Below are 72,089 nucleotides of genomic sequence, written 5' to 3'. Positions count from 1 at the left end.
CGCATTCCATAAAACTACATAAATTAACACATTTTACTGACCAAGATATGAGTAGTTCAAACATTCGTGTCAGTCGATCGACCCGAGTGTAACAATTTAGCCTACTTATAAGAGTAACAAAAGAAAAAGAGCCGAAAGAAAATCGTGACCGTGTGATGATGGTACATGAACTATTATGATCGTTTTTATCTCAACGAGAACATCGTTTTTGGGAAAACTCGTCACTACACGTGTTTAAATATATATATGTACGGAAGCCGCCATAAAGATATAATATTAATTTGGAATAAAAACATTGTTCTAGAGTAAAGCAATAGTTGACAATACATTATAAAACACACATAATGATACCGAATAGGTATTATGATAACGATAACGGGGGTGGACAACATGAAATGACGTTAACCACAGTATAAAATAAATCCAATTAGTAACCACATACCGAATACGTACCTTAAAATCAAAAGAATCAATGAACATTATACGACATTAGTGATTTATTATTTGCATAAAACTATAAAAATTTGTAAGTAAAATAAATACAGAAAACGAATTTTAAAAAACTGCCAATGAAATATGTACATGGATACGTAAACGTGTCGACTGGAGCACAAAATTCATATGACGTTTGGACGGGCAGTAGCATGAGGTTTTTAAGTGTAATACCAATATAATACAAGTGACTAACATAACGTCCTGGTGTCGGGTGAATCATTTGAAAACATGTTGTGACTTGTATGAGTAAATAAGTGTAATGATATTACATCCGGCTGAACGTATATAAAAAAATCATATGGATAATGCATACACTATTGCTATTTCATTACCATGGTAATCTTTAGGTATATAGTAAACTACGCCGGTCATGGCTACCACCACAGTCTTGGTGCACTAAATTAAAAACGTCTATTAATGAAATAAACAAGAGTTATGAATATTTAATGATACAAAAATACTTTAATGACATTAAAAAAAATGTATAGCAAAAATATAAAAAGGATACTATTATTATTGTTTTGCTAGACTACGTTTAATGTAATTACATTTGTATTTTTATGTTCAACCTGTAAAAATGTACCCCGTGGCAGGTCGTTTTAAGTCGATAAAACTGGTCTATTACAAAACTGTATTTTAACGGATAGTGATCGATAAAAAGAAGATGGTCTAAGGAGGAAATCATCACTGATGTGTTTTTGTTCTGAGAATAGACCGAAGAAGAGAGGAGACGATCGTTATTATTATTATTATTATTTTGTTTCCTCCTTCACTGCAGAAACGTGCGATTATTCCAAAGACGAATGAGTAGAAGTTTATTACCATTTGTCGATTTTTCATCAAACAACTGACCACAACTGGCCTCGTTGTCTACCTTAAGTATAGTTATATTGCCATGGGTTACACGGTTTAACGTTTCACAATTAAACTAAAATACACACAGCTATACAAAAACCATTAATCTATTTGTATAAGACGGAAATGAGATTTAGGTAAAAAAACATTGCAAAACACACCCTTAAATTGGTAGTCTACGGCGCCTTTACGGTATTTTGCGGAATGTCGGCGTCTTCTTCGACGAGAAAAGTAACAGTGACATCGATTATATTACATGACAGTTTATCAATTTTTTAATAGAATTATAAGACCATTGTTGATCAAATGGACCCTTTCAAAGTATGTCCAAAAATTAATTTCACCAACAAAAATTTATAATTATGAAAGGTTTAAGATACAAGCGGTTGGGTATTGAGCGAAATTCCCGAAAATTCCTTTTATGATTACTATAAAACAAAAAATAGATATCATGTCAATATGGTAGCTGTTTAGCTGCAAGTCGTTCCTGCGAAGAACGTATATAGACGATTTATATGCGGTTACCTAATAAAAATACTACAGAACTCTTTTTTGTCGTAACGCATATAATATTATAAGATAATAAAAAATCCGTCTACGAGTACGTTTCGAGAGTTTTCCTCCCCACCCTCGGGGACACACAGAGAATCGCTGACCTCGCGTATATTCGTGTGTTTGTAATGCTTACGGTATAAAAAAATATACAAAATAAGACGTAGTAATCACATAAATTACCACGTGGAAACCTGTTGGTCCCTTAAAATCGGGGGATGTTTAATGATTAAAATACGGTGTATCTTTTGGAGTGTACAACAACAAACAGGTGCTATCCTCCGGTAGGTACGCTCTACAGTGTGTTCATTCGAGGCGTTACAATAGGCATTGGGCGGATTTCCAAACAAATTCTCATCCAGACTGACTTACACTTGCCTCGAGCACCCGAATACTATGCATTATTATCATATTACTTGTGCGTGAAACCATACGCATACTTACGATTATATGATAATACCATAGAGTGTGTATTGTTAGTCCTTATAACAATTTAACCGGCCGAATATATCCGACAGACCGAAAAATCATCAGTAGTACATAAATGTGTAATAAAATCACCACATCAATACTGTATTACTCAACAACCGCACAATAACAAATTGTTCGTCGACAGTCAAAGCACGTTCAAGAATTCAAACACCCAATCGTTAAGCGTACATCTTAATTACTAATATATTAATTTACCGATGTATATAACTGACAAACTATTGTAAAAACAATTAAGGATTACTGGAATCCATCAACGATTCATAATTGGCCTACGCTTGTGCATACATAACAGTTATATTAGTCACGACAAAAATCTAATAGGTAGCTAGGGACTTGATCACACCTAAGGGAGTGGATATTTTTCAAACGAATGGATAATGTTGACAACTATACCAAATATAAAAGACAAATATTTGCAACACGATAAACTGTCAATTCAATATTCGATTTTGACACAAACTCAAAATAGAGAATGTTTGTACGAACATGTACAGAAAACCAGTGCAGGTATTGGACAATTTGAATTTATGACAAAATTCAATTGACCCGAACCTTTTTTCTATTAAATTTCAACACTAATATTCGGCACGTACGTTTTGGACGCGAAGACACGAAGGTCTAGTAAAGTTACAATAATTTTATTATTATTATGCTAAACAACTACACCCACTCATTCTCTACTGATAACATTGAATAATAATAATATACGGTTATATACATAAAAAATAATTACATAATACGAGAAAAAAAAAACTTCTTCCAATTAAAACATCCCTAGTTGCATGTCGCACAAGAATAACGTTTTTTCTTATAATTAATGAGCTTGTCAATAAAGCCCATTCAATTCAAATCTCAATACAATTAATTGCTATTGTAATAATTATAATCCATTTAAAATAATACATGTGAAACTATTGAAATAATATGTTTTTATATGAATATATTTGTTATATGAACATTATCGAGTTAAGTTGTACCTAAAGTAAATTTCAATAATTTGTTTTGCTTTTGAAAAATGTTTTTCTTTATTTTAAAAATGAAAATCTTGTGGATTTAACCCGAGACAGATAAATTTCAATGTTCAAGAAACGCAATTTCCGTTAAAAAAATAAACCGGTATTAGTTACTGCAAAAAACAACTTCTGCACGTGGAACGCAGCCAAAACGAATGAAAGGAGGGACGGGCAACGTATTCAACAAAATTCCTGGAGAAGTATAAAAAAACAAATACACAGAAAATCAACTACGCCAAGATACTTGCGTAATAAACTTGTCATGCATTACTATAATCACACGTATACTTTCCGACGTATGATCAGAAATAATCAGTCGTTTCTAGGGAGGTGAAGATATTTCCATTTCACTACATCATAGGGAAAAAGTACCTGTTCGGTGTGAGGAGAAGACGTTGTATTCGGTGGGGGCGATGTCGCAGGCAGGGGAGACACGCGTTCTCCCCCGTAATCCCTGTGGTCCATGTCGACGCCACTACAAGACGTCTCGGACCCGTTATAGCATCCTCGGGGGTCGAGGAACACGCTAGACACGCACAAACGCTCAATTTTGATTAGCTATGAAACGGCACTTGTGATCAAGAGGGCACTACACCAAACACGTCACGCGATTATCCACGAACTCGCCACAATCGACGTGAGCAGAGCTTCACAACGCACTACGAATTCTATACACATTCATTAACACACTACTAGATAATATTGTACGTTGCGCAGCAGTATAAGACAAACGTATTTACGCGTGTATTCATATAAATACACCAGTGTATTGGCGTAACACGACGACGGCGGTTATTGAAATGATGTTACGTCCGACCGGGCGGTTGTTTGTTTACGGAATGCAGCAACAGGTACAAGCAGTGGGTCCACTACGGCGGCGGCCGCCGACTGCTGCGACCACGGTGGCGGTTCAGAAAACCGGTGACTGCGTTGCCGCGAGAAGACAATCGGCTGTTGCCTATATCACGCAAGCCATGGAAACCAAGAGAATGTATTACATAAATAACATTATATTTTTATGTTCATTTACGTTTACTGTTGAGTACTTTAAAGCACTCGGACACAACAGTAACACAATAATTGTTATGCTCATTACTATCAGAAGATTATTTTGAATATTTCGCCCAATGCAAAATACTAAACTATCAACTAATACCAAACCATATTTGTATCGTTTACCTAAGCAGTCGAGTGCGACATACAGATTAGAATTCTTGTCTGAGACAACATCGTTCTAATTTAATTGACACGATGGTCAATTAAATTATAACGATGTTGTTTTAACATGACTATAAAAATAAAAAACATTGAAGAGTAAGCATCCAGTCTAATACGTATAATAATAAAAGCATATATAGATATTCTCCAACGATTTCCGAAGTATCGACAGAGGGAAAAGTGGTTCATGCGCGTCAGGCTTCCGACCGACCAGACGAAATCGACCGGCGGATCAGGAAAAGGAGGAGGAGTGGCCGGTATAGTGTTAAATGTGGTAGTGGTGGTGGTGATGACGACGAAGTGAGCGGTGTCGTAGAGTCAGTGACTGTAGTCAGAAGATTCCCCCACCACAAACGACGGCGTGCGTACCACACCGCCACAGGGTCCGGTTAGTGGCCTAAAGGTTGTCTGAAAGAACGTTCAAGGTCTCCGCAGCGTTGTCGTCGAATGGACCTAGAGGAATGCAGCAACCTTCGGTGTTGGCTGCGCTTCTCGGGCTTACGCGACGCGGCTTCAGCGTGTATCCTAACTATGTCGGCATAAGATATTACGGTCGGAGAGACATTAATGACTACGGAATAATAATAATAATCCGTTGTCCGACCAGCCGGTACTACTCTTTCGGGGCATTGTCATACTGTGACGTTCTACCACAACTCTCGTCGACGAGCATAATTACCACCGATACGATACTTCTCTTGTCCACCTCATTATTAGATTCGTCTTGCCGTGATTTTCGTTTATACACCACGTAAAAGTGAAGTATTATAGGCCGTTATGATTTTCAATGCTTACCATTTGCTGCGTGGGACGAATCTGGCAAAATCGCCGGCGGAAAAGCAGCAGCTGCAGTTCCGTCCTGTCCCATTTAAAATACCATTGAGGCCGCGTGTTTATGTACGTAATAAATGAAGTAATCGACGCGTCCGACAATTACCATAAATTTAAACGAGAACGATACACACTCGAAGAGATAAGAGTATTCTTGAAAACGTCTTGTCGTCTAAGAGATTAGGCCCGTGCGAGAAGTATAACCGGACGCCGTTCGCGTCGTATAATAGCTGTGGTTTGTTGTGTCCATTAACCGGTGCTGGACAATATAATAGCCCAGTATATTGTTCTTGTACTGTTAAGCCTCGAGGTCCTCGCCGTAGCACACGCGGTAGCTCCAAGAACTTTCCTGACACAATTGCTTTTCAAGTATTCGGTTCTTTTGTTTTCCATACCAGTTTGTTGTTGTTATTTACAAAGAGGTAGCGACTAACGAGGTGACTTATATCAGTTTAACATTAACCCGAAAATGCAGTTTAAAAAACCGACCGATCATATTAATACATGCAGCCATTTTTATGGCTGTTTTGTATTTTGTGGCGTTTTTGTTCGAAATAGAATATTAAGGATCTTTGCCGTCGCACAATATTTTTAAGAGTATCCTCAGATTTCTCAACAACATAGCTGTCTATTCTTAAAAAATCATTTTTTTTGTTTACAAATCATTCGTTTCGTTTAAATTTTATTAATAATTCGTTTTAATTCGAATTAAATAAAAAAAGACTCTGTAGATATTTAAGATAAAAATGAATTGGTTATAAAATATGTATGTTTATAAAATATGTCGTGCATAAGTTAACTCCAAACAATTTGATGATATTATTTTTTACATGAAATAAAAGTAACGGTATTAGTCTCAGCATAAATGTAAATAAAATTTACTCGAACCGCTTTGTATTTAAAAGTTAAAAAAGAATCACAAATTAGAACAATAGAAATATTGACTACATAGTTGGGATACAGATAAATTTATAAACCACTTTTATGACCACGTACATATCAAACCGGTTACACGCCACTTTTTTGTGTATACGATAAAAAAATAATAATTTAATCGTTAAATATTTATTTATTATATTTTGCCCCGAGGTCGAATTTATATGAAAAATTATTTATAAAAAATGATTTGCAATAAAACATAGAAATCACGATGAATAGAAAACATGAAAAATATATGGTTAGTAAAAATTAACCAAGAAAATTTTCTTGAAGTTTAAAATATTCTTTCAAGTATTCTTAATGCAATAAATGTTTTTTTGAATTTACACTACGGACGCTTGATGTGTTGGGAACTATTTTAACAAATAACAAGAACTTTTCTAAATATATTTTCTCTTTTTAGTAATTTTAAAGACTTGAATTGTTTTCCCATTCAAATAAAAGCTATACCAATAAAACTAAAATACAGAGTTTTTATTTAGTTTTGACTGCAATGGAAAAATGTATTTAACCAAAAATCAAATTTTTAATAAAATATCATATAAAAATAAATAACTCTTATGGCTGTTTCCACAAAACATATAATGCTCTTTTTATTACTTTAAAATTAGTAAAGAAGCCTGCAAGTGTCGAAAACATTTAAATTTTATCACGAAAAAAAGATAATAAATAATTTACATTCTTCGCAAGCGTTGGGTGCCTTTTGCCACGTCATTAAATCCTCATTAAATTTTTTCAGAATTGTTTGAATACTAATAATGTTTATGAAAACAATTTAAAATCGTGTAAAAATTGCAACTCATTTCAATATTCTATAAGTTATTTTATTTTTAATCTTAAGTCTTTAGGAATAAAATTGGCTTTAAACTAATTTTCATTTTACTATTAATGTAATACAATGTTTTACATTTATATTCCTTTAGGTATATATTTCATTCAATATAAAGGCAGTATCAAAATTTAATAGCATAAATTATACATTTCATTTATGCGAGCTACTAAACAATGTATACGTAATGGTAATCTGTTTAAAATTTCATACTTGTATGAGGTTTTACTTTTTAATAAAATTCTTGTTCGTGGATAACGTAACGCCGTTAAAATGTTTATATACACCAATACTTATGCAGAGTATTGTTGAGTATCATTAAACCAAATCAGGCGTTGATTTCAGGAAAGAATAAAGAAAATGTAATAATATTGATAAACATTTACTATTAATTCTCTGGGAAACTTTAAATATAATTCTTTTAGATAATTGCACAATTACATCAATTATTCTGATAGATTTAAATATGAATCGCGTAGTAACTGAAATTTGCACAGTGATACGTATTGGTAGGTCGTGAGTCTATTGTCTCTAACAATTAAATTACATGAAAAAATTACACATTAGAATACACCGAAAATTTTGTGAACGTTTCGATGGAAGTTGAAGAAGTGTGAAAATGCATTAGACTCGTGGCAACGAGTACAAGTGTTATCGAACCGTGTAAAAATCGCGTTAGTTCTTCTAAGGAACAATACAGCCAAAAAATACTTGTTTAGAGCAGCATGAAAACTATAAATATGTCTATGAAAACGATACAGCTATGCCGGCATTATTATGCACAACCTTAATGATCGACTAACCTTTTTACGCCTATATCTCCTGCTGGAATTCGAATCCGTGTCCCTTCTATTCCTTTTCCGTCCGGACGAACTCACAGACGAATACCGGATGTACTCGTCCACACGTTGTTTTTTCGATTTATTAAACAAACCCATTATACAATAAATACAAATGTTGTCGTTTAGCTAAAATGTATCAACACCGACAGGTATTTATTTTTCCTGAAAGTGCCGAAAAGCGGCTCAACGCATACACGGACCTACACTACAGAGAAGCCCCAAACGAAACAATATCGATATGATTCGTAAATGCACAACATACAACAGCTAAATATGTTCTGGTTCCCTTGAGTGCAACGGTGACATAACAGAGAGGCGTATTCGCTATACGGCAGATAGCCCTTCAATCCGATTAGGTTAATGTTACCAATGCGTGTGCATGCAAAATGTCAAAGTGACACCCCGCGCACAATAGACTCGTCTTCCCTTAAAATGTATACACCATTACGGTGACATTATTTTAGGGAGAGGGGTATTAGAGTGTCTGACCCTGGCTAGGTGTTTAAAATTTACAGATCTGGTAGTTTTTTATTTGTAGAGTAGGGAAGAGAAAATTTCTCAATGAAATACAAATCCAATGACAAAATCCAAATCACCGCTACGCTACATAAATACCCTGGTGAAGTAACTCACCATTTCCTCCACAGGTTCTTCAAACATTTCCGAGCCTTCCTCGTGTTGAGGTGGCTCTAAATTGCCACTCATTCTTTGTTGACATTCTGCAAACGAAGGCGGAGGAGTGGTTGACCGGCTTGAACTTTTACTCCTACTAAAAAAACAACAAATTTATTATTACTAAAACAAGTACAATTATCCGACACGGTAATATAAACTGGTCATTTTTTTTTATGACTAAGTAACTAGGTCACTGTGTTCAAATATGGCGTTTTAATAAAAATGTTGATGAACATCAAGGATGAAGGTAAATTATTAACGTTCAATATCACATTATTATAGAAAAAAGTAAACAAATCTTTAACAAACCCTTTAATGTTCTATAGTGTATAAAGTAAGGAAACGGATTTCTTTTGTTCTCATTGTTTGTAATAATTCACCCGTTTCCTTACTTTTTGAATACCTTGTATATGATGGGTTTAAGGAAAAGGAAAGTTTTTTAGATTGCAGAAACTATTTTTTTTTTTTTTGGTCATTTTAAACAGTTTTCATTTTTTTTTTTCGAGAAACATATCTAGGACGAGAAAGAGCATTTAAATTTTTTATTTGTGCTCCCAAAAATATGCATTTGTTTATTTTTAAGGTATACCAAATACCGTTGTTTTATTTGTTTATAAGATAGTCGAGAAAAAATGAGTATTGAATATTGTAAGTTTATACTACTTTGTTGGTATAATACTCAAATATAATATCATCATTTTAAAACTCGCATAGAAATTTTATATGAATTATTTATCAATGAATAAGAAAAATCTAGTGTATTTTAAGTATTAATTGAGTGTATACCTCAAGCATATCTTTAACTTAACAAATAATGATAATACATGATATTTAATTAAACGTATTTTTTACGTTTAAAAACGTAAAAATTAGGTATAATTTTGTCGTACTATTTATTTTAAAATATATATTTAAATTTATAATTAAAGATAATTTTGATAAAAATATCGTAATAATATTAGGATGTTGAGCTTTTTATATTTTTGTTACAATTAACAGCAATTATTTCAATATCTAGTTGTGCTAAATCATAAATGTTACATTTAAAAGCCTTACAAAAATTTTCATCAAATACAACTGTATAATTATAATTATAATAATAGGTCTATTTAAAAAAAAGTTAAAAAGTAGGGAAAAGCTTTTGCTTTTTGTAAAATGACCGTCAAAATCAACTTTTAAGGCCATTTGTAGTCACTCGAACTTGTGATATAGATCTCAACATTTGTAGCTACTTTTTAAATATAACCCATTAAATTTTTAAATGGGTTTTTTGAAAAAAAATTTTTTTAATGAGCAATTAATATTTCAATTTTTGTTTTGTTAAGTTTTACAACTTATTTAAAAAATATTTATACATTTCATGTCTCATAACTTGGTCAATACTCAACTAATTCTTAACGAAACAATTCTTCAATTTAAAGTTTGAAAGCTAGGGAAATTTTTTTTGTATCAATATTCTATGGCTTTTATCACTAGAAGCTTTAAGGTAAAGCTTCTATTATAATTATCACAGTCAACTTAGCTCTTAGTTCATATACAAATTGTTCTATTTTATAACAGACTATATATTATTAAAGTAAGAAAGAAAAAAATTGTGTTTTTACACTTATAGAAAGGTACTATAACAATACGACTAAATAAGAACAATATCTTAACGTGTATCTTCAATGGTTAAATTAAATAAATCTGCTCTACAATGATTATTTTTGTGAAAATATGAGTTGCAATATTTTCAAACAAAACATTTACAATAATAATAACGGTATGTCTTTCGTTCTACAGGAACGCGTTGAACGCAATTTCATTAACATTATTTTAACAATTCGTATGGAATGCGATTAATGATGCGCTGGCCATAAGCATCTGGCGCTTTACCAGTAGCAGTTATTTATTGTTTTGTACACATTTAAATACGTTCTACGGGTCCAATGATACAAGTGTCATCTCGATTTTGTTACTGTTTTATTCAACACATTTCGCTTTGCTCTAAGAGCCCGTCCGTAAGCGAACAGACAATTAATTTATGTGGGAATACGTCGCATAATTTGTCTTAATTAAAAAACCTATTGTCGCTTGAAACGTTACACAAATTAAGTACACAGATAATGTCCATATTTGGTTAAGTCGTTCATGTAAACCATGGCAAATACATTTTCAAAACATTTCAATTTTCTGAGACAAATATGGTGGACATTTTTGGTTTAACCACTTACTTAAATGCAATTTGTATGATACGGAAATAAAAAATACTACATACACTTGATACAAAAACGTGTTTAATAATATGTCACAAATTAGCCAAACAATTAACTACTAATAATGTATCATTGTGTTAAGTGTACCGAATTTGTACAGAACAATAGTCGCACATAACTAGCAATGATTGAAGTACATAAGATAATAAAAAAGACGTATAGAAATATATAGGAAAACGGTGAACGGCTTCAAGGCTACCAACGAGGAATTTTATAGTTTTTTTTTAACAGGTGAGAAACCAAATGTGTTTTATTTTATGCAAAGAAAATATTTTTTTTAACGAGAATATTGTATGGCAATACACTTGTCTAGTGTATAATCAAATTATGAAAAAATGTAAATTCAAAAATTATTTACTCATACTAATAGTTACGCCAGAATTAAACAGTGAGCAGTTAAAACAGAATAAGTTATTGCTTTGAAAACAAGAAAATTTGTTCGACAAAAAATCACCTTATACGAAATAAATAGACAGTGATAATAAATAAAATGTTCATTATTATACACTATCGTGCATGTGCTACACGGATAAAACTAACCATTAAACTTATAAAACTAGCAACTGAAGTAAATTCGAAACGGGTTAGATATAAAATTACAAATGTTTTTAGCGGATTTTTTATTTGACTGATACAGTTTGACATGTGACATGGTGTACAGGGTGCGACCAAAAAATAATTGTATTATTTCTTACTCGGTAATGGTGGCGGTGGTCGAAGAAAAACGTCGCTCGTCGGGTAACAAACGGCAACCGCATAGTTTGGGATAAATCACAAGGGTAGCAGGTGCGTCAGGCGAAAACATCATCGGCTGCGGTGGCGTCTTTGCTTCCCGACGTATACGACCGTAAATCCTATCGGTGATCATCGTGTCGGCTACGGCTCCGGAAAACCGTTTGTGATCCCTTCGTCTAGGCGTCGTCCAAGTATTGTAATCGCCAACATAGCGCCATGAAAAAGAAGGCGAAACGGACCTTCGGCGGTCGTACGGCATCGAACAAATTCCGGCCATTGATTTTGGATATCGAATAGATTAATTAGCAATCATGCAAATACATTACGAATTCACTGAGGTTGTGAACGCGAACAGAGACCGACTGCCGTCACAGCCGGTGACATGGTAAAAGTACTCGACGATTGTTGTCAGCGCGTGTAAATATTGACAGACCAGAGTGCAGTAATTCCACTGTAATGTTATTGTGAGTACATCTTCACATCGGATAATCAAACACAGATATAAATTAAAAACAATAATTCGGTTGACAATGGCGCCTGTGATAAAAAATACTATATTTTGTTATTAATTAGGTATTAAAATTCAAAAATTCTGAATCTCGCGCACGTGTTTCGAAACGACGACAACGATGCCGTACGGCGGCCAACCAACGACAAGTAACGAACACAGTCAAATGAAGTGTATTAATAGAGCGTTGATCGGTAGCAAAAGTAATAGAACGGCCTCGACCGTGTCGTTCCAGTAGCTTCTGTTGATGTATGGCACTTTTTTCCGGGACTCTCCAAGTTGGCTGGGCTGCCAATAAAAATGGACAATTGGACGACCGGAAAAGGTACGGACGGGATAAAACCAACGTAAATAAATATACAAACGTCTATAGCAGTACGGTTATTAAATGTGTGTGTTCACTGGTAATGATCGTTTGACTTAGACCTTTGACCAGAATGTCAAAATGTAAATTTTAAATCACATTCGACGCAAGCGATGGGACCTGAACTAAATGCAAACGCTATTGCAATCAATATTTATTTTCTTCACCTTTAGCTGTTTAGTTAAACGTTAGATTAGTTAGTGTCGCAGGCACACTTTAAACAATTGCCGTTGGGTGTTCATTAAATACAAATTAATAGCATTTTAACCTCGGTGCTCAATCTCATTATAGTTTACACATTCTAAAACTGGCGAATGCGTTAAAACACTGTCACAAATATAATGCGCTCGATCGACAGGTAAAAAGTATGTCCCATCGATATAACTATCAATTCCAAAATTATCAATACATGGGCGTTGATAAATTGCCTACTTTCAAATACAGTTATTGAACTCCTGTAAAATAATACAAGCGCGATTCCCACGTTTAAACTGGAATTAGATAATTTTGCAAAGAATTCGAGAATAAATTAAATTTGCAAAACATATGGACACCTGACAGTTGCTATAAATATGAATGGATGCTATAAAAAAAAAAAAAAAAAAAAAAAAAAAATTTAAAAATCTTCAAAAAAGTTTATAAATACCTAAAAGTTATTAATGTTAATGGTTATTTTGATAATATTAAATTATCTTGTATGAATTATTTGTATAAAGAAAATAAGGAGAACTTCATTAATCATTCGAATTTCAAAAAGCAATTTACAGTTTTTTTTAATTACCTTTATACATTCTTTGAGAATATTTAACTTAACACAGCAAACATATCACCGTTACAAATTTACCTTTAAGCAATCTAATATTTTAAATATACACATAGCCAAACCGAGTTAGAGAGTGAGAAAGTGGTTTTTTATTAAGAGACTTGGATATTTTGTTTTTTGTTGAGTTAAATAATGTTTCATAAATTAGTAAAAAATGACGATTGTAATATAATACAACAGATATAACAAAAATATATAGATTTATAATAATAATTACAATGACTTAGCATATCAGTTTTAAAATAAAAATTAATTTGTGATAATCAAAAAAAATATTAACCAAGAAAAAATTATCTTCTTCTTTTTACTCTCCTTAATCGCAAGTACTTGGGGCCAACCAAAATAAAAAAAACCCAGCACAGTGGGGACGTGGCATAGTTAAGTCAAGTATAATGATATCTGACAGTGAATAAAATCACTATTATTAAAAACGCATCGATGCAAATCTGTAGTTAGTGTTTAATTTTAAAAAATTGGTGGATTATTCCAAAAGCTACATGATCTGCTATTTCCTTATTTATATCCTGATTAAGATAAAGTATGTCGAATGAAAAAGGGATTATTAAAAAATATTATTTCTCATAAAAAAATTGTGTTGATCCATACACTTTTCAATAAGTTATAACATTATAAAGTTAAAAATGTAAAAAATAAAATTGAGAATTTTCACACAAAAATAGTATTTGATAGCCATTTTCACTGTGAAGACAAAATAAAGTCCGAAATTTTTTTTTCCATAATAAAATACATTACATTAGTTTTACTTTAAGATATATATAAAAATGTCAGAATTTTTTGTGAAAAAGTTGTCATTTTGAATCCCCTCCTGTAGGCANCTTTCCGGAACACTTTTAAAAGTTAAGCTGAAAATGTAAATTTTTTGTGAAAAAGTTGTCATTTTGAATCCCCTCCTGTAGGCAGGTAAACGGTCAGATTTATAAAAAAAATATACCAAATTATAGGTAAAAACATCATGCATCTATAATAAATAAATTATATCATTTTGGTCAATTTTGAAAAAGTTGTGGCAGTTTTAAGTTAAAAAAATTTCTAAAATTATCGATTTTTAAATTTGTACATTTTTTGGAGATTTGCCCCAATTACAGGGAACGAGGGTAATTTTTTTAATTTTTAGGATAATGTCTACGATTAGATATGATTTTTGATCTTTTGACTTATCATTAAAAGAAATCGGTTCAGCCAGAGCTGAGAAAAAGTGGTAACAGACATAAATAAATAAAAAAAACATCATAGTAAATTTAACACCTTCTGAGCTTCGTAGCAAAGCTAAAATAAATATATTATACGAGTATGCAATGATAATTTCAGTAATTGATTAACTTTGTCCTTGAAATCATTTATTTAAAAGTGATTATTGAACATAATTTCATTTACCTATTTCAGGTAAACTAATTGATTCAAATATCAACTTTTATAATACAATAAGAAACTGTGACATCTGTCTATACTTCCTGAAAGTTTGATTTATTCCATACAACAAACGTTATTGATATTATAAATAAAGTATTATACTATAAAGTAAAACCAAATATATATGAACGTTTGAATAGTTTTAAATTAAAATAATAGTTTTTGAATTAAACTTGAGTCATTAATAAGATCTAAAAATAATAATATCTTTTAAATTTAAATTACAATTCCATTATTTTAATATAGAAACTTTATAGTATTATTTATTGCACTTAGATTTAGCTTTTAAAAATATTACAAATGAACTTCAAATTAAAAAAATTATTATTTTATCTTCAATCAATCAGAAAAAATGAAATATTTATTGACAACACTAAATTTGAAAGAATGGTAGATATACTAAGAGCAACAGCCAATTATAATTCATGTCATATTTACAATACACTTCTATTATAAATAATTAAAAGACTATAATTTACTAAAAACTTGTTAATAATACATTGTATTATCTAATAAGTAATCTAATAATTATTTACCAACAAATCTTTAAATAACTAAGATAATTTATAAAAATGTTAATTTAAAAACTTTATAGATTTAACTATTAAATTATTATTTTTTTGTGTTTAAAAATGAAATATTAAAAACAGTTTAGGATGTATATCATAACATATAACATGTACGCAATATTGGCTAAAATAAATAATTAATAATGTATATAAATTTTAAAAAGTTACTTATTCATAATTATATACTGCCGGCCAAAATTATTAGATCACACAATAACTTTAAGATTTTTTTCAAATAAGATTTGATATCTTGTTGGTTTATTAAATATTATTATAATAGTAACAAACATGATTGCTGTAGATTCAAAGAAAAAATAATTCACCTGCAAAAAATTATCGACAGAAATTTTAATTCGAATTTCTTTGGTGATCTAATAATTTTGGCCGCCAGTATATTTAATTTATATTTATTCACTATTATGTTTTATAAATAGAACAAATTTTTAACAAAAAAATGCTGAATGTTTGGTATTTGAAATCTTGAAACTTTACTCATAGAATTTATATCACTTATAAATACAATAAATTTAAGTAATAGATATTTTAAAATGTTTATAAAACAAATTTATTTACTATTATGAAACTAACCTGTTACTCATTCTTTGTCCTCCAACACTTTCTTGGTCATCCGAATCCATATAACGCATTTCTTCATCTTTAACCATTTTAATTTAATCTAAAATTACGATCATAAATGTATCATAATTAAATATATAAAAGGTATAACTTTCCAATTAAATGATTATGTATCAATAAATATATATATTATATATACATTTTTTTAATAAATTGATTTTAAAAGAACTTCCATTTCATTGCCAACTTACCTAAATATAAAGTAAATTTTAATTACATTTATAAAAAAAATACAGAAAATTTATCAGTGTAAAAATAAATACTATTTAACATTAAAAAAATTAATTTTAAAGTAATTACAATAGTATAAATATTATAAGGCTCCTTAAATGTAAACAAAGCATGCTATCATGTTATCAATTGCAACACATTTCAAGGAGATTGTACTGTTGCTTAGGTCACGTGATCTTTTCTTAACGTGGTATTAAGGAATTTGCTAATCGTGACGTGAATAAATAATTGTCTAATTTTTCTTTTACTATTTGTTTCCAAAGAAGTCTTTTCCATAAGTTTGAATCTTAGAAGTTTTTTCAACGATTTATACATTCAGTAGGTATTCAGTAGTAGTGAGTCTTTTAGAGCATGTGCTTTTTTTTTTTTATAATTTTAATTCTAACATTGCTAAATATTTTTTTCCTTATATTTAAGAATATTGTTTAACCTTTCACTCTATAAATATCTTCATCATTTAATCATTAACATTTCGAAAAGGATCTTGAAGTAATTTTTTCCATTAATAGCCAACTTTCTTAATAACGTTACTAATTTTCTACCACTAGTAATGAAAAAACTCAGAAATAAAAAAAAATTCAATTTTAATAAATCTCTTTTTAAATTTGCTAAATTTGTATTTGATTACCGTCTTTTAGTTTCTTTGATTATTTAGGTACTTATTAAATTTAATACAAACTTTTAATAGGATAATAAATTTAGTTATCAACGTAGAATTATAAAATATCAATGTAGTAATAAAACTTAGACAACCTGTAATCAAATTAAGTGGTACAGAATAAATATAAAGTTTTGTCATTTTGGAGGTAGTTTTCATTAAAAACTAATTTAAATTAATTAAATGCTTTAAGAAGTCAGTTACTTTAAAAAAATACATTTAAGAAATTATTATCAAGTATTACTAATTAAAGTTTATTACAGTAGCATTATGAGCATAATCAATATAAAATTATAAAATAATGTATCTTATTAGTTATACAATGAACTTAACTCGTGAAGAGTACAATAATCATTAGGTAATTTAATACGCGTAAATGTTTTTCAATAACAAATAGTTTTTTTAAATAAAATATAATCGAAACCTTTGACCTGTAAGATAAATTAAAAAATAAGATAATACAGTAGAACTCCAATTATCCGAATTAATGGGGACCGGGACCCATTCACTGACTAATCAAAATAAACAATGACAGGTGACTACAATGCGCCGGAACTGGAGTGGGAACTCTTACCACTCGTTGTGCCTACACTGACGCCGCGGACTTTGGACAAATTTTTTTCTGATTTTTTCTGAAAGTGATTCGGATAATCGGCGATTCGGATGATCGGAGTTCGGATAATTGGAGTTCTACTGTAAATATACAGAGTGATTGACTAACTATGTCTCACGTAATATCTTAAAAAATACAAGTGTTATAAACAATTTTTTTTCTTTATCATTATGGATCTTTGTTGAGATGTTTCACAAGAAAATGTAAATTTTTACCACCATCCCTTATGCTTAAAACTTGTATCAATTTCATATTTTCAAAAGACAACCCAATTTTTTTTTACACTATTAGATTTAGTTTAACAAAAAAAATATTTTGTAAAAAAAATATTTTATTTTATATTAAGTGCTCCATGGCTTTCTAAAGTTTATGGTTTATTAAGAAAAAATTATAACAAACTTGCACGTTATAGGTAGTAAATCGATAAGGCCTATTCTAACTACATGCGTTGACACAGTGAACCGGTAGCCTTATCGCTACACAAAATAATAATGTGACCGTGTTGGAAAAACAACTAAATTTTATATCAAATATCGTAAATTATAAAGTAGCGTATCTTATTCAAAATTTATGTTTTATTTTTTTTTTGCTAAATATATTTTTTTTTATGACGAAAAAAAATATATAAAAATAATATGGGGTTGCCATTTGAAAATCTGAATTTGATACAAGTTCTAAGTATAAGAAATGATGATAGAAATTTAATTTTTCTTGTGAAACAGCTTATCAAATTCATAATGTTTAAAAAAAATTGTTTATAACACTTGTATTTTTAAAAGATATTACGTGAGACATAGTTAGTAAATTACTCTGTATAATGGACATTGAATTAGTCATGGAAATTGAACAAATATTATATTATCATCACTTATGTTAGTCTAATTTGTTTATAAATTATTTAAACATAAGCAACAGTAATTAGTACTTATACAGATTTAGTTAGAACTTCTATTTATACTAAAACTAAAGATATTATGCAGCATTAGTTTTTAAAAAAAATTTCTTTGAAATATTACTTTAATTTTTAAAGGTAATTAAGTTTGATATTGTGAATATATTAATTACAGTTTTATATTGCTAAAATTAAAAAACCTATATAATCGGTAACTGGTATAATAAAAAGATCAGGAATAATTGAAATATGTACACATAGAAATCGTAAGTTTTGATTTAAACTATTATAATAAAAAGCTTCGTCACGAATGTGTAAAGTGAAATTTTTTTAGGATGCATCTTTTTATTTTAAAGATGGAATTTGGGTGTTTTAAATAATTTACTTATATTACTAATAATAGCACTTCATGAAAAAAATTAAGTAAAATTTATTTTATGATACAAAAGTTTATTTATATAACAAAAATGTTTTATATTTATTAACTTTGGTGTCCTAAAATATATAAAACTGTCGTTTTCGATAATTATCTTTTTTTTTTTTATTAGTATATAATCAGAATTGGTTAGTTGGCATTATTAAAATTTTTAGTTTTATTTGCAGAAAAATTTAAATAGTTAAAAATGTTTAATACTTTCAAATTTGATGGGAGTTTTAACAGCGTATTGGCTCATCATACATACCGCCATAAGTTGTTAACATTACTCTACTTTACTTCTTTATTAGTAGCTTCCAGAAGTTTTAATACAATTGATATATTAAATATGCGAAATGGAGTATTAGAATCAACTAAATCCAGTAAAATTGGTTCTTCAGAAGTAATTGTTAATTCTATTAATTTCAATTGTTCAACCTATAAATCGTGTACTGAATGTGTTACCTCACTATTTTTGTGTGACTGGTGTATGGAGAAACACATTTGTACCAGTAGTTATCAAAAACAGTGTATTTACGATGCTGTAATTACAAACAAAAAAGGTACAGTTATGAATGCAAGAAAAGGACCTTATTATTGTCCGAAAGTTAATGTATTTAATTCTGAAAATTTTGAAATACTTATACCATCGGATCAAGAAGAGTTGGTCAAAGTTAACGTTGACATAATTGGTCAATTTATTTTTAAGAAAGGGTTTTCATGCAGATTTACTATTGACGGAATTGTATACAACGTAAGCGCAACATATAATGCGAATACAATTATATGCGAAAAGACTAAGTTTAGTTCCCAATCTTCTACGCAGAATGCTCAACTAGAAATATTGTGGGGTGATTTTGTACCTTTAGACAATATAAATAACTTACATATTACTATTTACAAATGTACTGAAATGGCTAAAAGTTGCGGTGCATGTTTAGCTTTACAAGATAAGTTTAATTGTGGCTGGTGTCCAACGAAAAATAGCTGTGAAGTAAAAAATCAATGCAATTCATTAAATTATCAAAATGATACTTGTTAAATTGTTTACAATTTTGTATTTTTTTATATATAAATGTCACTAGATCTTAATTATCCTAAAGAAAATCTAATTAATAAGATAATATGATTTTATAATATACACATATCATGTTTAAGTCTACACTTAAATAGTTTTTTGTAATAAATTCTGTAATGTTTTTATTATAGAGAGTCTTTTAAAACTTAAAGAGATTCAAAAGTTTTAACAATCAATTGTTCAAAAAGTTATTTTATGTAATTATTTTTATTTCTTTAGAAATGTTTGGAATGCTTAATAAAATATTTATTAATATCTCAATAGATTTTTATTACCCCTGGGAAGCTTTGTCACCTAAGTGTATATTATCAATCTATAAGTAAAAACCCTACTTTAACTAAAATCTTCATGTGACTACCGAACACAGTTAACATATTATTTAAAATTTAGGGATATTTTATAATTCGATAGATTATGTTTTTTAAATTATTGTTCAAAATTATGAAAGGATACATAATTTTATAATTCCATAAAAATGTATTTATTTAAAAAACCTTTCAATACGTTTACAGCAAAATTGATAATTTTCCTTAATATTTAAGGAAATTGTTGAAATTACTATTCGGCTTGAATTTTTTAAAGCCCATGATTTAAAATTAAGATACTATAATTTTCTTTTATGTTATTTTAGATGCCTAATTCAAGGCGTTCTGTTTCATTTTTTATCGGCAAGTAAGAAATGACAAAAAAGTATTATTAAAAAGCACTTTTAATAACTGACAAAACCAATATTAATTTAAAATGAAGACATAGTATTTATTTCATATCCCAAGTTAAAGGTTTGTATGGTGTTTATACCCTAGTATGAACATTCCAACAAAAAATAAAACATAAATAAATAATGGAAAAAACTAACATAATAATTTCTAACAGAATCAAATACATTTTGAATTAGTGCTATGTAATATATATATATATTAATAACAAATTAATTAAGTGAACATTGATATGATTTATTTAGAACAATAAACAAATAATTAGGCTATAAGTTTAATAGTTAATACTATGTATAATTATCATATTTAAGTTAATTCATACAGTTCAGTTTGTTCATTTGAATATTTCAAAATTACTTCTGTCAATGAAAATATTGCATTTTCCATCATAATTGGATTTAGTTTGTTTTCCACTGCATTGGCTAAGCTTTCTGTTATGTTTAATTTGTACTGTACCAAATAAAATTCGACAATTAAATTGGCAATTGGATTAACAGCATAATATCTCATGTAGGATCCCAGGAAATCTAAACCAGTTATTGTAGTCTATACATAGATAATAAATGCATTTTTTACTACAATTAATATTTACTTTTATTTATTAATCAATTATATATACCTTAGCTTCTCTATAGTTATAGTCAACTGATACATTCTGAATCTTTACATTTCTAGATAATAAATCCACATCTAATGTTGTTGTGATTACCGAGGTAACATTATAGAGATGAGTTCTAGAAACAAAATATGCACTTGTTAGCATTGTTATTAAAAATTAAGTTTGTTTTCAATAGGTTCTAACTAAATTATCAATCACAGAGTTGTCTCAAATGTAAAAAAAAATATACTCAAAAATTTTAGCTTCGATGCAAAGCTGAAAATTAATTAATTTTACTATGATGTGTTTATTTTTATTTTTTTGTGTCTGCCACTACTTTTTCTGAGCTCTCACTGGACCGATTTTTCTCAACAATACGTCAAAATCGTTTCTAGTTGAAGACATTACCTTTAAAAATGAAAAATTTTTCCCTTGATCCCTATAAATGATGAAAATTGCCCAAAGAATTACGATTTTTAAAATCGGTAAATTTCGAAATTTTTTTAATTTAATTAACATAACTTACTGAAACATTAAGTAATTCCTTTTCATTTGATATAAATTTTATGATAATCTGACACTTTACTTGCCCACAGGGGAATTCAAAATAGCAACTTTTTTACAAAACTCAACTTTTTCAACTTAAGTTTTAAAAATGTTCCAGAAATATTGCGTCCTTATAACATATGTCAAATTAAAGCTTATATAACATACTATAAATTAAAAAATATATATGTGTCCCAACGACTCATCTTCTATGTGCAAACGGCTGCCGTAGTTAAAAAAATGCTATTTTTGTGTTCTAATTTTATTTCTTTTGTTTATGTTAAAATATCTTATAAAGGTTAGCCATAGTAATGATCCACCAATAAATACAAAATTTACATGAATCTAATTTACATTAAATTTATACTTATTTTTATTATTTTGCCTCTTCAAAGTTAAGAAAAGATTTTTTAAATTTTTGACAATTTTTATAAAACTAGAACTTTTTTAACTTAACTTTTGAAAATGTTCCGGGAAATCTGCCCCTTTTAATATATGTTATATTTAAAGCTTATTTTATGTACTACAAGTTCAAAAAAAATTTGTACCGACGACCTAATTTCTTGTGCAAATGGCAGTCAAAGTAGTACAAAAAATAGATGTTATTTTTGCTTTTGTAATAATCTACTTATTTCTTAAAATTAAACACTAACTACAGGTTTGGATTGAAGCGTTTCTTATGATAGTGATTTTAATCACTGTCAGATATCATCTATACTAGTCTCTACTATGCCACGCTCAAACTGTGCTACCGTTTTTTTTGAGTTAAAGTAGACATTTTTAAAATTAAATATTTGATTAGTAAATTTAAATTTTTAATTTTTAATTAAATCAATTTAAGTACTTGATAATGCCAGCACTCTGTGAAACAATGGTATTATTTGTTATCCAGGAACTGTCAAGTTTGAGATCACCTGATAAACTGTAATTAGCTTTGAACTCCAGATCAGGTATATTAAAGGTAATTATCCATTTATTTCCGTCGAAAACTGTTGCAGTTACATTTAATATTTCTATTTTATCAAAGCCGTTAACCTCTACATTACTCAACGTTGCATTAACACTAAATACAAAAAGTCCTCAAATTATTTTCTGGAATTGTTGAAGCATAAATTCATGCCAAATTGCTGATTGATAATAAGAAACAATAATTTTTTTATGAAAATACTTACTTCATATATATGTTTTCAACGTTTACTAAGTGTATATCATTTAAATATAATACTGTGCTTTGATTAGCTATATTGTTTTTAAAATGTTCTGCGAAATTTACTAAAAGCTGATCAATCGTGTTTCTTTGGTTATCTATTGATTATAATAATGTCTATTAAAATAAAATAATTGATAATTGTGATTTTGACTTACCAATTATTGAATTATATTTGAGTAGTTTTATTAGTAAAGAATCGCCAATAATAAAAGAGGAAATCTGATTACTTCTAATCACAGCCAAGAAAAACAATAAGAAAATTTTCATTTTTAAACAAAATGAACAACTAACACAAGACTAATTACGTAATAGTTTATATCATATAGTTTTAAATGTATAATACAATTCAAATTTCAAACACGGTGTATGAAATGTTGAACTTATTTAAAAAAAGTAAAATTAATAAGAAAATGCAAAATAAAAATATTTTATTTAAGAATTTTTCTTTTTAACAAAATGTTTTTAACTTGCCTAGCTTTTGTCTGACTATTGTTTGTTTTTACTGACAGCACATCCTTTTATAGAATGAAATTATTTTTTTAATGGCAACCTTATCTCCTAACTAAAGGTTTACTCATATCAAGTTTATACGAGTTATATATGTGTCATTTACAGAGTTTTGTACAAGTTTAATACATAAACCAACGTTCATTTTATACAGAGTGAAGCAATACACATTTCAAATTTGCATACAAAATAATTTATCATCATCCCTCGTTTTTAAATTTTATATTTTCTAAGACATAAAATTGAGTAAAAACTCATTAAAAATAGTCTATTAACTATTTGCTGTCTCGAAAGTTGTATATCTGAGATAATTTACATATTGTAATACAAAACATAATTTAAAGTAAACTGTTAATTTAAATTTAGATCAGTACGATCGATAACTTTAGAGTTTTATGCATACGAATATATTTAAGTTAGGTTCATTACTTTTGGATAGTATAAATTTAGATAATAAAGTAATGCATTCACATTCTTATATAGTTTATTGCATCATTTCCCTGTGTAAATATAAATGATTGCCCTGTAGACCAGCAGATATATACAAAATTTTTTATTGTTCATAGATGATGCTTATTAAATTTAAACAATGATATTCTTATCTAGAGTTTGATAGTCAATGATCATAGTAAAACTTGTAAAAGTTCATGGTCATTTTCTTTAAAAACGAAATGATCTACTAAATATTTAAAATAAGTATCAATGAATTGTTTTGTGGATATTTAATATGTTGGTGATAGATGCTCGAAATGCTTATTTTACTTTGATTTAATAATTAAAAATTATAATTACACTACAATTATTTTAATTTTATGATTTTAAAATTAACAAACAATTTTATCATAAAAAAACCCACCACAGTAGGGACGCAGCATATTTGTGATAAGTATTGATAATAATTGATAGTGATAAGGTGTCATTTTATTTGAAAAAATAATCCATAAATAATTAAACAAAACATTTAAGGTTTTTAAATTAAACAATATTCCAAATTCAAATTAATAAAAAAAAACGACTAGTTTTAGAGAGTGATGTAATACCCACGAACTTCACTTTTGACTAACTTTCAAATAATTTATATAAATACAACAAAAGTGACTACATTATAAAATTTTTATTGAATATCATACTGATAATGAAATTTATAATAATCAAAATTCATGTGACATTTTATACATACATATTTTTAATTAATAATCTAAGTATTGTTTGCCATGTAAAAACTAATACATATGTTTAGAATAAAATAATCACATTGAACACTACTACAATCGAGATTATAAAAAAGAGACAAAGAGTATCTAACATGTAAAAGTAAAAAAAAATGCTAAGGCTCGCCAGTTCGCTTTTGTAAATCTCTCGCTTTATTACTCTCTATGTCCTACGTGGATATCAAAAGAACAAATATTCTTTCCAAGCCCAAGGAGTAATAGAACTTGGTGAACGTGAATTTCGATTGTTGGGTATCCAGTGATATTTGCAAATATTATTTCAGCGTTCAAATTATTTTTACCTGATTACAAGTTATTTTTAAGCTTTTAAATAAGAACAAAGAAAAGCGTTCAATTTTACCAATCCTTATAAACACATTTTAGTGGATAGAATAATATTAATCGTTTTTAAACAAAAGGTTCTTATGAGTGTTCAAAAATCATTAACCGTAATTAAATATTATATTGTAAGAATATACGGTATACACACATTTTAAAAATCTTGAGTGTGAGACGACCGTGCTGTTGACGGCGCCACTCAAGGAAGAAGCCTTGGAGAAAGGCTGTATAAACGCACTTGCCACTCAAGGTTGCTTAACATTCATAAAACCGTATATTTACAATTCAACACATCAACAGAATAAAATAACAAAATATAATTAATTATATGTAGTAATTCAAATGTGTTCTACCGCATCTAGCCTTTTTACATAATTACACTATTTTTACATCTTTTCTTTTTATTATATTTTGAATGATTACAAGAGAGAGAATCTTGAGTAGAGTGTTGCAGAATTTGTATATTTGAAGTTACCTAAAGAACTGGTTTTGAAAGGGAAAAATGGATTTTTATAGTCAGAAGGAGATAGTCTAGCAATCTCTAACATAATATCAAAATCTGAGGCTTTATTCTAATAGGTTCATTACAATGAGGGCCCTGCGCGGAGTCCTTACTTAAAAATTTGTACAATAAATACAATAAGTTTACCCCATAATTAGCAGGTTATTTTATTAGCTTCGATGCGAAGATGAGAAGGGTATTAATTTTACCATGATGTGTTTTTTTTTTTTTTTTTTTTCTGTTGCCTTTTTTTCTCAGCTCTCACAGGACCGATTTCTTTTAACAATACGTCAAAAGATCACAAATCGTATCTAGTTGAAGACATTACCCTTAAAAATTGAAAAATTTTCCCTCGTTCCCCGCAAATGGGAGAAATATCCAAAAAATTACAAATTTAAAAATCGGTAAATTTTGTCATTTTTTTCACTTTTTTTTCTTAAAACTTTCATAACTTTTTCAAAAATCAACAAATCAACAAAATTTTTTTTTATACTAAAACCTTAGATATTTTCTTTTCATTTGATGTCATTTTTTTGAAAATTTAACATTTAATCTGCTTATTGGGGGGGATTTAAAATAGCAACTTTTTTACAAAAACTAATTTTTTCAACTTAATTTTTGAAAATGTTCCGGAAATACTGCGTCCTTTAAACATATATCAAATTAAAGCTTATTTTATGTACTATAAAATGAAAAAAAAAAATTTGTCCCGACACTTTATCTTCTGCATGTAAACGGTTGCCGTAGTTAAAAAAACACTATTTTTGTGTTAAAATTTTCGATTTTCGATTTTTAATTTTCAACTTAAAAATGCTATAACTTTTCGAAAAATGCATGTATCAGCACAATTTTTTTTTTCTAAATACATTATAAGTACATCTTCCATTTGACATACTTTTTATTAAAATTAGACAATTTCCCCTTATATAGGGGGGGTTCAAACTTTGAAACATTGTATAAAAAATAGAACTTTTTCAACTGAACTTTTGAAAATGTTCCGGAAATACTGCGTCCTTTAAACACATATCAAATCAAAGGTTATGTTATATACTATAAATTAAAAAAAATAAGTTTGTCCCAACACTTTATCTTCTGCATGTAAACGACTGCCGTAGTTAAAAAAACGCTATTTTAGTGTTAAAATTTTCGATTTTAAATTTTCAACTTAAAAATGCTATAACTTTTCGAAAAATGTATGTATCAGCAAATTTTTTTTCTAAATACATTATAAGTACATCTTTCATTTGAGTTACTTTTTATTAAAATTGGACAATTTCCCCTTATATAGGGGGCGTTCAAAACTTCTATTAAAAAATAGAACTTTTGAAAATGTTTCGGAAATACTGCGTCCTTTAAACATATATCAAATCAAAGGTTATGTTATATACTATAAAATGAAAAAAAAATTTGTCCCGACACCTTATCTTCTATATGCAAATCGCTGTCGAAATTTAAAAAAAATGTAATATTTGCGAAAAAAATCACCTTCTATTGGGATATTTTTTGTACTTAAAACTGCCATAACTTTTTCAAATATTAACAAATCAAAATAATATTTTTTTATATTGAAACCTTAAATATTTCCCTTTCATTAAATATCATTTTTTTTTTTAATATAACACTTATTCTGTTCACAGGGGGGATTTAAAATAGCAACTTTTTTACAAAAACTAACTTTTTCTACTTATTTTTTGAAATGTTCCGAAAATACTGCGTCCTTTAAACATATGTCAAATTAAAACTTATGTCATGTACAATAAAATTAAAAAAAAAAATTTGTCTAGTCGACCTATCTTCTATGCGTCAATGGCTATCGTATTCAAAAATATGCTATTTTTGTATTAAAATTCTGGGTTTTGTACTTTTCTTTTAAAATATCTTATTAAAGGAATACATAGACTTTCATGATTATTATATAATTTAATTGACATAGAATAAAGTTCATAAGACATAAGATATTAAACTTATTAATTTTTTTTGCTTTTTTAAAGTCGAAAAAGTAATTTTTAAATTTGAGTCAGCTTAAATAGCTAATTTTATCGGACTACGTAAGCAACGAACAGTTGTTGAGTCGGTAACACTTGTGAGTTTCATGCTTAGGGTACGAGTTTCAACCCCGTTTGTGGCCATCAACATTTTGCATTTTTTTGAGTTAGAATAAAATTTTCAAATCATTTGATATTTATTTATTTGGTATTTATTCTCGAATTAGATTTGATATGATAAAAGTATTCAACTACAAAAGTAAATAATTTTACTTTGTAATTTATTAATTTTTTAACACTATTTGTGTGTACTACTACCAGTCTATAATATTCCAAATTTTTTTGTAACATGGTTGCTATATAAATCATAAATTTAAAAAAAAAAATGATTTTTAGTTTCACCTGAATTTAACGATGGATTTTTACAATTATAATCAATTTTTATAATACTCTAAATGGATTAACTTTTTTTTTATTGGTTTTTTTAGATATATAATCATTAAAATTAATTAAATTCTGAATATTCCTATTGTAGAATCTTTTTAAATACCAAAAATTAATTAGAAATGATTACTATGATTTTTATTTAAGTAATCTATTACGATAAAAATGTAAAAAAATCTAACTTTTATGATAAATGTACTGTAAATAGTAATTATAAAATTCCCTGATTGCATATTAATCTTAACAATTTTATTTTTTTCTATTTAATAATGTCAATTTCAAACTTGCAAGTTGAGTTACATGTTATGGCAATAAATTCATTTTATAAAATTGTATTTTTATTAGTCTCTCGAAAATCATTTCTAAAATTGTCTACACGCACATTTATCCACTAAAATGTACCTACTTGTAATCACATAAAAGATGTAAAAGTTTTTACTCTGTGATCACAGCATAGTTTACATAAAATAAAACAGTATGATTATCTGTATTATTAAAAGTACATTTATTTGTATTCTTGTTTCGAGTATAAAACAGCTACGTGTAGTAATTCATTATATAAAATTATTATGATGAAGTCAATTAAATTATAAAATATGTAAATTAACATTCTTTGGTATATTATATATATTTTTTATTTGAATTATATCACAATGATATATAATTGAAGACTTTAAATCAAGTGTTGTGTTAAAAAATTAATTTTTAGTTGTATACAATTTTTGGAAATTTAAAAAAATATTTAATAAATACTAGATGATATTATAAAACCATGATAAATGCTACTTTTATCTTCTTTAAATTTGAATTATGTTAATAAACTGAAATTTTGAGTTGAATTAATAACATGACGAAATGTTTTAAATATTAACGGGCGTTTTAATAATGATAAAATATGAAATTGTGTCTAGTAACATTAATATTTATTTCTAGAAAAAAACTGTTAATAAAAATATATTAACAAGCTAATTTCGTTACCTAGTGTTATTTTTTTTAAAATTTGAAAAAAATAAACAAACAATTTGTTCCAAACAATTCTAGTTAGTTTCTTAACTTCGTTAGCTGTAAAATTTACGCTCTGTAGACAAATTTGTGATCAGTATTTTCAATTGTTTGGAAGCTTTTAAAAGTTTTGTATTATTTTGTAAATACACATCATTGACTCATTTCCTGTCAGCTTCAGATGGATAAAGTCAATTATCATCCGTATTTCATGTCTAGAAGACAAAAAGGTTAGTAGATAAAAAATGATGTATAATTTATTTAAATAATTTGAGTAAAATGAAATAATATTTGTATCAGAACTACCCCTAAATATTTCAAACTTATCAAACATTTATGGTTGAAAAATTCATTTGTCGTTACAGATTTTAATAAAAAATTAAACATTTGTTAAACCGTCTGATTATTGTATTTATTGTACCCAATAGTTTTCTTTTTATCAAAACTTCTATAATACCAATCTCAATTATATTGAAACACTTTTTTTCATATGTATTTTATTTTTCGAGCTTTTAAAAAGTAAAAAATTGTTTAACGCTTAATAACTCTTAATTAATTTTTTCAGGTCATCTAAGATCCAATACTGGCGTTTGCGGTTTATTAAACGTTTCCCAGAAAAATGAATTTAAGGCAAAACTACCTCGTGTTAGTCACAAAAGGTACATCGAATTGATCCAACGGAAATATAATTCTTCGATTGAAGAATCAAAACGTTTATTCAAAAAAGTTTATGGCTGTAATATTCCTCGTCAAGTTAGTGTTTTGAATGAAGAAATGGAGTGCAATCCTCATACATTGCTTGAGACTGATCAAGTTATACCGGTACATGTAATCATTGAGGAGACTGATAGTGATATGACTTACAACCCTTATAAACGTAAAGCTCCCACTCCTGCAGAGGGAAATTATATAATACCGAAAAAAAGGTGTTTTAAACCCAGAATAAGTTGCAGCATCTGAGATTGTTTTTGCCTCAAGTTGCTTTGGTTGTATTAAAAATGTTGAACAGATACACGAGTTGTATTATATCGTGAAACTATAAACGAGTACGTGAAATTATATTTTAATTTCAGTCTTTTGAATATTTGTTTTCTTCGGACTAACGTCATCGAAAATTGTTTTTGAAGCGTATCCATAACATTGTTTTAAATGTCTGTACATATTTATTTATATTCAATTAATAATATTTAATCACGGACATTTCATCAAACTATACAGAAAATCATGAAAACTTTCACATTGTTTTAGTAATGTATAAATTAATATTTTTGGTTTAAACTTGAAATGTGCATCATAACTAAAGTCAAATTTAAAATAAAAAAATCTCTTAAATCGATGCCATAATTACGTTGATCTAATAGGCATCTAAAATTTTTCTTCTAGTAAAATTTTACGAGGAACGTTTTCTTTGACGTTTTTCTTTTCCAAATGCACATTAAGCATGTTTCTTTTGTAAAAACTTTTTTGTATAATCTCTATAAGTTGTTCTCTAAAATAACACATTTTTGAGAAAAATCATGCTGTATATTTAAAAATTATAAAGTCCTGAGGGTAATTTTTAACTACCAACAATACATACCTAGCATAAATAAAAATAAAATTAATTATTAAGCAATTTTTTTATATAAACCATGTTATGAAATCGAAAAAAAAAATAAAATATTATTATGTAAAAAAATGATACAGAAATTTCCATAAATCATTATATTATTTTTAATATACACGTTATTTGTAAACGAAATAAATGTAATTTTCATATAAAATATAGATTTTTGTAATTGTAAAAATTTGTAAATTTTTTTAAGAATAAATTATCTTATTTTAAAACATATAACTTATATCATAACTCATTTTATATTTTTTATTTTTATAATAAAATGGGTTACTAAGTGACTATTTTACCTAAATAGTGTAAATAATAAGAGGCGTTTATTCATTTAAGTTATACAGTTTTGATCTATGAAAATTTAACTCAATCAAAAATTGATTTTACACGATAATGAACATATTTACGATCAAACTGTTCTATAATTTTCGTTAAACGTTTCTTTTTCAATAGAAAACACTATTGTTTGGGTGATCGGCAGTGTACATGACAGCTGAAAAGAAGTCTGGATGCATATATGTGGGAAAATGCAAACAGGCAATTACAGGAACAGAGCGAAGACGCAATACTATTATTTAATTTATATATATGTATAAATTAATACACAAAAAACTATTAAATGTTAACAAACAAAAATAACACATATATTTAATTACACACGAAAACTCTATATAAAATATTCACACAACACAAAAATATTATATAAAACAAAATACACTTATAAACTAAAGAATATACATAGAGACACGTCTTAGCCGACTCACGACTTGACTTAATTTTCCCTTCTGATAATACTAGATACTACTATCTATCTCCAGACCCTGGAAGTGGTGCCATCTAGATATCAATGGTATCCACATATATGCGTGTAATTATAAACGAGGGAGACGGTACACTGCCTCCGGTATTCAAGTTTATGACCTGGAGTCAAATGGGGGAGGGGGGTGAAACGTGACGAGTAACCGCAATGACAGGTCTCTAAATAATTGATGGACGAGATATAAGATGTATGAGTAAACATTCAAATAAGCTAAGTTTACACAGAAATAATAATGTACTTAAATCGTGAGTAACATTTATTTGACAGATATATGAACATTTATACAATTAAACATTAAGTTAAAAAAAATATTTTGTTAGATAGGTTTAATTTCTTGACTTTTATTTTTTACTATCAATTATAAAAGCTGAATTATTTGATTAAACATTTTTCAGTAGTTAAATATTTGTGATTTTATTACTATTGAACGACTTTTCAACTAGTACGAAACTAGTACGCTACGATATCTTTTTTTTTTTTTTTGCAAAACTTAATATAGTTTTTTTTTTACAAAACTTAATTTAGTTTTTTAGCTTCAATGCAAAGCTGAGAAAGTTTGCATCACTTTCAGACTACGTTGAATTACTTTAATAGATATTTATTCATAAATTATACTTATAAAGCAACTACTAATTAGGAATAATGAAGAAATAGGAGTTAATTTTGCTTTCTACTATACTTTTAAATCAAAGAACCACTAATTAGGATATAATTAAGGATATATGAATTAATTTTGTTTTTGGTATAATCTACCAATTTCTTAAAATTAAACACTATCTAAAAATTTGCATCGAAACGTTTCTTATGATAGTGATTTTAATCACTATCAAATATCATCTATACTTGTCCCAACTATGCCACACATATACTGCGCAGCGACCTCACTGTGCTAACGTTTTTATTTTATTATTATTTTTTGTCTGTTCCCACTTTTTCTCAGCTCTCACTGGACCGATATCTTTCAACGATACTTCAAAAGATCACAAATCGTATCTAGTTGAAGACATACCTTTAAAAATTGAAAAAATTTTCGTCATTCCACGTAAATGAGGGAAATGTCAAAAAAACTACAATTTTAAAAGTTATTCATTTTCGAAATTTTTTTCACTTTTTTTCATAAAATTACCATAACTTTTTCAAAAGTTAACAAATCAAAATAATTTTTTTAATAGAAACCTTAAGTATTTTGCTTTTCTTTAGTATAATTTTTTTTACATTCTAACCTTTTAACTACCTCAAGGAGGGAGTCATAACGCAACTTTTTTATGGAAGTCAACTTTTTCAACTTAACATTTGATAATGTTCCAGAAATACTGCGTCCATATAACATGCAAATGGCTGCCGTATATAAAAAACATGTTATATTGTGTTCATATTTTAGCTTCGATGCAAAGCTGAGAAGGTATTAGTATTACTATGTGTTTTTTTTTTTTTTTTGTGTGTCTTACCACTTTTATTCAGCTCTCACGAAACCGATTGCATTCAACGATACGTTAAAAGATCACAAATCGTATCTAGTCGAAGACATTACCCTCAAGAATTGAAAAAAATTCCCTCGTTCCCCGTAAACGGGGGAAATCCCCTAAAAAATTACAAATTTAAAAATCGCTAATTTTCGAAATTTTTTTTACTTAAACTTGCCATAACTTTTTTAAAAATGATCGAATCAATATAATTTTTTTTTTTATAAATACCTTAGATATTTACCTATCATTTTTTATATTTTGGTTAACATTTGACCCTTTAACAGCCTACAGGAAGGGGTTTCAAAATGGTAACTTTTTTACAAAAAATTAACTTTTTCAACTTAACTTTTGAAAATGTTCCAGAAAGTCTGACACTTTTATATATATCTTAAATTAAAGCTTATGTAATATACTTTAATTTGAAAAAAAAAATTTGACCACTGGACTTGTCTTCGTGGTGAAAATGGACATCAAAGTTAAAGAAAAACGTACGATTTCCATGAAAAAAATTCTCGATTTTATATTTTATATTATTTCATTTATATTTTATATAACTTTTGAAAAAATGTATGGATCAATATTATTATTTTTTTATAGTAAATTTTTATATACCCCTTTCATCTGACACACTTTTTTTGTAAATTTGACCCTTTATCTGCCCATAGAGGGGGAATTTAAAATGACAACTTTTTCACAAAATAATTTTTTCAGCTTGATTTTTGAAAATGTTCCAGAAATACTGACACTTTTATATATATATTAAATTAAAGCTTATGTAATATGCTTTAATTTGAAAAAAAAAAATTTGACCTCTGGATTTGTCTTCATGGTAAAAATGACTACCGTATTCAAAATTATGCTATTTTTGTGTTAAAAGTCTGGGTTTTGTATTTTATTTTATTTTAAAATACCTGACAAGGGGAGTACAGATTTTCATAAATATTACATAAATGAAAAATTAATATAGCATAGAAAGTATAAATAGAACTTATTTAAATTTGTTTCCTTCTTTTAAGTCGAGAAAAATAATTTTGAAATTTGAATTAGATTAAATAGCCAATTTTTTCAAACGACTTTAGCTACGTACGGGTTCCGAGTTTATAAAATTTGTGTTTTACACGCTTGGTATACGAGGTTCCAACCAGCGTATGGCAATGAATTTTTTGCATTTTTTTAACAATTTTTTTTAAGTTAGTATACATTTTTAACTCGTTTGATTTTTATCTCATTTAGATTCAATAACTTCAATAAAGATCAAGGATCCCATCACTTTAGTTTTGCCTCATGCAAAACAAAATTTTGCCTATATTTTAGATTTTAGCTTCGATGCATAGCTGAGAAGGTATTTTTTTGTGACTATCATTTATTTTCTCTGCTCTAACTTGACCTACTTTTTTCAACGATACGTCAAATGATTACAATTAGTTACCCTCAAAAATTGAAAAAAAAATTCTAATTTATCAATGAAACAGTTACTTATCCCATGTTCTCCACGCAGACAATTAAAATCATTCATTTCTAATGTTTTCAAAGTGTTTATTAATGAATCAAGTTTGATATGATAATTTAATATGATAGGATTCAACTACAAAATTAAATCATTTTACTTTGTAATTTAATAATTTTTTTACTCTATTTGGGTGTGCTACTACTAGACTATAATATTCCAAATTTTTTGATAACATGTTGCTATATAAATCATTTCTAAAAAAAATGATTGTTAGTTTCTTCTGAATTAACAATGGATTTTTACAATTATAATCAAATTTTATAGTACGCTATTGAGTAGATCTTTTTAACCACTTTTTTAGCTTCGATGCGAAGAGAAGGTATTAAGTTTACTATGATGTGTTTTTTTTTTTTATTGGTTATTTTAATTAAATTAAATCATTAAAATTAATTTAGTTCATATTTCAATTGTAGAATCTTTTTAAATACCAAAAATTACTTAGAAATGATTACTATGATTTCTATTTAAGTGTTCTATTACGATAAAAAAGCAAAAAAATATTGAGCTACTCTGATAAATTTACTATAAATAGTAATTATAAAACTTTCTAACTGCATATTAATCTTAACAATACAATTTTTTTAATTCTCATAAAATTTTTTATTTAATGATGTCAATTTCAAACTTGCAAATTGAGCTAAAAGTTATGGTAATAATAATTTTTTTTTTACTATTAACTTTCACACAATTCAACTATAAAAGATTAAAAAAATATGTTAAATATGCCATTTTCCTTATTTTTAACATATTAATAATCAAAATCAGTATTAATTTAAAACAATTTTTTATTTCTTAATTATTTCTTAATAATAAGTAATAATATTAAAATTTAGATAGAAAAAGTCTAATTGCAGATTTGAAAACATCGTGAAAAGTTGATTTTGAATAGTATATTTTTGTTTCTGATGAAATTTCCTTGTAGTCCAGTGTATAAAACTTATAACTTTGTTAACTGTTATAACTTTATCAAAAAGATCACATCTGTATAATTTTTTTTTATTTAGATGCATGTTTTTACCTGTCAATCATTTGGTTTTTTTTTTATAAATCTTACCCTTTGCCTGCCCACAAGAGGGATTCAAATTGATAATTTTTTTTTTTTTTTAGTTAATGTAAATCATTAAAATTAATTCAGTTCTGGATATTTCAATTGTAGAATATTTTTAAATACTAAAAAATGATTACTATGATTACTATGATATTTATTTAGGTGTTCTATTACGATAAAAATGCAAACAAATAATGAGTTTTTCTAATAAATATACTGTAAATAGTAATTATAAAATTTCCTGACTGCATATTAGTCTTAAAAATATCATAGTTTTAATTCTCATAAAATTTTCTATTTAATGATGTCATTTTCAAACTTGTAATTGAGCTAAAAGCGATTGTAACATATTCAATTTTTTTTACTATTAACATTCACAAATCTTTATCAAAAATTTTTATCAACTTTAAAGAACCAAAAAAATAGGTTAAAAATGAAAATTTGGACTGATTATTTTTAACATATTTATCAGTAATAATTTGAAAACAACTTTTTTTTCTGTTAATTATCTTATATGTAATTAGTAATAATATAAAAAATTAGAAGTAATAAAAAAAGTCTAATTGCAGATTTGAAAACAACGCGAAAGTTGATTTAGAAAAGTAAATTTTTGCTTCTGATGTAAGTTCCTTGTAGTCCAGTGCATTTATTTATAGTAACAAACAATTTTTATTGAAAAATATTGTATCAAGCACTTTTTATGGTGAAAACTAACATCAAAGTTAATAAAAAAAAAACCCAGCACAGTGTGGTCGCGTCTCAGTGGAAACGTGGCATATGAATGAGATATGAGGACAGCTGATATGTGAGTAATTATATAATATATAAATATATTAAGGGAAATAGTTATATTTTTCAAAAAGTTATAGTATTAAAAATATAAAAAAATTTTTTTACAAAAATCTTATTTATTTATTGACTTTGATATTAGTTACCATGAAAACAAACTAAAGACAGAATTTTTTCTTTTTCATATAAAAGTATATTACATAAGCTTTAATATAAGATATATATACAAGTCTCAGTATTTCTAAAACACTTTCAAAGATGAAGTTGATCAAATTAATTTTTTGTGAAAAAGTTGTCATTTTGAATTGAAAAAGACATTATGCATCTAAAATAAAAATTATATTAAATTAAAAGTGGTAACAAACACAAAAAATAAACACATAATAGTAAAATCTTCGCATCGAAGGTAATAGGATTTTTGTAAAAAAATTGCAATCTTCTTTTATTTTCTAATTATTTGCAAATATAGTAGTAAATTTTCTTCTTGTTTTCCTCGCCTTAATCGCAACTACATGAGGTCGGCCACCCTTATCCTAAACTTTCAATTGACACGATCTCGTAAATCATCTACGCTCACATCAGTCGTCCTCGGATTCAATTACACCCCTCCATCTCTTTTTTGGTCTTCCTCTACCTCTTCTTCCTTCAATATTCATTTCTACAACTATTCTTACAGGTTCTGTTTCCTCTTTCATTCGACAATCTTTTTTTTTAAATTAACACCATTTCCCAATATATATTTATTTATTCATATATTACACTTATAAATCATAATACTTGTAATTAGGATATAAATAAAAAAATAGGAGATCATGTAGCTTTTGGAATAAAGCACCAATTATTTAAAATTAAACACTATCTACAGATTTGCATCGAAGCGTTTTTTATGATAATGATTTTAATCACTGTCAGATATCATTATATTTGAGAAAAATTTAATATACAAAGTGGCACTGCATTCACTGACAACTTAAATAACTTCTTATCTAGTTAATCATTTTTTTAATAACTGTTATACGTTAGGTCAATAATTATATCTCAATAATTTGTTTTTATATGTTATTAAAAATATTAATTATTTTTAAATTTTAAATAAAATGTAGAAAAAATCCAAGATAGCCATTTTGTAGAGTAGATTTTAAGAAAAATTTTGGTAAAAAAATATCTTATTAATATTAACACTAATTAAGTTAGTAAATAGTCCGTATCATTTTAAAGTTTGTGAAAATTAGAATTTTCAAGTGTTATTTTACGGTACTAAACATTAAAATACGTGTTGAGACAAAGGCAGATGAAAAGTATAAGTAATTTTATCTCTAAAGAAATTAAACTACTTATTAAATAATAGGCATTGTTTGTGTTTTTATTTGAACTAAAGCCGGTCATTGGAATGTTAATAATTTTATGGAAAAATCCATACTCATATCATATTTAGTGTTTTAACGCGCTTTTATTAGTTTCTCACCTGTATGTATGTTTATAACTCTCCACGCGCCACGTGTTTTTATTCTCTCGTATTCCGTCATCAATGGCCTTGTGATTAGACTGTCGTAACACATTCACCCCACCCCGCTCACCACACGTCGGAAACACTATTCCTGTATAATTTTATTTTTGACCTTCGTACTCGTACACGCGTGTGTGACATCAATATTATATATTATATATATAAACAAATTTTTATGGCCCTGCCACTCGTGTCACCTTTATCAGACGTCGCCCTACTATGAGTATTTTTGTTTAACTGACCAATACCACGTGCCATACTCCATGGTGCAAAGTCCAGCAAGTGCGGCACTGCCGACAACGACCCGCCGCAAATGACACATTGAGTCTTCTTCCTGTTGTTAAAGTGACAACCTCGACGATGTACGCCACTGGCACCGGACGTGTCGCACGACCGAAATCGACGAACTGATCCGCACCCGCGCACCATAGCCATCAACTATGCTAACTTTTTGACGCCCGAGGATCATGTCGGACAGCGCGTCGCCGACGCCAGCAAAAGTGCCGCGATATTATGCGAAGATTATTATTAACTGTGCATGATATATTTTCGAACCTAAGTCGCTTTTCTATATAATATATAGAAATATATAATATATATATACAAATTACTAATCAAATTTATATATTAAAATGGTTTATTCTAATTAAGAGATATAAAGTATTCATTCCGATTACAAGGGATGATTTCCGTATCGTCATTTTTCGTCACTACTTCCACGTTTCGGGAGTGAGTAATTTGCGCGCCTGCTGCTTTTCTTGGATGTGGTAGCCCTTTCTCAGACTCCCTCTCCGGAATCGAACCCTAATCCCCGTTACTCGTTACAACCATGATATTGATAATAACTACCATCATAAAGCCGATAAAGCAGGGAAAAAGTTCGATGGACACAGTACATGAAACTTGATGAAAACAAGATCGAATTCATAACAATTATAGTCATATTAAATAGAATAATATTTTAACCAAAAACATACATACCGTAGCTATTTATGTAAAAAACTAAAAGGACACACTTTTAAAGCATATCGAAGTAGCGTTGGGTGCTTAATATACGAAAAATATGGCACTAAGCGCCCACGTTTTTTTCACAATAATACTAGTATTTTTCGTTCATTATTGTTTTAAGCTAATTTTAAATATTATTTTTAACTTATTAGTTCGATGTGTATTAAAAGCGTGTTTTTTTTTTTAACTATATTATATAACATAGCCAGCGTTTGATACTGTAAAATAAATACAAAAATATTGAATTTTTTATGAAATTTAAAATATTACAGAAAGTTAACTACCAAACATTAATGAGAATTATTTTCACCGAATTATTTTTTAAAATCTATTCTAAAAAATTGTTATTTTGAAATTTTTGTAAACATTTATCGTAAATTTAATTATAAAAATGATATTACTTAAATTATTATTATAGCCCTCAAGTATATTAACAATTAAAAAAAAAAATGTACTGGAACAAAAGTTATTTAAGTTGTCCGTGAATACTGGGCCCTCTGTACATTAGTATACACTCTGTATATTAGTCTCATTCTATAAATATGTACAGTCAACTCATGTTACGATTAAAACTTGAAAATCTCAAGATATAACAAATAATGAAATGTATATTGGTCCATCGATATAACAAAGTGGTTTTGATTAAGCTCTGGAAATACAAAACAATTATATAATTCTACATCTTACTAAAATAATCAACACGTCATAGGTTTCTCTTGAATACATTATTGCTGTTAAGATAAAAATGATCATTTACTATTAGATGAATACATAAATAAATATACTTTGTGATTCCAAACACGTCGACAATTTGTAATCGTATTTATATATAATGTCATTGATGTATAAAAAGTAACATGATTTTATAATTATAAATTTAAAAATATAATATCTCGCAATTTTTTCAATAAAAAAGTTATTCAAGCTTAATGTAGATAAACGTTCAATGATTTATAAAGTGCATGACTAAAATCGAAAGCTTTACTTATTCTTATTCAAAGTGATACTTTTAAGCATAACATTTTAGCTTCGATGCGAAGCTGAGAAGGTATTGGTTTTACTATGATGTGTTTTTTTTTGTGTCTGTTACCACTTTTTCTCAGCTCTCACCGAACGGATTTCTTTCAACGATACGTCAAAAGATCACAAATCGTATCTAGTCGAAGACATTACCCTTCAAAATTGAAAAAATTTCCCTCGTTCCCCGTAAATAGGGGAAACCTCCAAAAAAATTACAAATTTAAAAATCGCTAATTTTCGAAATTTTTTCAATTTTTTTTACTAAAAACTGCCGTAACTTTTTCAAAAATGAACATATCAATATAATTTTTTTTTTTATAGACTTTTTCACAAAATAATATTTTTAACTTGATTTTTGAAAATGTTTTGGAAGGTCTGACACTTTTATATATATCTTAAATTAAAGCGTATGTAATATACTTTATCATGAAAAAAAAAAATTTCGGACTTTATTTTATCTTCACGGTAAAAATGGCTACCAAATGCTATTTTTGTGTGAAAATTTTCAATTTTATTTTTTACATTTTTAATTTTATAATGCTATAACTTTTTGAATGATGTATGGATCAATATAATTCTTTTTTTTATAGATGCTTGATGTCTTTACCTATCATTTGGTATATTTTTTTTTTTATATGTGACCCTTTACCTGCCCACAGGGGGGATTTAAAATGACAACTTTTTCACAACAAATTTACTTTTTCAACATAACTTTTGAAAATGTTCCGGAAGGTCTGACACTTTTATATATATCTTAAATTAAAGCTAATGTAATATACTTTAATTTGAAAAAAAAAAATTTGACTTCTGATTTGAAAAATTTGAAAATGGCTATCAAATGCTATTTTTGTGTGAAAATTCTCGATTTTATTATTTATATTATATTTAACTTTATAATGCTATATTTTAAAAAATGTATGGATCAATACAATTTTTTCATGAGAAGTAGTATTTATATACATCTTTCATTGGATATACTTTNAGAAATAATATTTTTAATAAACCCTTTTTCATTCGACATACTTTATCTTAATCAGGATATTAATAAGAAACCAGCAGATCAAGTAGCTTTTGTAATAAAACACCAATTTTTTTAAAATTAAACACTATCTAAAGATTTGCATCGAAGCGTTTATTTTTGATAGTGATTTTAATCACTGTCAGATATCATTATACTTGAATCAACTATGCCACTTCACCACTGTGCCGCGACCCCCCTGTGCTGGGTTTTTTTATTATACTATAAACATACAATACAAATAAAACAATTATGGCTGATAATAATAACAAGTGTTGAGTCTCAATTATTGTATATAAATAAAATAATTTTTAAAAATTTTATTATTTTAATTTTATGTTAAATTTTAATAGCTAATAATTAAAGTTAATTATGATAATTTGTTTTTTTAATGTTTGTATATCATAATTATTTTTACAAATTTAACTCTTATTTTACTTATATTAACTTAATTATACTTCTACCTATGGTTTTGAAATATTATAAGTTATAAGTTCACTTTACCGTGTTTGTAGTATTGATGATGCAGCTACGCAACAGTTGCATATTGTAGCCAAATTTAAATTAAAAAAAGGTTTTGTTGAAGTATAAAATACTTTTTGTTGAAACTTTATAATTAACTAGTTCACCTTCGCCAACGTTTCAAATTAAAATGACTATAAATTTATAAAAAGTTCTTTGTTTAGTACAATTATCTTTTGGTATTATTATAAACATCTATCTTTTTTTTTATTATTATTTATATAAATAGTAAATAGTTTTATTTAATAGTAATAATAAATAGAAATATTTTAAAGAATGGAAAAATTAAGATATATCCTCCAAACATTTCATTTAGGTTGCGCATATGCTTATCTTCTTGGTGATAATGGTTGTCAAAGAAAAATATAAAAATATTGAGTATAAATAACTGAATTTTGATTTTTAATTTGAATTGAATTTTTTATAACTTGCTACATATATTATAATATATATATATATATTATGTAAAATTATACACATCTTTATCAGCAAATTAAGCATCTATGAGAGTTATAATTTGTAAATCTAACCTCTCCTAGTACCTCCTAAAGTGTTGCCATTGTTTTTTACATATTAAAAAAAATTATGAAATCAGTATTTTCTCATGATACAACAAGTCATTAGAATAGTGGCATATTTATATCTAGTAACTGATTGGCCGTAGACTATTATTACCGAAAATATTGTTTAACTTTATTGGACGCGAGTATCAATAAGAAACAAATAAATATAGTTAAAAAAATATATATTTATTTTTCACTTTTTAGTTTTATGCTATGATAGTAGTTACTATCAATATCTTGATTGTTACGGGTAACGGGAAATCAGAGTTCGATTCCGGAGAGGGAGTCTGAGAAAGGGCTACCACATCCAAGAAAAGCAGCAGGCGCGCAAATTACTCACTCCCGAAACGAAAAATGACGATACGGAAATCATCCCTTGTAATCGGAATGAATACTTTATATCTCTTAATTAGAATAAAGCGTGTTAATATATAAATTTTAATAATAATTAGAATATATATATATACAAATAATGCGACTTAAGTACGTAAACGTATCATGCACTAGGTATAGCCGTGTTTTGTGGGCGGGCGGGTCGGACTAAAGTTATACCTGAGGTATAAACAGCGGTAGGAATATACAGGGTGTTCAGTAAGCCGTATGACGACACGCGGATGGTATTGGTCAGTCAAAATAAAAATTTGTTTACATATATATAATATTGATGACAAGTACGCGTGTACGGGTACGATAACCAAAAATAAATTTATACAGGAATAGTGTGGCTGTCGTGTGGTGAGCGAGGCGTGGGGTGGGGTAAATGTGTTATGACAGTCTTATCTCAAGGCCATAGACGACGGCATATGCCATAACGCGTGGCGCTTGGAGAGTTACAAACATACATACATACAGGTGAAACTAATAATAAGCGTGTTAAAAAAGATTTATTGCCCTTGAGGTCATACATTTATACACTCATTTGCTCATATAGCCGAGAATCCACGTTAAGCATTTTAAATTTAAGTTAATAGCAACAGAAATATATAATTTTATAGAGTTCTATTTAACAATAAGTTGGTGATTTTTAAATGTCGTAGTTTTAGATTAGAATGATTCTCATACATTATTAATACCCTTAAAATATCCACTCAAATATAAACATTAAAATTTGAGCAATAATATTCATAATAAGTAAATATATACTAGAATAAGGCAAACAATTTAATTTAACCTGACAGGTAAGACTAATTTTACAGGAGACACGGGTGACTCAAGTATTTTTTATTAATTTTTATAACTATTTAATACTTTTTTTGTACATAAATGTTTTTATTGTGATTATATACCCGTGTAAAAATGTTTATAAGGTCAAATATGAAATAAACAAAACTTTTTAAGTTTATTTATAAACTTTTTAATTTTGGTAATAAAAAAATTTAGACACTATTTGATTTGAATAAAAATAAAACTCGCGTAACAACATATGAAAATAACAAAAACAAATAACTTATGTAGTAATAACTAGTGCAAATAATAAAAATAAATCTTGTGTAATTTTTATTTAAAGTCCACAGTTTTTTTCTAGGGGTAACTGACATTTTTTGTTACGTGTTTAACATATGCTGAGTCTGTGCTGGGCGCATAGATTTTGTTGGCATTTATTGCAGTTTGAAGTGCATTTGCGATTAATTGCTAATTTTCTACAAAATTCATATCGGCCGAGGCTACGATTTATTTCAAGCAAAACTACAGTCTCAGATAAGCTTATTTTTAATAGTTATTCAATATTCATTTTCAAACTTGTTTCAAAGGAAGATGAACGATGGCATGTCGACTAAAACCATTCGTTTTAAAGGGTATAGAGGGGGGTAAACCGGTTATCAGAATATTGTATGATGAGAAGTACTTTATAAATAGTTTTGGTCATGGGTGACCGGACTTGTCTGTTAGGTATTAAAATGATAACATTATAATGAAACATTTTTCCATTTAAAGGATTTTTATTTTTAAGGTATTTTTGATTGTACTTAACTAAAGTTCTAAATTCATGAACGAGCTACTACTGTTGCTTGATACAAATTAGAACCTACCTGCTATTTCAAGATTTAGGAAAGATTTTTACATAAATTTTAAACCTATTTTATATTTTAAAATTTTATTAAAAATTAATTGACTGTTGCATCAATAGGCAAAGTATGGAAAATCAACAGGTATGACAATATAAAAACATTTACAATATTATTATTTGATGTTCAAGATAATATGTTTAAATTGTAACTAATTTATTTTCAACCAATTATTTAGAAAAAAAATTTTTTTTTTTTTGAGAGTATTCATTTTTTTGTTAAGTTTTCGTATAAATCCTAAATATTTTTTTAATACGTATTACTATTATATTTCAATAATATATTAGTAGTATTAAATGTTTTATGTGATTTTATAATTCTTTATAGATAATTATGTTATTATTTGAAGTAAATAAAATATAACAATTTTTTCAATTATAGTTAATGACCTTACTTTTGGCAATAATTAAGAAAATATTTAACTTTTCATTATAACTTTATTAATAGTTAACTTTTAGTTACAGTTAACTCCCCATTAATAACAAAGAAAAATGAGGAAAATGATAATTTTTTTTCTAATTTTGTCATAGAGTTCTTAAATTAAAGTGATAAGCTACTATTTACTAGCTGATTCTTGGTTAAATGTTTTATATATTTTTCAGATGGATTACTTTAAAACAATTGAACTTAATGTAAATGGAAAAATATTTCATTCAATATACCGGAAAATTGGGACAGGACCACAAATAATACTTTTGATAGGAGGGACATATGGTAATTATTCTTTATAATAGAAAAGATTTATTTATTGATTTTTTTTAGTGATTAGAACTTAAACATTTTCATCAACTTGTCTCTAAGTAGTGGTACGTACATGATTTTAGGGTTATGGGGAAAGGGACAACCTTCAATATATTAGATTTGAAGTATATTTTTGTCATCACCTATAATTTTATTAGTTAAATTTGATAACATTTTTTTTTTTACTTTCACACTTTAAGAATAAAGTAAATGTACTTTGATGTTATTTAAAATGATAAAGAAGTAATAACATAAGAAAATAGATAAATGGATAACACAAATTTTTTTTTATTAAAATTAACAATTTTCAATATACATTAACTTACTTTTTTTTTATAAAACATAATATGCCCATAAGAAGTATTTTATAAAAATAAAATTTTAAAAATTTACCAGAACTATTAGTTTTAAACAAAAATGAATAAAAATATATTAATAATAACATAATATTTATTTCATCCATTGTAACATGACATTAAATTCAATTTTTGTTTTAACAAAATTAAAGTTATCAATTAACTTTTAAAAATATTTAAGCTTGTTCATAATTTATGATCTACCTTAAAATATTCTTACCATAGTAGTTTAAATCTAAGACTTAAAATTAATATCTCTTATTAGTTTTTTTGTGTGATTGTTAAAACAAAATTTTACAAATGATTATTTTTGTTCATTTAATATAATAAACAATATCAATAAGCAAAAAATACTATTAAAAATGAGATTGGGTCAGTTGTCCTATTTGTTTCCCCTTGTAAATATCCCACTGATAAAAAATAGAATAAATTATACAAGTCATGATTTTAACACTGGTCGCTCAATGTCTCTTAAAACAATAATAATGAAGAAAATTATTTTTTAGTTTCATACATTACTTAATTGATCAGTTATTAATTTTATTTTTAATTCATACCTTATAAGAGATGAATTAGAAAACTAAATAATAACATATAAATGAAGAAATATATGAAAATAAAAAATGATCTAAATTATAATTTTATACCCATTATTTTGAAAATTAAACATTTTTTTTAATATTAACTGTTATTTTAATTAAATCATATTTTATTTTATAAACTAGTTAAAGATGTATATTGTCAATTAAAAAAATTAATTTGTCATCCTTATAAAATATAAGTGTTATATGGACAAAGTTATTAATTATTGAAAAATCAAAAAGTATATTATACTAAAAAATAATTTTTCTTGATACAATTTTATTTTTGAGAAATAGAGTGAATGTAGTCTAAAGTATCACTATGTATATAAATTGTTAAAATGGAAGAGGAGTGGTTGATTTTACATTTGAACATAAACAATATTTTTATAATTTTTTATGAGATTAAATTTGAATTAACATCATGTATGTAAGTATGAAAGATAATAAGTATCTAAATATTTTTTTCTTAGTATCTTATAATTTTGGAAAAGAATATTCCTATGTTAAACTACAAAATATTTTCAATACTAATGGTAATCTAATATTTTAAGAAAACTTATTAAGTTAAGTAATTAGAGAAAAGCTTTAAAAACCTTTTTATAGGTAATTTTGAGGTTACTATTAATAATTACACAATAATTCTCATTAGGTTACAATATGATAAAAAAAAGGTAGCACAGTGGGATGGTGGCACAATATGGACGTGGCATAGTAGGGACTAGCATAGATGATACCTGACATTGATTAAAATCACTATCATAAGAAACGCTTCGATGCACATCTGTAGATAGTGTTTAATTTTAAGAAATTAGTGGATTATTTGAAAAACAAAAACAACACCTATTTTTTATACTACTTTGACTGCCATTTGCACAAGAATTTAGGTCGTCGGTACAAATTTTTTTTGAACTTCTGGTAAATGAAATAAGATTTACTTTAACATATATTTAAAAATACAGATTTCCCGGAACATTTTTAAAAGTTAAATTGAAAAGTTCTACTTTAAACGTATTTTCAAGATTTGAACGACCCTTATTTAAGGGGAAATTGTCAGGTATAAAAAAAATAATATATGTATGTTGGATGAAAAAATTATGTATAAACTGTTTAGAAAAAAAAATTTTATTTTGATCTATATATTTTTCAAAAAGTTATAGCAATTTAAATTTGAAATATAAAATCGAAAATTTTAACACAAAAGTAGCATGTTTTTAACTACGGCAGCCATTAGCACATAGATGATAAGTCGTTGTGACAATTTTTTTTTTAAATTTTTAATATGTTACATTAGCTTTAATTTAACATAAATTTAAAGAACGCAGTATTTCCGGAACATTTTCAAAAGTTAAAAAAGTTGTTATTTTCAATTCTTCTCTGTGAGTGGGGGTAACGGATTAGAATTTCAAAAAAATGAAAGGAAAATATCCATAGTTTCTATTAAAAAAAAGTCATTTTGGTACATTCATTTTTAATTCATAATATTTGTATAATAATTATCTTTTTCTTCTTGTTCTATTGGAGTATTAATAAACAAATAAATACAACGTGTATAATCTGATATATTTTTCCAAAAAAATGTATAACACCAACATTAATTTTTACACAATCAAAACATGTGTAAGTTAACATATTGCACAATTGCAATCTTCTTTTATTTTCTAATTATTTGCAAATGTAGTAGTAAATTTTCTTCTTGTTTTCCTCGCCTTAATCGCAACTACATGAGGTCGGCCACCCTTATCCTAAACTTTCAATTGACACGATCTCGTAAATCATCTACGCTCACATCAGTAGTCCTCATATCGGATTCAATTACACCCCTCCATCTCTTTTTTGGTCTTCCTTTACCTCTTCTTCCTTCAATATTCATTTCTACAACTGTTTTTACAGCTCCCGTTTCCTCTATTCTCATAACATGACAAAACCATCTAAGTCTATTTTCTCTCATCTTATCCACGATTCACGCTACAGCTATATTCCTTCTTATATATTCATTCCTTATCCTATCTTCTCTAGTCACTCCACTCATCCATCTAAGCATTCTCATCATTGCTCTATTCTCTTGTCAACCGCTCAACATTCTGAACCGTACATCATAGTTGAACTCACTATAGTATTATATAATTACCTTACAGCCTAATTGGAATTCAATTATCTCGTAACATTATGTGCATTTAATCATAAAAAAAAAAAATTGAAATATGCATTAAATTGTGTTATTAAAATTATTAAAACATGCAAAAATTATTTACTTTTGACTAATAATGCTTTATAAATTTGAATGCAAAAAAATTACTTTATATAATGTTCTTCTATCTTTCTAAAATAAGTATTAACCACAGCAAGATCATACAATACTGCAATACCCATAATTCGTTCTCCAGCCTCAAATATAGTAGTACATTTCTTCAGTTTAATTCTAAACATATTTTATGTAGTTTCTTATTAACTTTTTTATTTTTTAATTCAATTTGTTAATCATTGAAGTCTAAAAAATCAAAGTATTACGCTAAGATTTTTAAAATTTTGGAAATTTTATTTATTTTTAACAAATTATTTTATTTTTTAGTGGTTTATGCCAATTAAATATTTTTTATATTAAAAAATAAAATAAAATGTATGATTATTTTATGATTGTTAAATGATGAAATTATATAAATTTTTAGAATAAATTGTTTCTCTTATTACCATCCTTATTATTATTTTTAAATAGATTCATGATATCATTACCATTCATTTGGTGTATTTTTTTTTTAAATCAGACCATTTCCCTATATACGAGAGGGCATCAAATCTGAAAAATGCATATAGAAAGTAGAAATTTTTCAACTTAACTTTTGAAAGTGTTCCGGAATGTCTGACACTTTTATATATATCTTAAATTGAAGCTAATATAATGTACTTTATTATGAGAAAAAAAATTTGACCTCTGGACTTGTCTTCGTGGTGAAAATGGCTACCGAATGCTATTTTTGTGTGAAAATTCTCGATTTTATATTTTACATTTTTTACTTTATTATGCTATAAATTATTGAAAAGTGTATGAATCAACACAATTTTTTTATGAGGAATAATATTTTTTAGTAATCCCTTTTTCATTCAACATACTTTATCTTAATCAAGATATTAATTAGGAACTAGCAGATTATGTAGCTTTTGGAATAATCCACCAATTTTTTATATTTAAACACTATCTAAAGATTTGCATCGAAGCGTTTTTTTTTTATAGTGATTTTAATCATTGTCAGATATCATGAAATTGCCGTACTTATCGATAAAATTCTGTTCTGTAATAAGATTATTGTCCGAGAATCACGTGGGAAAATTCTACTTAAAGTAAACTTTTCTATATTATCTTCAAAATTCTTACCAAGGAATATAAATTGATTAACATTTTGATGCGTTGTTAAATTTCTTCACGCTGGGTGTTGCACCAAATTATTTAATTCAGAAACCCACGTGGCCGTTACTCTAATAATACCATATGTACAAAGTAAAGAAAATAAAGTTAGTTGAAACATTTTGGAAAAATAATTTTAGCTTTGATGTGAAGCTGAGAAAAATGTATGGATCAATACAAATTTTTGCTTTTAAATAAATTATATATATATACTTTTCATACGATATACTTTTTTTGTAAATCGGAACATTTCTCTTTATTAAATTTTTAAGAATACGAGTTAAAAGTAGAACTTTTTCAACTTAACTTATGAAAATGTTGCGGAAATATTCCGAGCTTCAAACATATATTAAAATAAAGATAATGTAATGCACGATAAGTTAAAAAAAAAAATTTGTCCCGACAAAAAACATGCAATGTTGGTGTTAAAATTTTTGGTATTATATTTTAATTTATTTTAATATACCTTATAATGGGGTAAACTGATTTTCATGAATATTATATAAAAATAATTGACATAGAATATAAAGTTAAACATATTTCAATTTTTTTTTCTTTTAAGATGAAAAAATTAATTTTAACATTTGAATTAGCTTAAATTGTCAATTTGATCAAAAAACGAATGCGACGAACGTTTGTCGATTCAGTAAAAATAATTTCCTGTGGCAATGATTTTTTTGCAATTTTACCTTAATTCTTTTTGATTTAGAATTTTACTTTTGAATAATACTCAATTTATTTAAATTAAACTATCTACAGATTTGCATCGATGCGATTCTTATGATAGTGATTTTAATTACTGTCAGATATCATCTATACTAGTCCCAACTATACCACGCTGAAACTATACTACTGATTTTTATGAACAATGCGATTGCAGAAAAATAAACATTTTCTTTTTTTATACTAGTAAATAATGCTCTTCTCTTTGTTTAAAATAAAAATACACAATTATTATTTTCGGTTAAATTTAAAGTATTCGGTAAATAAGTCTATTAAAATATACTTAGTAAAATGCTTATTCACTCAAATATAGAAAACATCTGCATCATTTTACAATTGAACGTCAATGCTACTTTAAAATCATAATTATATTTTTTCTATCAACAATAATTTTTGATATTTTTACTAATTAGTTAAAAAATATAGGATATAACTATAAGAAAAATAGTTCTGCATATTTCAATTGTATCATATATTTAAACACCAAGAGTTACATAGAAATTATTAATATTTCTTTTGAAAAGATTTAGTACGATAAAAAAATAATTAAAAACAAAAAAAAATTGTTTTTAAATTATTTTAGATTTTGATTTTTAATATATTAAAAATAATCAAAAAAATGTATGGCAATTTTAAGTAAAAAAAATTGAAAAAATGTCGATAATTAGCGATTTTTAAATTTGTAATTTTTTTTGGAGATTTCCTCTATTTACGGAAATCGAGGGAAATTTTTTCCCTCATTTCTTTATTCCACTTTTATGTTCGGACTAATTTCAGAAATTACATTTTCGTTATACCCATTAAATCAAACTGTTTCTTTTATAACCACTAGGTCTGTGTTAAAATCTATTTTATTCATCGGAATAGTAATTAACCTGTAAACAATACTATTAAAAACAGCCATTTTGTGTTGCCAGCTATGGTTTCAATTGTTCGGAATGTACTTGAATGCCTTTAATGACACATATTAACATCACTAAAACCATTATACTAATTACAAATGTAAATAGTTACAAAAAACTTAATATAAGGGTGGCAATAGAAATGTTTAAAAAACAAGAACAATTTAATTAATTGGTAATTTGGTCAACTGAAAAATTTATTATTAAACTTGTGTAAACCGGCAAAATTTCACAATATTATTTAGTGATAACGTCACTACCCCTAGTACCCCTATCTTTATATAAAATACGTATCCGCGATTTTTTCAGTAATATTTTCGTGGCTTTTTAAATTAAATTTTTTTAGTTTTAAATTAATAATATTTGTATTATATAATGTATGTAATGTTATTTTTCTCAATATAAATGTTTTTATTTTTAATTTTATTATGATTTTTTTTAAAATTATATTTAGTTAAATAGTTCTCATTGTATTAAGTTCAGTATTGTAATATAGTTTAAAGGTATATTTTCTGGTCTATGGCGCATAGCTCTGAAGAATTATAAAAACCATCCTTTTTATGAAAACAAAATGGTTAGAGTCCATAGTTATGATAGTATCTGTTTGTGTAAATTTTCTATATTTGTGTAGTTCAAATTTATTACTATTTATTCTCTACTGTATTAAGGTCTAAAATATTAATAGTAATATTTTGTTGTATTTTTATTGCAATTTGAATATTCTTATTATGTTTTTATAATGAGCTATACACTAGAAAAGCATTTTTTAATCTGTGGATACAAATGAATTTTTAAGTTCTCCAAAATAAAATCTGTATAAGATATATCCTATTGTGAGGTTTGCTAACAAATTGAAACTCCAATTAAAAGGTCATCATCATAAAAAGATTGAGTAATACTGCACTAAATTTATGAAAAAAGATGCAAATGCTACAAATTTCTTGTATTAATTATTATCAACTTTTAAGTGGTGCTATAAATAATAGTTCTAATTAATAACATTCCTTAATAACATAATTGTTAAGAATAATTAGTTTACTCTAGCTAATTAATTTTATGAACAAAAAGTAATGGATTCGTTAAACTATTCTTTTGGGTAACTTAGGTGAGGTAAAAGCTAAAGAATTTCAAACTATTACTGATGAACTTGTCACAAAAGGGTTGTATACATTTATCGAGACAGATTTACCAGGTTTCGGAGTATGCAGACCACCAGATAGAGATTACTCTCCAGGATTTATTGAAAGAGATGCTAAATATTTAATTGTGTTTATGGAAGTAATTTTTGTTTAAATTAAATTAAAAGTCATATATGTAGTTAAATAATTTTTTTCTTTATAAATAGTTATACATTTTTTCCAGACACTAAACATCAATAAATATTCAGTCATGGGTTGGTGTTATGGAGGTACTGTGGCGTTACACATAGCGTCTCTGGTACCTAATCGTGTCCTTAAAGTTGTCGAATGGGGTGCAAGAACAAAAATAAATGAGAAAGATATAAATCTTACTAAAAAATTTACCAATCATGCAGCATGGCGTCCTGAAATTATTAAGACTTTATTTGATAGATGTGGTGTAGAATATTTTAATAAAGTTTGGGATGGTCTATGTAAAGCTTACAGATATATTTATGAAAATAATAATGGATTTTTCATAACTATGGATCAATTACAACGAATTAGAGTACCTGTTCTTCTTATATATGGTACTGCCGATGGTTATGTGGGTGATCATCATGTAAATTATGTTCACAACAATTTGAACTATTCCAAGTAAATAAACCTTGGTACTATTGTACATTTGAAAGTAGTGTACTTTTATTTAGGCAAAAAAAATGCACACTAAAAAGTTTGTTCAACATTTTTTTCAGGTTAGTAAAAATTGTAAATGCTCATCATGAAATGCATAAAACACATTATGAAAAATTTTGTCGAGTTGTAAATGAATTTTATACATCTGAATTTACAGATACAAACAAAACTGAAGTGGAAATATAACTAAAACACAAAAAGAGGTCTCAATTAAGATAATGCTATTTTATTAATTGAATTTAATATTAATATTAGTGTTCTGTAATAATAATACTTTTTTGATGATTTTTCATTTTTTTAATAATCATAATAATGTAATTTTTAAAAGTATAATAGTTTAAAAGTTTTTACGTCTAGTTGAATTTAAATTATTATTCATTATTTAATAAGTTAAAGAAAAATATTTTGTAAATATTTTGTAAATTATTTGCATATTATAGTATGATCAGTAAATCATATCCATGAAAAAATACAATTACAACAGTTTTTTTTGTCGTTCAGTAACAATCATTTCTGCAATTATATATCTTATTATATAATAAAACAAGAAATAAAACGTTTTTTTTTGAAAAAATTATTGGCAAAGGTCAGAAAATTTTTGCCACGAGCATTTTAAAACGTCTGTTTTTGAGAAAAACTGTCGCTGATGCCAGCGTTTTACGACTTAAAATTTGAAATTTTCACCAAACTCGCCTAATTACATTTCTGAGATATTATAAAAAATCAATTCAATCCGTTTATTTTTCATTGTCTTACGAGCTTTTTTTTTTTAAGTCTACGCGCATGGTTTTAATATGGGTATTGACTCATTTTAACGAATTTGTTTATTGTGACCCTTAATTTGTAAAATATGTATTTTATGACAATTTAATTTTCTGTTCAATTCATAATTAATATATGTTACTGTTATCATATATGAATTGATTGTTTTAGATTATTAACTATCTTAAATATACAGATAATTTTTTTATCATAACCCACTCAATTACTTACAGAATAATAATAATTTAAACATTTTTTTTTTTGATTATCTATAGTTACACATTATTCTTGGATTATTAACTATGTAATATTTTTTAAGTTCATCCCTTATGCCTGATAAGGGTGTCAACTTTGTTTTTTTTAATTGGAATACATATTTTAAATTTAATAAATTGTTTGAATTTTTCAATTTAATAGCAAATGGCATTTGAACTTTTAGTACAACTTTATTTGTTTATTAGATATAAACATTTACAGTTTCAAATTTTTGAGTTAATATACATGTATAATACACAAAGGATTACAAATACTGGTAGCTAATTGATTTTTTATACATCGATATTAGAAGCTACACACCATTGTTATTATCAATGGTAGTAAGACACATTGTTGTGAGTATATAAATACATTAACTGACAATGCAAAAAGGATATCTATTGATAGTCATAATTAATTATAAAAAATCCTAGATTGTGACAGCAATGTCATAAAAAACCAATTAGTTACCTGTATTTGTAATCCCTTGTGTATTATAAATGTATATTAACTCAAAAATTTGAAAGATAATCAAAAAAAAAAAAAATGTTTAAATTATTATTCTGTAAGTATTTGAGTGGGATACGATAAAAAAATCACTCTGTATAAACTAAAAAGTTTTTAAAACTCTTGGGCACTTGGTTTTTTTAAAAAATTTTTAAACTTAGAATATTAGCTTCGATGCGAAGCTGATAAGGTATTGGTTTTACTAAGATGTGTTTTTTTTTTGTGTGTCTGTTACCAATTTTTCTCAGCTCTCACCGAACCGATTTCTTTCAATGATACGTCAAAAGATCACAAATCGTATCTAGTCGAAGACATTACCCTCAAAAATTGAAAAAAATTCCCTCGTTCCAAAAAAATTACAAATTTAAAAAAAGCTAATTTTCGAAATTTTTAAAATTTTTTTTAATTAAAATTGCTATAACTTTTTTAAAAATAATCGAATCAATATAATTCGTTTTTTATAGATGCATGATATCATTACCTTTCATTTGATATATTTTTTTTGTAAATTTGACCCTTTATCTGCCCATAGAGGAGGAATTTAAAATGACAACTTTTTCACAAAATAATTTTTTTAACTTGATTTTTGAAAATGTTTTGGAAGGTCTGACACTTTTATATATATCTTAAATTAAAGCGTATGTAATATACTTTATCATGAAAAAAAAAAATTTCGGACTTTATTTTATCTTCACGGTAAAAATGGCTACCAAATGCTATTTTTGTGTGAAAATTTTCAATTTTATTTTTTACATTTTTAATTTTATAATGCTATAACTTTTTGAATGATGTATGGATCAATATAATTCTTTTTTTTATAGATGCATGATGTCTTTACCTATCATTTGGTATATATTTTTTTTCATATCTGACCCTTTACCTGCCCACAGGGGGGATTTAAAATGACAACTTTTTCACAAAAAATTTACTTTTTCAACTTAAATTTTGCACTTTATTTTATCTTCACGGTGAAAATTGTTTAAAATTAAACACTATCTAAAGATTTGCATCGAAGCGTTTTTTTTTTATAGTTATTTTAATCACTGTCAGGTATTATACTTGATCCATCAATGCCACGTCACCACTGTGCCGCGACCCCCCTGTGCTGGTTTTTTTTTAATAAAGTCCCTTTAATTTAACTTAACTATCATCTTATTTTATTTTTGCGTGTTCATCTTCAATGGACTCGTGTATTTTTTATTTTTGTACGGCAACGGCCTTGTATAATGTTATCCCTTATTATTATAGTTATGTGACAACTGTCACGAGGTTATGGTGTACATCTACTATCAACGACTCAACAGATATCGACTTCAATCTTTAATTCTTTTCTATTTACTTTAAAATTGTTTTTAATATAAAAATTTAATTTCTTTTTAATATCCTACTGTGGTTCGACAAACCTTTGTCTCGCTCAGTGGGTTGGCGCCTTTTTCTTTTTAATTTTTCAATGCGCCTTAAAAGTTACAAATTTTTCGTTGCGGCCAATTATTTCGATTTTCTTTTTTTTTATATATATAATATTTGTATCCTTTCAAGCATAAAACTAGCTTTGCTTAATCATTTGATCCTGTTTTTTTGCAAGGAATTTATAGAGTTTTAAGAATATCATCATTTAAAATAGGGGCCAAGAACGAACTAGATTTAGTTTTTAATAGGCGATTAGAAGTGAACTCTTAACAGGAGTGTCGCTTTTTAATTTTGAATCATTAAGTAAATTAGAGTTCATAATTAAAAATTGAAATACGATGGCGGCATCAGGCGTTTAAGTCTCCACAAATAATGTAACTGAAGTTAGTAACAAAGAGTAACTAATATTACTATTGACATGTATTGATAAGAAGCATTCGAATAAAATGCGTCAGCATAAAAGAAATATAAAATTACTTTAAAGTAAGGTATCTTGAAACAGGAAAATAGGTATGTTTATATTTGATGTGTTTTATTGAAATATAGTAACCTATGAACTTACACATCATATTTTTGCTACGTTATAAGTTAGTCGATAATTTTATCAGCATTATTAAATAAGGTTAAAGTAAATTAAGATAATATATGTTATTTAATTTAAAAAGTTTTTAAAATAAAATTAGTATATATTTTTATTAAAACGCTAAATAGTTAGTAATAATTCATTTAAATAGAGACTGATTAAAATTAATTTTTGTAAGACTTTAATACAAATAACGTAAATTTTGATTATTTAAAAAAATGATTGCAAAAAATTTTGATTCATTGAACTTAATATGATGTTTATCTGTTATTCTTACGTCATCACAAGTATTTTTCAATGTAAATTCTAGCTCAGAAATACAAGTAAGTACAAAAACTATTTCAAAATGTTAACCGTTAATGATCTTTAACAAATTAAAGGATTTTAAAATGAAAATGTTCGTTCAAACCATGGAATATATAGAATGAACATAACTAAAAATATATTTTGCATTCATATTTTTTACAGTATACCACGAATAATTATAAAGAAATATTATCGAACTTGAAATCATTAGAACATAAATATCAAATGTTAACCATAGTTCTTTTCAAATAAAAATTATTTATAATTAAAACTATATCAAAAATATTAATTTATAACTAAAAATTATTATAAATAATTTTCAAAAATTCAAATAAGCTTTTTGTATAAATTTATATGTAATATAAGTTAGATTCATGTATTTTGTATTTATTGGCTGACTCATTACTATGGAAAATCTTTATAAGACTATTTAATACACAACGCAGCCACGGTACATTATACGGATTCATAGATAAAAAAAAAAAAATTTAAGCTAATTCAAAAATTCAAAGTAGCTTTTCTTAACTTTGACGAGATAAAATAATTAAAATATGTTTATATTTATATTTAATGTGGAATGAGGGACTAGTAGATTTAATTAGTGAGAAAGAGGTATGAGAGGTTGTGACATCAATGAAAAAGAATGAAGCAGTGGGGGACCAGATGAAGTGCCAGTAGAAGTATGGAAAATATTACGTGATGTTGACATAAGGTGGTTGTAGGAACTTTTGAATAAAATCTTATTAGAAGGGAAACTGCTCAACATTCTGAACCATACATCATAGCTGATCTCACTACAGTATTATAGAACTTACCTTACAGCCTAATTAGAATTCAATTATCTCTTAACATACCAGACACATCTCTCCACTTTATTCACCCATACTTAATCCTGTGTCTTACATCCTCATCAATACCACCGTTTCTTTGCAAAACTGATCCTAAATACTTAAAACTTTTCACATCTCCCATCATGCCTTCGCATATTGTCACTGATCTCCTCATTTCTTGGAATAGCTGAAGTATCTTTTACTCGCTTTACACTCACCGTTTTCATTACTGGATCTTTAATTCTCCTCTTGTGTTCTTTCTGTTTTTATATACTCTCTTTCCATTACACCGCAATTCTATTATCATTAGTTTATATTGTGTAGTTATACTGTCTCTCCTCCACATAAAATAATCGCTTTGTGATCTATAACTCCAATTCTTATAAGTAATATAATGTTCTTCCCTCTTCCTAAAATAAGTATTAACCACAACAAGATAATACGATAATACGAAATTCAGGATACCTTCTCTAGCCCAATTTTTCTCATTAACCTAATGAGAAATATTAAAAATAAAAAATAATTTAAGATACGAAAGAATCCGAAGATAAATTGTCAATGACTACCTATGGGAAAATTGAATAATTTGTATTAATTTTCCAAAAATAAAAAATTCTTTGGTATTTTTAGATCATTTTATTATATGCCTTATTTAAAATTAATTTAAACCATAAACTACTTGTTTTATAATTATTACTTTTACTTTCTGTCAAACATTTATATAATGATTTTAGCCACCTGATTATGACACCATATTTGATGATTCTTTTTTACAAGCTGTAATTACTATTAATAATGATATCATATCATTGGTCTGTCGAAAAAATGAAGGATTTATTAATCATTCGCTTATAAATCAAGATGATATTAAGTTGTTATCAAGATCCTGTAATTATGAGTGTAGACAAAAAAAAGTGTCAAGCTTAAACAAATTAAAAAAAGAATTGGAGTCGTTACAGTGTTTTCATACATTTTTATGTCTTCATATTTTAGAAATATTAAAATATGATATTAGAACTAAAAATTTAAATCCTTATCATATTTTTAAAATAAATTATCAACATGTAAGTAACTACGTAATTAGAATAATTTCATTTTTTACTTATGGTAAGTTTGTTGTTAATCCCTGGCAATATAATTTTGCAAAGAGAGTTATTGATATAGCTAGACTTAATCAACAAAAGAAGGATACATTTGAAATCAGTTTAGAATACTTAGATAATACTGCATTACTGTCTTCAATGAATGAATTTTGCGACAATTGTAAAAACACTAATGAATTTTGGAAATTATTTACTTCTTTCACATTTAATACTTTTCAAAAAAAAAGTAATCAATTTTCAAATAGAAAAAATGTTAAACTTTATGTGAAAAATTTACTGTCGAAGATAAACATTCCTTGCGTAATAAAAATGGACAATATTTCTCACATCCTAGTTAACAAAGGTAATAAGTGTAATAATAGTGTTACTCTTACAATAATTTAAACATACAAACATTCTTGTATGCTAATAAAAAAAGATTAATGAACATTCAAATATATAATATTATATAATACATTTTTAATTTTACCTATTGATGAATTATAAGGTTTTACATTTTATTTCATCATCAATTTCTTAGCCTTTATTCCAACTATTTGAGGTCGATTCTACACTACATTTTAACATGTATTTATACTGAATGTCAACCTGACGCAAACTCATTATGACTGAGGATGCTATGGTGTGGTTACTATTAAAGTTCCCGCATAGCTATCCATCCAGTAACCAACATCAAATAATGCAGCTTAAAGGCAACTGGATAATCCACTGTATACACGACGGTCATACTAAAATTACTGTTTATTTACATAATTTTTTTTTTCATATAGATCTCAACTTTTTACAGATTAACCGTTATTTAATTTCTATTTTTTTTAATTAACTTTTAATTTTACGATTAATGGAGCAGCTAACCAAAAGGAAGAAGTTATCGACAGTGACTACGAAAATAAGAAAATAGATTTTCTACAAAGTTTAAAATTAAGTAAATTTAATGTTGAAACATTTGAGAAAAATTCAATACGTTTCTTTAAAAAGGATTTGTTGCTAAAAGAATGTAGAAAACATCTATCAGCTTCTAATTTTCACCGTGCTTGTAAATTTAAACAAACATCAAGCAAAGAAGCAATCATCAAACTAGTAATGGGTATTCGATCTAAAAAATCTGAAGTCACTGAAACTAAAAATAATCACCCGTAAGTATTATTTTAGAATAATATGATATTAGCATCGATACGAAGCTGAGAAAGTATTAATTTTATTATGATGTGTTTCTTTTCTTTCTTTATTTTTTTGTGTTTGTTACCACTTGTTCTCCGCTATCACCAGTTCGATTCCAAATTTCAAATTTATTTTTGTCAACTTAAATGAACCAATAATATATAATTAAATTTAACTTTAAATGCTGTGTCAATTAGATTTATATAATTTATTTATATAAAAATCAGTATACTCCTCTTGAAAGGTATATTAAAATAAAATAAAATACAAAAAATGAATTTTAACACAAATATTGCATATTTTTGAATACGGTAGCCATTTTTACGATGAAGACAACGTAAAGTTCGAATTTTTTTTTCATACTTAAGTATATTAGGTCAGTCAACGAAGGAGTAATTTTGGCGAATGGCGAAAAAATTCCCAACCAAATTTTTTTTTTTTTAAAGTTGAATTAAGATATGTATAATGACATACTAAAAGTCCTCATTGATTGGAATTGAGCTTTTTTTTTACAGCCTCGCAAAAGTTAAAAAAATATGAGCTTTTTTCATTTTCTCAAAAAATATTTAACTTACAAAAAAAAGTATTGTACAAAAGTTGTTTAAAAGACAGTTTTAGACAAAAAAGGTATCTTATATTTTTTCATTTAAACAAATATTTTTCAAGTTACATTACATTTAATATGAGTACTAAAATTTATTTTCCAATTTTATTCATTTTACGGTTACTTTTTATCATGTTGTACTTACATTAGACATAATGTTATAAATGTATGTGTGAATTTATTTATTTATAGTATTTTTAAAGTGTAGTGTATAATAAGATACATCCGATAGAGTAGGTAATTGATTTGACGCTATATTGACATCAAATAACTTTATAGTGGAGAAATCTTCCAATGATTGCATACTTTGCACTAGTAATGCATATAACTTGTATTTAGGATATAAATAAGGAAATAGGAGATCATGTAGCTTTTGTAATAAGCCATTAAAATTTTAAAATTAAACACTATCTACAGATTTGCATCAAGGCGTTGTTTTTTGATAATGATTTTAATCACAGTCACATATCATCTATACTGCACCCAATTATACACACTGTGCCGGAACACTGCTGGTTTTTTTTTTTAATAACGATTAGTTGAAATAGTAGCAATGGGTTTACTTTAATTGTTTCATTATTCATTTTAACAATGGAAGTTATTGAAGATACAGTTATAACTTTATTTGACCTTTTAAGATTTATATCATGAAAGTTATTATCCACCATTGAGTTTACTAGAACAAGACCAATTTTAGACACTTTATGACAATTAATTTTATTATTACCAAAAATTCTGGCTGAGTTGACAAAAGAAAACATGAGGTATATGAAATGAGGAGATCAGTGACAATAGGCGAGAACGTGATTGGAGAGGTGGAGAGTTTTAAGTATTTAGGGTCAGTTGTGCAAAAGAGTGTTGATATTGACGAGGATGTAAGACAAAGAATTAAGTGCGTGGGGTTGAAGTGGAGAGAAGATTATGGCGTCTTATGTGATAAAAGAATTCCAATAAGGTTGAAAGGTAAATTCTACAACAATGTAGACAGACCAGCTATGATGTATGGTTCAGAGTGTTGGGGGCGGTTGATAAGAAAGTAGAGCAGAGAATGAGTGTAGCAGAGATGAGAATACTTAGATGGATTAGTGGAGCGACTAAAAAAGATAGAATAAGGAACGAGCATATAAGAGGTAGTATAAGTGTAGCGGCAATCGTGGATAAGCTGATAGAAAATAGACTTAGATAATTTGTCATGTTATGAGAAGAGAAGAATCGGAAGCTTTTGATTTTCGATTTTATATTTTCAAGTTTAAATTGCTATAACTTTTAGAAAAATGTACGTATCAACACAAATTTTTTTTTCTAAATACATTGTATATACATCTTTCATTTAACATACGTTTAATTTAAATTGGACAATTGCCCTTTATACAGGGGCGTTCAAAACTTGAAACATACGTATAAAAAGTAGAACTTTTTCAACTTAACTTTTGAAAATGTTTCGGAAATACTGCGTCCTTTAAATACATGTCAAATTAAAGCTTACAATAAATGCTATAAGTTCAAAAAAAAAAATTTGTCCCGACACCTTTTCTTTTATAGGAAAATGGACATGAAATTTAACGAAAAATATAATTTTTATGTAAATATTAATGTTTAACATGAAATATTTTAATACTTAAAACTGCCATAACTTTTTGAAAAATGAAAAAATGAAAATTATTTTTTTATATTGAAACCTTAAATATTTATTTTTTTATTTGATATAATTTTTTTGAAAATCTGACTCTACACCTCCCCGCAGGACGAATTTAAAAAATCAATTTTTGCACACACGTTAAGCTTTTTCAATGTAATTTTTGAAAATGTTCTGTAAATATTGACACTTTTATTTTATCTTAAATTAAAGCTTATACTATAAACTTTACTATGAAAAAAAAAAAAATCGAAATATAGATTTTCTTCTTGATGAAAATGGCTACAGTTTTCAAAAATATGCTATTTTTGTGTTTTGTATTTTATTTTATTTTAAAATATCTTACAAGGGAAGTACACTGACGTTTATGAATATTATATAATTTAATTGACATAGAATAAAGTTCAGAAGATATAAGAAGTTAATTTATTTAAATTTTTTGTTTTTTAAAGTCGAAAAAGTAACTTTAAAATTTGAATTAGAGTAAATTATCAATTTTATTACCCGATGAAAGCGAAGGACAGTTGTCGAATCGGTAACACTTTTGTCTTTTATGCTTAGGGTACTAGGTTTGAATTCGCCTGTGACAATGAATATTTTGTATTTTTTTTAAGTTAGAAAAAATGTTCAAATAATTTGATTTTTATCTCATTTAGGATTTCATCACTGTCGTCTCCCCTCCTCATGAGAAGATATTTCTTATTCATATTAATATTATTTTACTATGTGTTTTATTTTTGTGGCTGTGATTTATTTTTCAAACCCTCATTTAACCTACTATTTCAACAATATGTCAAATGATTACAATGTGTGTTTTATTGAAGATATTACCCTCAACAATTGAAAAAAAAACCCTTAATAAAATGAAAAGTAGCTTAAACAGCTTTATTCATAAAAACAATTTAAATTATTCTTTTCTAATATTTTTTAAAGTATTTATTGTCAAATTAGATTTGATATAATAAAAGTATACAACTACAAAAGTTATTTGTTAATTTTTTAACTCTATTTGTGTGTGGGACTAACAGTTTATAACATTCCAAATTTTTTTTGAAACATTTTGTTGTATAAATCATAAATCTAAAAAAAATGATTTTTAATTTAACCTCGATTCAACAATGAATTTTTACAATTATAATCAAAATTTATAATACACTCAACTGAATAGATCTTTTCAATATTTTTTTTGATTGGTTTTTTTAGTTAAAGTAAATCATTAAAATTAATTCAATTCTGCATATTTGAATTATGGAATCATTTTAAACACCAAAAGTTAATTAGAAATGATTAATATGATTTCTATTTATGTAATCTATTTTCTATTATAAAAATGCAAAAAAAATCGAGCTTTTCTGATAAATTTACTGTAAATAGTAATTATAAAATTTTCTGACTCCATATTAATCTTAATAATACCATTTTTTACTATTTAATGATGTAAATTTCAAACTTGCAAGTTGAACTAAAAGTTATAATGATAAATTAATTTTTTTTTTTAACCTTTACAAAAAAAAGTCGGTTAAAATGATTACTTATGACATCATAAAAATCAATAATAATTTGAAAACAATTAACTATAAAAATTATATACTATATGTTAAATGACAGATTTGCATCAAAGCGTTTCTTGTGATAGTGATTAAAATCACTGTCAGATGAAATGTATACTGGACCCAACTATGCCACGTCTCCACTGTTTTTTAATATTATTTTGAAAAAGTTATTTTTTTGTTGAAATTCTAATTATTGGTGATAAGATACTAATTTTCCTGTTGTGCGTTATAGGTGTGCTATTAAGTATGGCAATGTTAATGAGAAAAAGGCAAAAGAACTTTTTGAAAAGACAATGGATGTACAGATTGAATCATGTGCTGCTTTTGTAGATGAACACTTGAACTATTTAACGGCACGACCAGATGGTTTAATTGGAAAAGATGGTATTGTTGAAATAAAATGTCCTTTTAACGCCCAAGAAATGTTTCCTGAAGATGCTATTAAAAATAATTTAATAAAATTTGTGCATTACAACAATAATGGAGATCTTGTATTAAAACGTACTTCTCATAATTTTTATCAAATACAAGGAGAACTGCACATTACAAAAAGACAATATTGTTATTTAATTATTTGGACACCAAAAGGTATTAAAGTAAATTCATATATATATATATATAAAAACTTTTGATTGTAAATGGCTTTTATCATATATACTATGACGCACTTGGCGATTATGAACATTTTTAAAAAACTTTTCTCAAGTCCAATGTTGGATTTATTTCTAGGATTTTTATTTTGTTATCATATTAAGATTAAATTAATCTTAATACAAAGTTTGACTCAGTACCTTATATTTTGCGATACATTTAATACATTACTTCGTAATGTATTTAATACGTTACTTCGTCTCATGCATTTCTAATTTGATTGGTTGAGTTGGGTTTATTTTTGGGGGTAATGTCATCGACTAGATACAATTTGTGATCTTTTGACGTATCGTTGAACGAAATCAGTTCGGTCAGAGCTGAGAAAAGTGGTAATAGACACAAAAAAAAAACCCAGCACAGGGGGGTCGCGGCACAGTGGTTACGTGGCATAGTTGGATCAAGTATAATGATATCTGACAGTGATTAAAATCACTATCAAAAAAAAACGCTTCGATGCAAATCTTTAGATAGTGTTTAATTTTAAAAAATTGGTGGATTATTCCAAAAGCTTCATAAACTGCTAGTTCCTTATTAATATCCTGATTAAGACAAAGTATGTAGAATAAAAAAGAGATTATTAGAAAATAGTATTTCCCATAAAAAAATTATATTGATCAATACACTTTTCAATAAGTTATAGCATTATAATGTTAAAAATGTAAAAAATAAAATTGAGAATTTTCACACAATAATAGCATTTGGTAGCCATTTTCACCTTGAAGATAAAATAAAGTCCGAAATTTTTTTTTTCCATGATAAAGTATATTACATTAGCTTTAATTTAAGATATATATAAAAGTGTCAGACTTTCCGGAACACTTTCAAAATTTAAGTTGAAAAAGTCAATTTTTTGTGAAAAAGTTGTCATTTTGAATCCCCCCCTGTAGGCAGGTAAAAAGTCAGATTTATAAAAAAAATATACCAAATGATAGGTAAAGACATCATGCATCTACAAAAAAAAGAATTATATTGATCCATACATCTTTCGAGAAGTTATAGCATTATAAAGTTAAAAATATAAAAAAGAATTTTTTTACAAAAATCGTATTTTTTTTATTAAGTTTAATGTCTGTTTTCACCATGAAGATAAAATAAAGTCCGAAATTTTTTTTTACCATAATAAAGTATATTACATTAGCTTTAATTTAAGATATATATAAAAGTGTCAGACCTTCCGGAACATTTTCAAAATTTAAGTTAAAAAAATTAATTTTTTGTGAAAAAGTTGTCATTTTAAATCCCCCCTTGTGGGCAGGTTAAGGGTTAAATTTATGAAAAAAATATACCAAATGAAAGGTAATGATATTATGCATCTATATAAAAAAGAATTATATTGATATGTTCATTTTTGAAAAAGTTATGGCACTTTTAAGTAAAAAAAATTGAAAAAATTTTGAAAATTAGCGATTTTTAAATTTGTAATTTTTTTGGAGGTTTCCCTCATTTGCGGGGAACGAGGGAATTTTTTTCAATTTTTGAGGGTAATGTCTTCGACTAGATACGATTTGTGATCTTTTGACGTATCATTGAAAGAAATCGGTTCGGTGAGAGCTGAGAAAAATTGGTAACAGACACACAAAAAAAAAACACATCTTAGTAAAACCAATACCTTATCAGCTTCGCATCGAAGCTAAAAAACATATCATGGTAAAAATTTTAAAAATTATTTTTAACTTTTAAGTTTGATGTGCTTTAAAAGCGTGTTTTTTAGTTTTTTTAAACTATATTTATTTTTCACTCTTTAGTTTCAATAGTTATGATAGTAGTTACTATCAATATCATGGTTGGAATGGGTAACGGGGAATCAGGGTTCAATTCCGGAGAGGGAGTCTGAGAAAGGGCTACCACATCCAAGGAAGGCAGCAGGCCGCAAATTACCCACTCCCGGCACGTGGAGGTAGTGATGAAAAATAACGATACGGGAATCATCTGAGGCCCCGTAATTGGAATGAATACACTTTATATCTCTTAATAAGAATAAAACGTGTTAATATATAAATTTTAATAGTAATTAGTATATATATATATACATGTAAAGTGACTTAAGTACGAAAATATTTCATACACGAGGTATAGCCGTATTTTGTGTGTGGGTGCTGCGCGGAGGGAACGCTATATGTGAGGCAAATACGGCGGCAGCGGCGGGAAGAATATATAAATATATATACGTGAGGCGTATGGCACGTGGTATTGGTTAGTCAAACAAAAATACTCATAGTGGGGCGACGGCTGATAAATGTTGCACGAGTGGCGGGACTGTGTCACAATTAAAATTTGTTTATATATATATATATAATATTAATGGTATGCACACGTGTACGAGTACGAGAATCAAAAATAAAATTATACAGGAATAGTGTTTCCGGCGTGTGGTGAGCGGGGTGGGGTGAATGCGTTACGACAGTCTAGTCTCAAGGCCATAGACGACGGGTTACGCAAGAATAATAACACGTGGCGTGTGGAGAGTTAGAAACAAACTTATAAACATACATACAGGTGAAATTAATATAAGCGTGTTAAACGTTATTATTATCCATGGAAAAGAAATCGTTTACCGTTACCAGTAAATAACATAATAAGATAATGTTTACATCCCAACTTTACATAATATGGACTAACATTTGATACTATAGGAAATTTGTAAAAAAAAAAATCAAAATTTAACAAATTTCAAAATGTTTTATAAACGTAACTACCTTAGATTAAAATAAGAGTTTTTGGTATCAACATTTTTCTTTAAAATTTATCTATAAAAAGACTATCTTAAAATCTTAAAAAAAATTAATTTTTAAAATTTTTTTGTAATTTCGAAAAATAACACAAAACATATTTTAAATATTGTAAAAATTAATTAAAAGAAAAAAGTAATGTAGATCATAAGTTATATGAGTTATAGATCTGTTCCACTCTGTATACATTAGGCGTTACCAATAATAACTTGTACAATTTTTATAATATATTTTTAATTGTAATGATAAAAAAATTGTTGATTGTTAAATTTTATTTTAAAAATAATTCTTATTATTTTTTTAAGTGTAAGCAATACTTTTTTTATATAAAAAATAAAAAGTAATAAATTTTGGTTATGTTTAAAAAATGTATGTAAAGATATACTAAAAATAATTCGAAAAAATACCAAAATTTTTTGAAAAAATTGATTAAGAAAGCTAATTTTAATTTCAGAGCACTATGTGGCCGATATTCCTCAATCTTCCAAAGAATGAGGATTATCGATCATCTGAACGTTATTTAATGTAACTCAAAAACTTTTTACTATTTCCCATGCTTTGTTTGCATAAACAAATCTCAACTTTTCTTCATACCATATAATACTTTTATGTAGAACTCCGAGTATTTATTAGTATTTGGTAAAACATTCAACTTGTCCAAATATGTACTTATAATTTATAGGCAAAGGGTGGTCCATTTTTTAGTGGCTAAATTTAACTTCCCCCTCAGAAATATATGCATTGTTATAAAGAAAATAATAATAGTATTATAATTAGTGATGGGCATAATCGAGATATCTCGATTATGAAAATAATCGAGATATTTCGATTATTGAAATCATATCTATTATATGATTATTTATTATATAAATCGAGATATTCTGATTTTTTAAATAATATTGATTATTCTATAATCGAGTGATTATTTCTAATGATTTCTCGTTTATTATAAAAACAATGATTTCTTGATCTTGAAATGTATATAATCGAATAAAAGTTATTTCGAATGATGTCCATGAAACGATGAAACGAGAGAATACTATTTTTTAGTTTTTATTTAGCATAAATTATAGTCGAATTATTATTAAATTATTGACTTCGAGTCTTCTTATTTTCAACTCGTTCAATCGCTACTCATGACAACACCTTATCTGTCACATTTTTGGGAAGTATGTGACGATTAGAACAAAGTTTTGTCCTGAACTGGCTAAACTACTGAGTTCTGATTCTCTCACTAGTTGTGAATTTATGAAAAATCAATTAGGTGTGGAATCAGGTATTTTAATTATGATGGTCAAGCCGGCTATTGCTACCTTATCTTATGTTTTTATTTTTAAATTTGTTATCGGTTTTTTTAAAATATAGGTAATAATTATTAAATAATAAAAATAACAACTTGTCTTTTATTTAAAGCACTTATTAATAATGCATTATTAATATATTATTGTTATTATTATTCCTAAATTATAGTTTAATATAATAATTATAAATAAACACCAACAAATAAAAAAAGCAAAATTAAATTAATAATTATTTACTATAGGTATATTTATTCATATTTCGAATAATTTTTCGATTCTCTCGATAAATAATAATAGTTGATTATTCTTATCATACGAGCAGACGATTATAACTTCGAGTGATTTTTCGAGAGATTCACTCGATTATGAAAATGTCTCGATTACTAATCATTCGATTATCGAAATCATTCGATTATGCCCATCACTAATTATAATATTATAATAATATTCATATATTATATGAATATTAGTTGGATTTGTTTTTATCATAATATATATGCTATACTTTTATTTTTATAAAAGACATTTTTTATTTATATACAAATTTCCTATTACGGTAATTGTTTTACAACCGACTATGATAAAGGTTTCTCGAATGATACTATATTAATATAAAAAACTATCTTCATAACAATATTTACAATCTATGCTTAAGAAATTATTAAATGATTCCGTATTAAGGGAAATTCTATAAAATTACATGTATAATTTCATTCAAAAATATTTTTACTATAAAATGCTATTGTTTTACTTTTTTAGGTTTAGTTTATTGTAAAATTCTTCGAGATGACAAATTTTGGAATGATAATATGGAAAAAAAACTTATTGACTTTTACGAAAACATTATGTTACCCGAAATAATAAATTCCTGAATTATTTAAGAATCTGATTGTTGCGAATATTTAGCTAAAAAAACAGTATTAATTATACAAGTATAAATAAGACTGAAGAGTCGACAAAAAGTTGTAAAGTTGTAATATCTATTAAACATAAATATATCAACAACTAAAAAAGTTAATTGCTTTAAATTGTATAAAATTTCAGTAAAATTCATAATTTAATTTTTTTTTAAATTAAATTAAGTAATATTATAATATAACATCTATCTTTTCACTATGTCGAAACTCGTTATGGTGAGACTGAAGCAAAGTTGAAACTTACTGGTTTCAACTTTTTGAAATGTATATTTCTATCCTTTACACCTTTTTTTAAGTATTTAAATGTCAATGTGAGATATTAATATAGTCTAAATAAAATTTAAACTGGTTGATAAACAGCTTTTTATTATTATTTATCGAAATATTAACATTTGAAAATGTAGAAAAGGTAATCGGGGCAGTATTTAACGACGGTTTATTTTTATCATAATACATAGATAATAGGGTATTCATTAGTGATAATAAAAAAAAATTATAGGTTTCAGCTCCCAAATTTGTGTATATGTAGGTGTACAAAGAAACCATAAATTTTAAGTCTATTATGTAAGTTTAACCTGTATCTAATTATATTTAACATGTATTTAATTTAGGCTAAAAATTAGCCATTTATCATAGTTTTTTGTTTTTTCATTTAACTTATAAACGAACACATAATAAAAATAAACATACCATACAAATTGTAAATCTAAATATTGTGTACAAAATTAGTGCTAAAACTTTTTCTCGTGAACCCATTAGTTTTCTAAGAAAATGATTTCCTATGCTACGACCCCAGCGCGGTGGGGTCGTGGCAAATTGTTTATGTTTTATGCATTGAATTATTTGTATCACTACAACAGTTAAATCGAAGATAAAATGTATTAGAAATCTAAGTACCAGCAACTAAAAATTAAATATCTAACGACATAGATTTGATATAAAGTTTTAACCAAAAATAATCAGGTCTTTATTTTTGAGAGAGACAATATGAGTGCGAGTTGGATTTAATTGAAACATTTCATAAAAGCATAGCGAGTGCTAATAATTTCTGTTAGCTTTCTTATGGATATTAGAAGAGATATTTTGTACATTTAAAAAATTTAAAATTTAAAGTAAAATTAATGTCTTTTTAACTTAGCATCGAAACTAAAATATATACGGAATTAATATTTTAAGATGCTGAGTTATAATCGATGGATTCAAAGCAATAACAAAAATATACAAAATAAGTGGATTTATATATTACCCTTATTATTAGCATTAATAATCTAAGAAAAAAATAATAAAGTAATAGATCGATTAAAATTTCAAAATTAGTTCTCAGACTGTTTGAGGCAGACGCCCCGTCGTTTACTATTGGTCCAGTTGTTTTCAGTGTTGAGCTCGGCTATGCTGTTCTATTACCTGAGGTAATGATGGTCTAATGGTGCTAGTCCAATGAACTGTAGTTCTCTTTGTTGGAGGGCTAGAAGTGGTTGGGTAGGAGGTCAGAATTGTATACTCATCAGTAATGGTATTAATGGAACGCAAGGACTTAAAGAGGGTTGTGATTTGTGTGTGATGATTGTAGTTTCAGAAAGGACAGTGTTAGGAATTTTTGAATTTAAAAGGTTCGACAAGACGGGTTTTCCAGGGGGGTAGCTGTATTTTTTCCCAGGAAGTTGTACTCTTGAACTCAATTCAAAAGTGTGTGAAACTCCTTGGCATTGTTGCACCTCAATCTCCTTGTGCTTACTGTGTTTTTGGTGGATAACGAACAACGTTAGGAAATGTATTATTCAAATATAATGCGTTTCATTTTGATAGAGTGGAGGGAAGGGGATACTAAAAAGTACGTAATTATTATAGAAAAATGTAATTAACTGATTAACTAGAAAAATTACTTACCAGGATTCGATTCTTAACGGGGAACCAATTACGATACAGATAATCCTAATGTCAATAAATGGTTTATATATAGGGAACATAAGCACGTATAATAATGTTTAAATATTAATTGTAACGGCACTGGGCAAGAAAAAAAATGTAAATAAATAAATATATATTTATTTATAATTCTCCAATACATTAATAACTATATTTTTCAAGTTGACAGACTTAGTTAATTTCAATTATGGCTAAAGTGCGTATTAATATAATTGAATTTTTTTAGTACTGTACATTAGTACCAAGTATATTTCGGTCATGGCGAGTAGCCGAATCTTTTTTTTTTTAAAAAAAAAATTGTCCTTTATCTCGTTTGAGATAAGTTGCTTAATATAAATAGTACGTGCAATTAAGTATTCGCGTATTACTTTGCTATAAAACTAATTCCTGTAAAAAGAGGATCAGCAACTTTTCTAAAGCCAGAATCTTCTATTGATTTAAAAGGTCTACAATTTACTGAGATCATATTAATACAGCCATGAATTGATGGCTTCAATAGTTACTGAAGTACGACTAATTTTAACTTTAACAGTCACAAATTCATCATCCTATAAATAAAACCCAAATAATTTTGTGATTTTTATCAACTTAAAAAATATAGATAGAAAGAAACATTAATTCCCAACTGATATGTTTTTTCTATAAGAGATAGAAAATTTTATTTAATGTAATAAGATCCATTTCTTATCAAAATACTACTGAAATACCTTCTCTCATGATTAATTTTAAATAAATTTTTTAAATGTTAAAAACTATACATACACACATATATATAATACTCTTACTTTCTTTCTTTTTTCTTCTTTGTTTTAGCTGTAGATATTTCACTCAATAAGGTGGTTGAAAAATATCAACAAAATATAATTTTTCAAATAGTCTAAGTATCAGAAGGTTAATAATCACATATATGTGTAGAAGTATAGCATAACAGTCGACTTAATTATATTAATAATAGTTTAATTAAATCGCTTCATTATAATCTTTTATGTAATAATTTATTTGTATATTATATAGGTAATAAAAAAACAANCACCCAGAGAAAAACCTCGATCTATATAATAAATTCATTGTTCAATTTGATAAATATATCATTACTATTGAATCTATGATATATTTATCAATATGATATTTTTTTTTCTTGTCTTGAACAATAATTATTTATAAGAATAGTTATTTTGTTNATTGAACAATAATTATTCATAAGAATAATTATTATGTTCGTATTAATAAAACATTATCATAAACCCTTGATAAAATTTCTCTATCAAAATTGATTGACGTTTTTCTTTGGGTGTAATCATTTATTTGTATATTATATAGGTAATAAAAAAACAATCACTGATTAATAATCAACAAAGTTTATTACAAAAAATATACATATAA

The 72,089-nt window shown here is 26.7% G+C and overlaps 6 protein-coding genes across 19 annotated transcripts in view; 4 read left to right on the top strand and 2 right to left on the bottom strand.

Annotated features, from left to right (window-relative positions):
• The window catches only part of LOC126896988 (tight junction protein ZO-1), a 158,164-nt gene extending 141,758 nt beyond the window's left edge, over window positions 1–16,406 (bottom strand). For 2 of the 6 annotated variants that reach the window (XR_007701999.1, XM_050670296.1), the window contains exons 1-2: window positions 11,692–12,372; window positions 8,700–8,835 (exon numbers count right to left, since the gene is read on the bottom strand). Coding sequence is in view for 5 of the 6 variants with exons in the window: in XM_050670296.1 (XP_050526253.1) it covers window positions 8,700–8,835; window positions 11,692–12,008 (453 nt within the window). In the remaining variant the exon portion in view is untranslated. Of the gene's footprint in view, window positions 1–453; window positions 609–3,779; window positions 4,260–8,027; window positions 8,273–8,699; window positions 8,836–11,691; window positions 12,373–16,014; window positions 16,103–16,253 lie in introns of those variants that run through there. The other 4 variants (XM_050670297.1, XM_050670298.1, XM_050670299.1 and 1 more) reach the window with 4 other exon arrangements.
• Window positions 12,466–30,596, top strand: LOC126897020 (uncharacterized). The gene is made up of 2 exons (XM_050670360.1): window positions 12,466–12,564; window positions 29,575–30,596. The coding sequence occupies exons 1-2, from the start codon at window positions 12,540–12,542 to the stop codon at window positions 29,967–29,969; spliced, it is 420 nt and encodes a 139-aa protein (XP_050526317.1). The 5' UTR covers window positions 12,466–12,539; the 3' UTR covers window positions 29,970–30,596.
• LOC126897014 (plexin A3-like) lies at window positions 16,501–20,746 on the top strand. Of its 4 annotated transcripts, none has more exons than XR_007702005.1 (2): window positions 16,501–16,611; window positions 20,581–20,746. XR_007702005.1 is itself a non-coding variant. In XM_050670352.1 (2 exons), the coding sequence occupies exon 2, from the start codon at window positions 19,080–19,082 to the stop codon at window positions 19,911–19,913; it is 834 nt and encodes a 277-aa protein (XP_050526309.1). In that variant the 5' UTR covers window positions 18,489–18,722; window positions 19,060–19,079; the 3' UTR covers window positions 19,914–20,398. The 4 variants fall into 4 exon arrangements, 1 of the variants encoding a protein (XP_050526309.1); XR_007702003.1 differs by lacking the exon at window positions 16,501–16,611 and adding an exon at window positions 18,477–18,594; XR_007702002.1 differs by lacking the exon at window positions 16,501–16,611 and adding an exon at window positions 18,483–18,722.
• LOC126897015 (uncharacterized) lies at window positions 20,850–23,522 on the bottom strand. Of its 2 annotated transcripts, none has more exons than XM_050670354.1 (5): window positions 23,175–23,522; window positions 22,982–23,114; window positions 22,654–22,872; window positions 21,285–21,399; window positions 20,850–21,211 (listed from the first exon to the last, which is right to left on the bottom strand). In XM_050670354.1, the coding sequence occupies exons 1-5, from the start codon at window positions 23,284–23,286 to the stop codon at window positions 20,972–20,974; spliced, it is 819 nt and encodes a 272-aa protein (XP_050526311.1). In that variant the 5' UTR covers window positions 23,287–23,522; the 3' UTR covers window positions 20,850–20,971. The 2 variants fall into 2 exon arrangements, with proteins under 2 accessions (XP_050526311.1, XP_050526312.1); XM_050670355.1 differs by having other exon boundaries at window positions 20,882–21,192; window positions 23,175–23,322.
• A 12,862-nt stretch (window positions 30,597–43,458) lies between the features above and the next one.
• LOC126897011 (valacyclovir hydrolase-like) lies at window positions 43,459–52,972 on the top strand. 5 transcript variants are annotated; one of them, XM_050670347.1, is made up of 6 exons: window positions 43,459–43,776; window positions 43,838–44,036; window positions 44,555–44,666; window positions 51,764–51,936; window positions 52,021–52,433; window positions 52,511–52,972. In XM_050670347.1, the coding sequence occupies exons 2-6, from the start codon at window positions 44,022–44,024 to the stop codon at window positions 52,656–52,658; spliced, it is 861 nt and encodes a 286-aa protein (XP_050526304.1). In that variant the 5' UTR covers window positions 43,459–43,776; window positions 43,838–44,021; the 3' UTR covers window positions 52,659–52,972. The 5 variants fall into 5 exon arrangements, with proteins under 5 accessions (XP_050526304.1, XP_050526303.1, XP_050526306.1 ...); XM_050670349.1 differs by having other exon boundaries at window positions 43,747–44,036; window positions 52,511–52,531; window positions 52,630–52,972; XM_050670346.1 differs by having other exon boundaries at window positions 43,746–44,036.
• A 3,893-nt stretch (window positions 52,973–56,865) lies between these two features.
• On the top strand, window positions 56,866–69,434 carry LOC126894399 (protein PFC0760c-like). Its single transcript, XM_050665402.1, has 5 exons — window positions 56,866–56,907; window positions 57,860–58,571; window positions 59,079–59,364; window positions 63,415–63,770; window positions 68,623–69,434. The coding sequence occupies exons 1-5, from the start codon at window positions 56,866–56,868 to the stop codon at window positions 68,733–68,735; spliced, it is 1,509 nt and encodes a 502-aa protein (XP_050521359.1). The 3' UTR covers window positions 68,736–69,434.
• The last annotated feature ends 2,655 nt before the right edge of the window (window positions 69,435–72,089 follow it).

This window comes from Daktulosphaira vitifoliae, unplaced genomic scaffold (genome assembly GCF_025091365.1).
Source record: "Daktulosphaira vitifoliae isolate Bord-2020 unplaced genomic scaffold, ASM2509136v1 Scaffold_1, whole genome shotgun sequence".
Lineage (NCBI taxonomy): Eukaryota > Metazoa > Arthropoda > Insecta > Hemiptera > Phylloxeridae > Daktulosphaira > Daktulosphaira vitifoliae.
This window is presented reverse-complemented; position numbering and strand designations above follow the sequence as displayed.

Coding starts and splice junctions, on each gene's coding strand:
- LOC126897020 (XM_050670360.1), top strand. CDS start 12,540: ATGGACAATTGGACGACCGGAAAAG. Junction 12,565..29,574: donor CAATTGGACGACCGGAAAAG/GTACGGACGGGA, acceptor TAATTTTTTCAG/GTCATCTAAGATCCAATACT.
- LOC126897011 (XM_050670347.1), top strand. Junction 44,667..51,763: donor TTTGATAGGAGGGACATATG/GTAATTATTCTT, acceptor TGGGTAACTTAG/GTGAGGTAAAAGCTAAAGAA. Junction 52,434..52,510: donor AACAATTTGAACTATTCCAA/GTAAATAAACCT, acceptor CACACTAAAAAG/TTTGTTCAACATTTTTTTCA.
- LOC126897014 (XM_050670352.1), top strand. CDS start 19,080: ATGTTTAATACTTTCAAATTTGATGGGAGTTTTAACAGCGTATTGGCT.
- LOC126897015 (XM_050670354.1), bottom strand. CDS start 23,286: ATGAAAATTTTCTTATTGTTTTTCTTGGCTGTGATTAGAAGTAATCAG. Junction 22,873..22,981: donor GTTGAAAACATATATATGAA/GTAAGTATTTTC, acceptor TTTTGTATTTAG/TGTTAATGCAACGTTGAGTA. Junction 21,212..21,284: donor ATAACTATAGAGAAGCTAAG/GTATATATAATT, acceptor ATCTATGTATAG/ACTACAATAACTGGTTTAGA.
- LOC126894399 (XM_050665402.1), top strand. CDS start 56,866: ATGTGGAATGAGGGACTAGTAGATTTAATTAGTGAGAAAGAG. Junction 56,908..57,859: donor ATTTAATTAGTGAGAAAGAG/GTATGAGAGGTT, acceptor TAATGATTTTAG/CCACCTGATTATGACACCAT. Junction 59,365..63,414: donor GAAACTAAAAATAATCACCC/GTAAGTATTATT, acceptor TGTGCGTTATAG/GTGTGCTATTAAGTATGGCA.